Below are 60948 nucleotides of genomic sequence, written 5' to 3' on the forward strand. Positions count from 1 at the left end.
TTGATGGAGATCAGATAAGAGAGGGAGCTCAGATCCAGTTTGGTCGGGTGGTTTGTTACACTGTTGACTGCTGTTTGGCTGACAGTAACCATGGTGAGTTGAGTTTCTGTCTGCAGCACGTGAGCGCTGAGCTGAATGGAGGCCAGAGAGAGGACCGAGTTAAACAGAGCACCTTCTCCACAAGAGCAACAGAATAGCTCTGTGACAAAAACCAGGCTGGGTTCATCACGACTAACTCTACACCACTGACTCATGAACAAAACAATCTCTCACTCAATTAACCAAATTAGCAGGCTTTCACTTATCAGGTGTTGAAAACGATTCAGGCAGTACAGCAAATGCAAAAAGGACTGGATGTAGATTTTAAAAAAGGATTAATTTTAAAAGAACTTTACATAATGCAGCCTTAAGATTCTACTGTAGATTAATAACTGATAGAAATAACGTCAAAGTGATCAAAATATTTCTTTAGAGCACAATTGTTTAAAAGGCTCAATGTGCACGGTATATGTCAGACTGGACCCAAGCTATGGATCTAGCTAGCTTTCATTTAACGTCTGGATATTCCCAGTTCAACCTGGAACATGAGAGCTTCTACATTCTTCTTTGTTGTCTTCTTCTCAACCAGCTACAGTAGCTCGAGCTAGCGTTGACTGTAGCTCAGGCTAGCGATCGCAGTAGATTGGGCTCATAGTAGCAGTGGCTCGGGCTAGTATTAGCGGTAGCTCAGGCTAGCATTCGCAGTAGCTCGTGCTAGTAGTAGCAGTAGTGCAGGTTAGCATTACCAGTGGCTTAGTATTAGCAGTAGCTCAGGCTAGCGTTCACAGTAGCTCAGACTAGTAGTAGCAGTAGCTCTGGCTAGCATTGGCAGTAGCTCGGGCTAGCATTAGCAGTAGCTCTGGCTAGCGTTAGCAGTAGCTTGGGCTAGTATTAGCAGTAGCTCAGGCTAGCGTTCACAGTAGCTCAGACTAGTAGTAGCAGTAGTTCAGGCTAGCATTAGCAGTAGCTTGGGATTGTTTTAGCAGTAGCTCTGGCTAGCGTTAGCAGTAGCTCGGTCTAGTATTAGCAATAGCTCAGACTAGTGTTAATAACTCAGAGTAACATTAGAAGTTGCTCAGTTTTTCTGCAGTTAGCATGCTACCAACATTTATTTTTTGCTGACGTTGAAGAGCTATGCTAGTGCTAACTAATGCTAGTTCCAGAGCGCGGTCGGTCGTGTCTGCAGCTCACCACTCCCCACTGGGATGGGTCAAATGCAGAGATGTAATTTCATCAGTGTGTGTGTGATGGTGACTAATGGAACTTTAACTTTTAAAGGGAGTGTGTGTTTGTGCCTATTACATGTTATACATTACTAATTAGCATGGAAAAGCAGGTCAATGACAGCACAGGCATTATAGTACATTTGACACCCTAAGCTGCTGCACTAAGCTGAACAGCAACAAGGTCAATGTGGATTCTAGGAGTTTGTTTCTGACCCCAGCAGTGTGCTGCACTCTTCTGCAGCTTGGTTCTCCTTCTAAGGAAGCATGAGAAAGCACAAGGAACCTCCAAAATAACCAGCACTCAAAGTGTCTCTTTTTAAAAGCTCTGCTCTCAATGCAGGGCAGCAACTGCACATTGGAGTGCTCTACTTTAATCTATATTCACCCATCGGAGGTATTTATACACTTGATCTTTGGTCCGTTTCCTGCAGACAGCTCTCTGCAAATTCCTTCAGTGCAATTAATACAGAAGTTTAAGGAGGAGTTTAGCAGGTATGTCCCCTTATAGATCCCTCTTGGGTGACATCATTTACCTTCTAGGTCTCTAACGGGTCAATCACATGTTGTCGCTGGGGTTTGATAGTCAGCAGCAGGTCACTGAGGTAACCTGGGAAGTTTGTTTACTCCTAAGAATAGAGCTCCGGACGTCACGTGACTCTCAGAGAGTAGACGCCATGTTGGCAGGCAACAAAGGTAAACAAAATGAACGGGATCGGCTTGGATTTTACTCCGTCGGCGTTTACTTCACACTTAAAAACCAAAGAAATTGTTTTATATAGTCAGAAATTAAATAGACTAAACATCTCCGACCTTTACCGTGCCCCTGGGATACGTTTTAAAAACGCCAGAAGCTGTCGGAGTGGACCTGACCAAGAAACGCCTTGGGATTTCCCCGGAGGAGCTGGCCTAAGTGGCTGGGGAGAGGGAAGTCTGGGCCTCTCGCCTTAGGCTACTGCCCCCGCAACCCGACTCCGGATAAGCAGATGAAAATGGATGGATGGATGGACAAATAACAGATTTACATGTAAGAAGTTTAAATAGAGTGCTGTGATGTTTGAATGTATAAACTGAACGCCAAGAGAAATCAGTATTCTGAATTTTTTCCGTGAATAAAATAAACATGTCAGGCAGGAGCGTCTCAGGATCTGTCTGAGATCTGTCTTGGTGAGCCAGATAATAGCAATCCAAAGTGCTTTTTTTTAAACATGATGTTTATTTGTTGCTTTGAGTAATGAGACAGAAAACGCCACGCCAAAATAAGTTTAGGAAGCCCACTAAGAATCGTAATAAAAGCATTTAAAATAAATAGCATACACAGTTGGAGAAACGTTGGTTTAAGTACCTGATATGAAGTGGTCGCTGCATAAGCGAAAACCTTTACTCTCGGGATCCCACAGCTTCATTTTAGCCCGGTCACTATCGTGTTTTATTACAATGATCCAACGTTTGCGGCGTTCCGGATCTTGGGGAATCCTGTAGATGGCTCATCCCTTATGTCGTCCGCATCTGTTCTGCATCCTGGGGCACAACAGGAATCTACCATATTTCCCGTTTGATTGAATTATCCGACAATAACAAATAGCCCAGCTGCGGGCTTCTGCCTGCCAAGATGGCGCCGTTTCAATTTGAACTGTTGCATGCTGGGAGAAGTGACGTCAACTCCCGGAGTTCTATAGTTCAGAGTGTTTTCATTAGGTTTCTTTTTCTGTACCATCATGTCATTTAATTTATTTGGGTAACTGATGAAGAGCACTTGGAGCTGACCCAAACAATATTCCTGCACGAAGAATCCCAGAAGATGTGAAAGGATTTAATCGGGTAAACTACTTTAACGTCCAGCTCCATGGAGCATTGATATTTTATTTTAAACGACCATAGATGACATAAATCTTGTTCCAATATTTATTTTCAAATTAGTTTTTTGAGATAAAATTTCCAATAATTTAGTTTCACTTTACATGTTTAGACTTGACTCTAAATATTCAGATGTAAAGTTATATATTTAGACACAATTTCTAATACTCAGATTGATATATTTGGAATGCCTTTTAAAAACGTACTTTCAATTTTATATCTTTAAACTTAATTAAAATGTACAGATTTACCATTCTATAAATTTGATTAATATATTTAACTTCACATCCTTATATTTATATTTTTAATCTAAATCTTTAGATTAACTTTCATATGGAGATTTGATTTAAATTTTAAATTCAACTCGTATATTGTCAGTTCTAAAAATATTACTGGATCAAATCCATAACATCTATAATACTAAACATGTAAATATAAAAGGATAAATGTTTAAACACTTTAGTAAGACATTGCAGACTCCTTAATAAGTGACTAATAATTGACTTTTGCCAAACTTAATCCCTTGTGCTTATCATTACAGAATAGATGTTAAAAAGGTAGATTTTTTTTTCTTGATTTACTTTAAATCTGACACCCCATATGCATCTAATACGAGTGTTTACAGTTTTAGATGGTTGGATGAATGAAACAGTCAGGTTCGGGTCAGAGGAACATTTCTGTCCGAGCGGCTTTCTGTCTGCAGGATTCTCCCTTTTAAGGTGAGACCTGAATCTGTTTCCTCTTATCCCCATGCTGGATCCCCCAGCCTCCCCGAGACCCTGGTGGGTGCCACAGAGTCTCTTTCTTTATATAAGCTGTCACCAGTCAGTCATTCCATCACATCTGCAGGAGATTTCTGAGCAGGTTCCTTTCCTCCCAAAAAAGAAACAACAGCTGCTGGCCATTTATCCTACGTTTTGTTTGGGGTCGACTTCACACGTCACGTTTGCACAGTTGAATTACGGCCAGGCCTGTAAAGTGGAACAACACACTTAATGTAGAGACAGACCTCAAACAGAAAGAAAGGAAAACAGGAAGCGTTGTGGATGAACGTGTACTATTATCGCATTGTGCCGTGACCCCTGGCTGAGGCTCAGTAGGTGCTTTGTAGCTCCTCCAAATTTGTTTGTGAAATTCAACTGATTTCCACTCCACTGAAGGGAGAACCAAGCCCCAATAATTCAGGTCTGGATCATCGACATATATGAATATGATATGAAGCAAAACAGGAAGTGACAAAATTTGCAGTTCCACCCTCATCCGCTGGGGGCTGGTGTCAGACGCGAGCAAATCCTCATAGACTTGCATGTTAAAAATACCAATTTCACAGCAGAAATATACATGTTTACAGCCTGGTTCCAAAACATGTTTTAGGTTTAATAGATCTAGTTTACACTCATGATAATTCTGAGGGGTTGAATTTTTTTCTCACTCTTCTGTTTAAGTGTATTAAAAGCCTAAAATTCTGAATGATTAATGAGCATCAGACCCACGTGACCACAGAGCTAGCTCCGGGGAAAGGCCTCAGCCTGAGCCTGAAAACTGTTCCTCCATTTTCAGTCTCTCAACTTAGACCATTAGCTGTAGCGTTTGTGCGTTCTTTTTGGATATTATTTGAGCAATTGTTGGACAAAATGACTTGTTGTGGCATTAATTGCACTAATAGAGCAACCAAGGAGTCTCCACTTCATTTTTTTCGGTAAGTTAAAATATATTAATGTATTTTAGGTCACTGCGGAGCTGAGCTTAGATTTTAACATGTACTGTTTAACCATGAAATTTAAATGTAATAGGGTAAAACCCAGTGCATTTAACATAATGCGGCTCTTTAGAAAATGGGTTGAAATATAACATGTTGGTGGAGCTGGGTTCCGACTATCGGTATGGTCTTTTCCCCTCAGCGGCAGCTCAGCACATCTCTGATTGCCGCGGCGCCTGTATGCTGCACGGGCTGCCAGCTTGTGGAGCTCTCGGGAGACCTCTGTGTTCCGGCGGTCAGCCCGGCGTATCTCTGACTCAGAAGCTCCGGTGTTGTGCACAGTTAACTCCAGTTGTAGCTAAGTAGCTACCTCCGTTAGCTTAGCTCCCACCTCCGCGTTAACTTTGGGTTAGCTTGTAGCTACATCGCTTCAGTTCGACGGGTGTCGTCATTTGATCCCAGCCTTACAACCCCACCCTCAGCTCCACCTCATTTCCCTTTTATGGAATTGTCTGGGCTTGACGGAACCTGTGACACGGTCAAAATGGTGGCGGTGGCCACCTCCCATTTTGGCACAAAAACTTATAATTGGAGTCTATGGACACAAATTGTCCAGGATATATGTCAATGGGAGTAACGCAGTTTAACAGTTTGGCTTCTTTTACTGGATTGTCAATCATGCTTTCAGCCAACGTTCACAGAAGCCTTGGACCAAGTCCCATGAAACGTTTGTGATTATGGATCCACCAGAGCTTGGCTTGACTTTCTGACCTGAATATTTCCTTTAAACATTTGCACATGAAAGTATGTACATTTAAATCTCTCCCTTAGGTCTAAAACTTCAATGTGTTCTTTTTTAGACGTTTGTGGAAGAGCCCTAATGAGCAAGAGGAGCCTTAGTTAAATTGTTTTCCACTCAGGACTTTCTAGACTAAAGGTGGCTCTTCTCAATAAATGATGAAAATAATCACATCATAAAGGGCTGACCTTTCCCAAAGGTCAAAGGTCAAAGTTGCCCATTTTCTGAGGGGAGATCAAAGTGTAGTGAAGTCTCTGGGAGGTTGAAATCTGTGTCCTGGGGCTTGAAAATCAGATTTTTTCAGAGCTGAGCCAAAGTTCAGCCCTTGAATGCGTTTGTGTAAATAGTCGTAAAATTTACTTTGGCGAAACCCCAAAAGGGGTTTGGCTCCATTCATGATTTCTACGTTAATTTGTTTTTTTAACTGAAATTAGATTATGTAATTTTTATTTTAATGAAGTCTAGTGACTAGAAACTCTAAAACTTTTAGTGAAATTTGGATCCTTTAATCCCGTTCAGTCTGACATCATCTCCAAACCTGGATTGAGACGGTTGTATTCCTAGTAATTAATAAACAAGGTAAAGGATATTTATGAGTCAAACTGGTAGAAATATCTCAGGTTTGTTGCTAAGTTAACATTTAACGTGTTTGTTTGGGTGTTTAGTGGGTCAGCTGAACTCTGAGGGTTTAATCTGGGGCTCTTTTACAAATGATGTGCCTTGTTAATGAGATTATCTCCAATTCCCAAAGGGCAGAGAGAGGAATGATGAAAAAGACTCAGCCGTTTAGCAACCTGCTAAATCACAGCTGGAAGCAAGAGGGCTGCGTGTATCGCGTCAGACCCGTGCCACAACCCGTGCACGCGCATTGGGTCCACAGCGCGCGTGTGAACGGGACTCGCGAGCGAAAATATACATGGCAGCGCGCGCGTGAACGGGACTCGCGAGCAAAAATATACATGGCGAGAGGTCATTTGTGCACTGAGAGGGAGCAAACTGTGTCTGTGAGCGCACAAGGATGTGCACAAGTGACAAACCTGCGTGCGCGCGTTGCCAACGAGCACACGGCAGAGGAAAACGTGCGCGCGCAGCAGCCTCTCTGCGCGCTCGGCAGCCTCTGCGCGCTCGGTTTCTAATTCCGCTCGCTCGGCTGTGAGGGCTTTTGGCACTCTGGAGGCGTGGCCTGTGGCAGATCTTCCCTGTCCTCTGATTGGTTAGTTTACCCCGCACTTTTTTCTCCACCTATCTATATAAAAAAATCTGCAATTCAGCAGTTACTGTCATAGCTCAGCTGCGAGAGCGGGTGACTCTCACTCTGGAGGATCCAGGTTCGAGTCTGGCCAAGGAACATAGAGTTGATGTAATTATTCTTTCCTAATTCCTGTGATATTATTTTACAGTTGTGACCGTTCAACTGTCATTAAATGTCCGAATGTTTGCTGGGCAGTGTTTTAAAAAGTGCACATAAGCTAGATGGTTTTAACCAGGTAAAAATAGACTTGTGGGTGTAGGTATGCTCAAGTTTATAAACTTCTTGCCTCATTAATGTATTGTTTATTTTTTTCAGCATTTAATTGACAAATTATCCTTTCAAATAATTAATTGATGAGTTACATAATTGTCCATTTAGAATTGTTGAATGGACTGAGTCAAGTTTGGTGCACTTTATATATTTCAAAACATGTTTTTTTTATTATGCATATAAATAATTTTAATGTTAATTTATTGAAATATTTCAATTTTTTCATTACCTCACCCTTGTTTAGACAAAAACAAGACCTTGCTGGATAATATCACAGAGAAACTACAGTGGGGCAAAAAAGTATTTAGTCAGCCATCGACTGTGCAAGTTCTCCCACTTAAAATGATGACAGAGGTCAGTAATTGTCATCATAGGTACACTTCAACTGTGAGAGACAGAATGTGAAAAAAAAATTCATTAATTCACATGGCAGGATTTTTAAAGTATTTATTTGTAAATCAGGGTGGAAAATAAGTATTTGGTCAATAACAAAAATTCAACTCAATACTTTGTAACATAACCTTTGTTGGCAACAACAGAGGTCAAACGATTACTATAGGTCTTTACCAGGTTTGCACACACAGTAGCTGGTATTTTGGCCCATTCCTCCATGCAGATCTTCTCAAGAGCAGTGATGTTTTGGGGCTGTCGCCGAGCAACACGGACTTGCAACTCCCTCCACAGATTTTCTATGGGGTTGAGGTCTGGAGACTGGCTAGGCCACTCCAGGACTTTCAAATGCTTCTTACGGAGCCACTCCTTTGTTGCCCGGGCGGTGTGTTTGGGATCATTGTCGTGTTGGAAGACCCAGCCACGTTTCATCTTCAAAGCTCTCACTGATGGAAGGAGGTTTTGGCTCAGAATCTCACGATACATGGCCCCATTCATTCTGTCCTTAACATGGATCAGTCGTCCTGTCCCCTTAGCAGAAAAACAGCCCCAAAGCATGATGTTCCTACCCCCATGCTTCACAGTAGGTATGGTGTTCTTGGGATGCAACTCAGTATTCTTCTTCCTCCAAACACGACGAGTTGAGTTTATACCAAAAAGTTCTACTTTTGTTTCATCTGACCACATGACATTCTCCCAATCCTCTGCTGTATCATCCATGTGCTCTCTGGCAAACTTCAGACGGGCCTGGACATGCACTGGCTTCAGCAGCGGAACACGTCTGGCACTGCAGGATTTGATTCCCTGCCGTTGTAGTGTGTTACTGTGGTCCCAGCTCTCTGCAGGTCATTCACCAGGTCCCCCCGTGTGGTTCTGGGATTCTTGCTCACCGTTCTCATGATCATTTTGACCCCGCGGGATGAGATCTTGCGTGGAGCCCCAGATCGAGGGAGATTATCAGTGGTCTTGTATGTCTTCCATTTTCTGATAATTGCTCCCACAGTTGATTTTTTCACACCAAGCTGCTTGCCTATTGTAGATTCACTCTTCCCAGTCTGGTGCAGGTCTACAATTCTTTTCCTGGTGTCCTTCGAAAGCTCTTTGGTCTTGGCCATAGTGGAGTTTGGAGTCTGACTGTTTGAGGCTGTGGACAGGTGTCTTTTATACAGATAATGAGTTCAAACAGGTGCCATTAATACAGGTAACAAGTGGAGCACAGAAAAGCTTCTTAAAGAAGACATTACAGGTCTGTGAGAGCCAGAGATTTTCCTTGTTTGAAGTGACCAAATACTTATTTTCCACCCTGATTTACAAATAAATTCTTTAAAAATCCTGCCATGTGAATTCATGGATTTTTTTTCACATTCTGTCTCTCACAGTTGAAGTGTACCTATGATGTAAATTACTGACCTCTGTCATCATTTTAAGTGGGAGAACTTGCACAATCGGTGGCTGACTAAATACTTTTTTGCCCCACTGTATTTGTTCACAGTACATGGCTCAGTGAGGATCTGTATACCAAAGGAGGAGATACTCAGAAATCTGTCTGCAGATTGTTACAACCCAGACTGGAAGTGGTGGGCTGTAATAAGAAAGGAGACCAAACAGAGGAGTGGGGGGTTCAACAACTGATTTATTTAACCAAAGTAAGTGAGGTCCCTGCTGAGGGACATCCGAGTAAAACCTTGAGATGGCCATTTTCTGTTCACTAACTTGCTTTAGTAAATCCTTACTTTTGTTAAATAAATCAGTTGTTGAACCCCCACTCCTCTGTTTGGTCTCCTTTCTTATTACAGCCCACCACTTCCAGTCTGGGTTGTAACAATCTGCAGACAGATTTCTGAGTATCTCCTCCTTTGGTACACAGATCCTCACTGAGCCATGTACTGTGAACAAATAGTTTCTCCATGATATTATCCAGCAAGGTCCCGTTTTTGTCAAAACAAGGGTGAGGTAATGAAAAAATAGAAATATTTCATTAAATTAACATTTAAATTATTTATATGCATCATTAAAATAAAAAAAAACATGTTTTGAAATATATAAAGTGCACCAAACTTGACTCAGTCCATTCAACAATTCTAAATGGACAATTATGTAACTCATCAATTAATTATTTGAAAGGATAATTTGTCAATTAAATACTGAAAAAAATAAACAATTCATTAATGAGGCAAGAACTTTTCTTTCTTTCTCTCTCTCTCTCTCTCTCTCTCTCTCTCTCTCTCTCTCTCTCTCTCTCTCTCTCTCTCTCTCTCTCTCTCTCTCTCTCTCTCTCTCTCTCTCTCTCTGGAAGCCCCACTCTAAGGGAGTTTGCAGTGTATTAGTGAGTCATATATTGTACAACCACAGTCATAAAGTTTTCAATCAGTAGTTTTATTTCAGTATGTATTTTTCCAGTATCACAAAAATTGTAATTTTATATGGTTAAAACCATCTAGCTTATGTGCACTTTTTAAAACACTGCCCAGCAAACATTCGGACGTTTAATGACAGTTGAATGGTCACAACTGTAAAATAATATCACAGGAATTAGGAAAGAATAATTAAATCAACTGTATTTTCCTTGCCCGGACTCAAACCTGGATCCTCCGGGGCGAGAGTCACCCGCTCTCCCAGCTGAGCTATGCCAGCAACTACTGAATATTAGACTTTTTTATATAGATAGAGGGTAAAGTGCGGGGTAAACTAACCAATCAGAGGACAGAGAAGATCTGCCACAGGCCACGCCTCCAGAGTGCCAAAAGCCCTTACAGTCGAGCGAGCAGGAGTCAGAAACCGAGCGCGCAGAGAGGCTGCCGAGCGCGCACAGAGGCTGCCGCACGCGCACGTTTTCCTCTGCCGTGTGCTCGTTGACAACGCGCGCACGCAGGTTTGCCACTTGTGCACATCCTTGTGCGCTCACAGACACAGTTTGCTCCCTCTCAGTGCACAAATGACCTCTCGCCATGTATATTTCCGCTCGCGAGTCCCGTTCACACGCGCGCTGCCATGTATATTTTCGCTCGCGTGTCCCGTTCGCACGCGCGCTGTGGACCCAATGCGCGTGCACGGGTTGTGGCACGCTTTAAACGCCATATGCGTGTCGCCTGCTCATTTGTGTCCAGACAAAGTTAGTCACCGGACCTGACCCCTCGACCCCCAACCAGAGGGCGTGGTCAGGAAATAAAGAAGAGTTGTAAACTAGCTTTGAGCTGATGTTTATAGATTTCTCTCTGGTGTAATTGTCCTGTTACATTAAGCCACGAAGCTTCGAGTTCTGCGCTGTTCTCTTCCTGCGGATGATCCAGAGTTTTCTCCACGGGGGGGTGGGGGGGTGGATGTTAGGGGGCGCTATAGCTACCCCTGGATTAGTCATTGCAACCCCACAGCACCCTCAAGTAAATATTAGATTTTTTTTTACAATTTAATTTGAATGTAACGTGTGGATGTGATAATATTAACATACAAAACAAAAATAATCAGTAAATTATCATATAGATAGTAAAAACTTCAACCAAAACAGGAAATTGATGTTAACCTTTGACCTCATTTTCCACCTGTGAACGAGTGAAAGGTAGAGCTAGTGGTAAAATGAATCGTTTTTGTTGCCCAAATTTCCACGGGTTCAGTCAGAAACGAATGAGTCTTTGGAAGTGATCTCAGACCCACAACCACCTACGGATCTGGATGAAGAGAGTCAACCCTCAACCGCCGCAGCAGTCGAGGGTTTTGCTGCTGGAAATGCTAACACTAACGTTAGCTAACCTTGCAACACTTAGATGGTTTTCTGTCCGGCTGTATGTGTTTATGATTTCATGGAAAAGTCAGTGGTTGTTCATATGTTTATGATGTATATTAATGTGTTGTTGAGGTGTTGTGCACGCATGTGTATCTGCTAGTGTTGAAGGTGTTTTAGAGAACAATAGGTACGCATGACCACTTCCTTCATAGCACCCTCAATAAAAAGACTAGCTCCTTCATAGCACCTGCAGAAAAACATTTCTGGAGCCGCCACTGGCCTGCTGGTGTGTTTTTATTGCCCTGCATCGACTGGCAGATGGAAGAAGTCTGAAGAGATGGTTAGCCGGGTGGATTGGTCCTTTAGGATGCTTGTGGGTTTTCGAAGGCAGTGAGTGGTGAAGGTGTCATCCAGGGCAGGCAGGTGTGTGTTTGTTTTTTTCCTCTCCAGGGCCTTCCTGTCAGCTGCAGAGCTGCTGCCGTACCACACCAGGGCGCTGTTGGCCAGCAGCCCTCAGGAAGGTTAGCCGTTGTTGTGCCTTCGTTATCAGACAGGTGGTGTTGTGTGTCCATGTGAGCTTTTCTGATATGTTTCTGCCCAGAAACTTAAACTGCAACACCCTCTCCACCTGCTCCTCATTTATTGTGAGTGACTGGTGCTCCACCTTTTTCCTTTTTGGGTCAATGATGATTTATTTTGTTTTGTTGGTGTTCAGGGTCAGGTTGTTAGCTGTGCACCAGTCCACCAGCTGCTGCACCTCTTCCTGTACGCTGACTTGTTTCCCTGGCTGATTAGGCCCACTGCAGTTGTATCATCAGCAAATGTAATGATAGCGTTGGTAGGCTTACAGTCATGTGTGTACAGGGAGTACAGCCCTCGAGTTATTGGTTGATCTACGCTCCTACCCTATGGTCACAAGTTTTGGGTAGTGACCAAAAGAACGAGACAGATGGATATTCAGCAAATGTACCAAACCAGTTTTGAAAGAGATTCTGTACCTTCTTGATTTTAAAACTTTCCACAATTCATTCATTCATTCATTCATTCATTCATTCATTCCATTTATAGAGCACCTTTCACTACCTCAACAGAAGTCTAAGGTGCTGAACCAAAATTTTAGATGACAGCGGGCCGGTTGGCACCGGTGGAGATTATTAGGAGGGAGCTAAAGCCTTGCATGCTAACGGATCTGTTAAAACTTTAAAACAATCTAGTCCAAGTCAGATTTTCTAAATAACCTCATTAAAAGAGTTAAACAACCCAGTCACAACACAGCTGCCATATGACTGAAATCTCATTAGCAAATGAAGCAAACTGATGTTTTGGTCGTGCGACACTGAAAGCCGTTTGTCACGTACTTAATGGGTGGGTTTGACCATTTTGGAGAGTTCTGAACAAAAGTTGTATTACACACACACACACACACACACACACACACACACACACACACACACACACACACACACACACACACACACACACAACATTACCATATATTATAGCTACATGAACAGCCTCTGTTTGGAGAAATAGAGGCTGTTCCAGGCCAAAAGGGTTTGTTAAATACAACTCCTGTCTCGTGTTGTACATTATCAAATGTCCACAGTTTAACAAACTCAAACAATTTTACCCTCTAAGGGCCTCTGATTTGTTAGACAGGGGATCCCTTTACACTGCTTTTATCATAATGGGCTACTTTTATTTTACAGCTATTTAAAGGGATACTAAGCAGTTCTGCTTGCTTTTACCACCCCCTAGTGTCCGATATCAATCATCTGTGGTCAAAGCAAAACAGAAGCTTATTTCCTTGCTGTGTGTTTGTCTTTTTAACACCTTAAAGTCTCCCCAGCATATAATAGTTTCTAGAGGAGCCATTCATCACTAAATCAAACAAATCAGCTGTGTTCATGATCCAAAATATGAAGCAAATGTGCTGGAACCAGACTGCAGTGCCAGGTAGGTAAGCTCAGTTTTTTTCTTAGTCAAAAAGCTGGCGACTGGCACTCTGAATTTGCAAATGCGGTATTCTGGCCACAGGGGGCAGTTGGGTCATTTTAGCAAATACTGGCTCAAAAAATTATTTAAAATATGAGAAAGTTGCACAGTAAGTCTTTCAATTTGCCTGATAGTTTAAAACTACCATATTTTATGAATAAAAATATTTAATTTGAATGAAATAGAGGCATAGGGCCAGAATATGCTTGCTTTTTAACCACGTGTTGGGGCAGACACCAGGGGTTTCACTAGGGACCGCAGATCACAGCAGAAAAACAGCAGCGGTATCGTAGATGGTGTGAAAGAGCTCTAAACCAGACATGGTGAGTGTCTCACTCATTTTGTCAACTCCACCTAATGGTTACTCATATATTGCAGCATTTGGACATGTCGCGTTAATTTCGGGGGGCGCGCACGAACAACGCATCAAATCAACGCAAGTGACGTGTGGCAGCCATTTTGAAAACGTGTTTGCGTCATTAAAGAGCAAGTCACCCCCAAATCAACTTTTTTTTCTGATAAACTATATAAATGTGTGTCTAATCGTGCTGCAGTCACATGTAGTCAATAGTTTTGCACTTTAGTTACAATTTGAATTTTCTGCCTAAACCTCTCAGTGTTGTGCCGCTGTCAGGTAAAACCTCTGCACTGCATTTGAATTTAAATCTGCCATCGTTATTGGCTAAGAGGTACCCTAGAACGTTAGCTGGTACCATATGATGTCACAATATCCTTGTGAGCCTGTGTGTGTGTGTGTGTGTGTATTTGTTAGTGATTTTTCAAACAGGAAGTGGGAGCTGAGTAATACTCTGGTACGGGGTGACTTGCTCTTTAAAGAGCAAGTCACTCCAAAATCAACATTTCTCTTTTGCTGATAAAACTATAGAAATGCGTGTCTAATCGTGCTGCAGACACGTGTAGTCAATAGTTTAGCACTTTAGTGCATCTTAGTTAAAATTTAAAAATTCTGCCTAAAACTGTCAGTGTTGTGCCGTCGTCAGGCAAAAACACAGCACTGCATTTGAATTTAAATCTGCCATCGCTATAGGCTAAGAGGTACACTATGATGTTAGATGGTACATTATGATGTCACAATGTCGTGAGTGTGTGTATTTTTTAGCGGCACCGCCCTTTCGGTCTGCTAGGCAACATCATTTTTCAAACATGAAGTGGGTGTGGAGTACGCTTCTTGTAAGGGGTGACTTGCTCTTTAAACAGCAAGTATATTCTGTCTTATAGACTTAATTTTTCTATTTACATTAACTTGTTTAGATTTGATCCAAAACCATTGAAATGTTGAATCTGCAGGACTCTATTGTAAAGGAGGTTTAAAATCTCAGTGGGTTTTTTCCTGGGTGAATAAAGGTCATATAGAAAAATAAACATTTATTTTTAGATTTAAATATGTAGACATATCGTGGTCCTTTAAAAAATGAATAGGTTGAATAACTGAAAACAGTTAGCGTTAGGGTTTTCTCCATAATGAGATAAATAAGGAAAGATGTAGCTGCTAAAAAGCTAAATGTGTTTAAATTTATGTGTTTTTTTAGTGCCTAACCATGACTTCTGGTGAGTTTTGTGTTCACCACCAGAATTGTGTGTACATGCACTATAAAACAGAGGTGTGATGGCCTTTGAAAAAAGTTTAAACAAACACTTTCCGATTTGGGATATTTGAGAAGTTCCAGAACACGTCAGCCAGACTAGCCATTAGCTAGCCGAAGGACATAATTGTCTATTACTTGAAATTTAGGCTGCTTAGGAAGCCATCTCTGAATTTAAAATGACAGAAAAATCCTTTTAACCCAAACGCTCGACTTAACACGCTTTTTCAAAAGGTTTGCAATTGGTTTTAACTTGTTACCTGTGAGATTCGACCCAATTTGAACGAGTCAAATTACATAATTATTGACTCTTCCACAACTATGATGATGTAGTTGTTTATCCCAGAAAAAGAGTTTAATGAACACAAGGAAAGCTCAAATCTCTCAGCTCAGTGCAGCGTTTAGTTGATGCTGTAAGTAGGTGATTATTTATGTCTTGTGCCATCTAGTGGTGTTCTGCTGCAAAAACACCGTGCACAAGTCAGAACAACAACCTCAAAAGTTAAATAGCAAAGGTTTTCAGGAGCAGAATATATTATCTGCACTGCAGAAGATGATAAATGAGAAAAATGCACAGACACCTGTGAGACTACCAACCACCACCATCATCATCAACCAGAGGCGTACACGCATAAAAGAGGAAGTAAAACAACAATGAAACCTGCAAGAGCTAACAAGATATACATAAAAACAAATTAAATCAAGAGATAAGACAGCAGAATAAAAATAGCTCAGTTATCTAAAAACACAGCTAAAAAAATGTACGGAAAGAACGCCATCGAAAAAAGTGAGTCTTCACCAGACTCATAAAAACCGGCAGTGAAGGTGCTTGTCTGACCTTGAGCAGAAGCTCATTCCTCAGTTTGGGGGACTTGAGATATACGGTTTATTTAATGGTTCTAAAGTTATTCAACCTCAAAACTGATCATTTCCTAAATTAAAAAAAACCTGAAAACCCGAGTCCATCCTCTCTGCTTCCACGGGGCTTAGGAGAGAAAATGTCTTCCAGGACCTGCTGATGAGTGTGAGTGCCTATTAAAGCAGGAGCTTTAATGGTCTGGAGCAGACAGGCGTGTGTTAACACAACACCAAAGAGGAAATACATCAGCAATGACCTTAGGGAGTATTGCTGCTCATCAATCTGGGAAGGGTTAAAGGTCATTTCCAAACAATCTGAAATTCATCATCCTATAGAGAGAAATATTAAGCAGAAAACATTTAGGTTGACTAAAACCTTCACAGGAGAGAACTTTGCAAGGTCAGAGGTCAAATCTCAGCTAAAACAAATGAACCACCAGAAACAATGTCCTTTGATTAGATGTAACCTAAGTAGAGATGTTTATCCATGATGCATGGCTCAGACTGATTTCAAATCAATCTGAACTTTCCTGATATGAGATTAAATCCATTGGAAGTAGATTACAACATGGTGATTAACTTAGATTATGAGTCTGAAATCAATGAAAGTTCGGAACAGATTTCCAAGTGATGAGAAACAGAGTTTTCTGCTGAATCAGAGACTCGTCGGTATGAGACAAACCAACCAGAGTCTGTGGAGACGCTGTCCACAATCAGGAACGAATCACCTGCATGCAAATGTAAGCGAAACGATGAACTTTTGCAGCAGGTTAAGAATCTTAAGTCAGAACTCCAGAACAAGAACCATTGTATTGATCAGGAAAAGGAAAAAAGACCAACTAACAGGGAGTCACCAGCTTGATATGGTTGCGATGTTTGAGAAGAGAATAGGAGCAAAGAAAAAACTAATCCTGCACCGATATTAGCAGTGAGAAAGACGACAAGTCCAGATTTTCTGGTGTCCCAAGAAAAGATCTCATCCAGACCATGGAACATCTGGAAGTGAGAACTCTGGACCTGCAAGTGATGCTTGAAAATTCGAAAACAGAAAGAGAAAAGAAATTCCTCCACAAGCTGGAGAATTCAAAGCAACAGTTTGAGGAAAATAAGTTGTTCTGTGAAGATCTGAAAAAGCAAGTTTAAGAATATCAGCTGAGACTCAGACTTATGTCCATGAGGAGAAAATTGCTGAGTCACTGTTAATGAGCGCTACAGGGAGATGAAAGAACGCTTTACAAAACAGTCAGTCATTCACACGCTGGTGATGAGCTACAATGTAGCCACAGCTGCTCTGGGGTGCAGTGAGAGGCGATGCTGCAGAACACTGGCGCCACTGGTCCCTCCGGCTACCACCAGCAGGCAAGATGGGTAAAGTGTCGTGCCCAAGGACACAACATAAGTATTCTCTGGTGGGAGCCGGGATCGATCCTCTTACTGGACAACCTGCTCTACCTCCTGAGCTACTGCAGCTAACAAATACTTTCACTGCTTCCATTCTCTCTGCACCGTTGATGCTTTATCTCCACAAATACGTGGAGCTGCTAATGCTAAGGTTAGCTTCAGACACACTCTGGTCTCTCCTGGAAGCTAAATCAATGCAGCCTTGTGGTGAGGCAAGCTGTGTGAATCAATGAAAGCTAATTTTTAGTGTGCCGTAGATCTGACTGGCTTTTCCTGACCAAAGCATTTTCCTTCCACTTTATCAGCGGCTAATGCAGGAAATAGGGGTAGAAGACAGTTTTCACATTTAGCCTGCACGTGAAACGGAGTATTACAACAATGCGTGGTATCTCGGTGAACTTCACCTTTATTGCTACTTTGAAACTGAGCCATGATAAAAAAATCTCTGTAAAACGATGTTGGGAGAGGTGATCTGTAAACGTGCAGCGACCCACGCAGCGTCTTTGGCTTCCTACCAACCCTGTTGGGTCACCTGAAGGGGAAGTCAACCAGATGGTCTTCACATAACCCAATAACGAATTATTTTCCCACACTTGTGTAGCGTCATGAATGTCCTGTTTTTGACCTAAAGGTCATGATCTGCTGCGTCTGCTCGAGCAGAGACATAAGGTCTCTGACAGCCTAATCTACATGAGATAGTGGCCAAGGTCTTTAATGCACTCTGCTCAACTGAACTGCTTCACCTTTGTAACAGCTCAATACGAAGACGAAGAACTATTTTGATAAACACATAATCAACAACTTTTTTATTACCAATAATAATGTGAGCCCAATGTTCAATCAACCTGTGAAATGACAATGTTATTACTTGATATTATAATTATGTGATCAGTAGTATTTTACAAGTTATTATAATCTTGGACAGCTGCACTAGACACTGATGACACGTAATGCTAAAGTCACATGACACATTTCCTTTTGTCTGATCCAATCAGAACCTTCGTTTCTGGCACGAGGCATGGTTATCCAGCACCTCCTCCATGTCCCTAGCTCTCGCTGTAAATCCCGCGGGGAGCGCGCATTTTCAGTTTGTGCACCGAAGCTCTGGAACCACTTGCCCCTCCTGATCAGACTCTCTTCCTCGCTTTCCCTTTTTAAGTCTCGTTTAAAAACTCACTTTTATTCATTGGCTTTTAATTCAGTCTAACTTATTCCCTTTCTCCCTTTCTTTTTGAGTTGGATTACTCGATTTTAATGGTTTTAGTTTTTATTTTTGATTGTTTTTATTGTGTGTTTTTGTTCAGCACTTTGGTCGGCTCTCATGCCGTGTTTAATTGTGTTATATAAGTAAAATTGGTATGGTGTGGTGTTTGTATAAACCCTCTTTTGCATGCCAAATTCTGATTCGCCAGTCAACCAAAATATGACAATTATAAAAACTATTCCACGCCACCTTTTCTTTAGTTCAAAGCGTTCTAGAGAGGTCTCGGACAGGCCATCCGGACTTCCTCTTCAGCCAAAAAGAACCTCAACAAGCTGGACATAATCTGTTGAACGTTACACCTGACCGCAACGGTTCCTTCAGAATAAAAGCTGAACCTCAAGACCCCTTCAGGGTCTCGGAGATGCCAGTTATAACCTGTTGTGACCTGAAAGCATTCCAAGACCAGACTGCTTGGCACCGCTGCTTTTCTACAGCTTCAGTACCAAGGAGGGTCCATGAGGACCTCGGCATTCTGGATCTAACGGAGGCTTCCCCTGGGGTACGTAGACCGACAGATGGAGTTTCATGTGTGTGATAATTCTCCTACTAAAGTTTAGAGCGAAACATTCACTCCCACTCAGAACTGAATGCTTCTCCGGATCCGTTAGTTCTGATAACATTCCACTCATACACCATCATTCATCATGTCCAGAGGTGGAAAGTAACGAATTACATTTACTCACGTTACTGTAATTGAGTAGCTTTTTTGTATACTTATACTTTTTAAGTCGTTTTTAAAAGCTGTACTTTTACTTTTACTCGAGTGCGTTTTTTAAAAAGAATGGTAATTCGCTAGCCTAGTGAACTAGACCAAATTCTTGCTTTGCAAAGTCTGGCTTGTCAGGCTAGTAATTCGCTACATTTTAAATCATATCCGATACAGAGTAAAAACAAATTATAGGCTTAATAAATTAAAAATATTGCGTGTAGCAGCGTCGGAACAGAAAGAGACACCTGCATGAGCGCCGCGTCTAAACCGTGGGGGTGTGGGTGTACACTTCTGCTCTAAAACATCAGCTCAGTCCCTGTGATCCACTCGCTGTTTACCTCCTCTCTCCCTCCTCTCCTGTGGGTTGAAACCCGCACCTTTGCGCACCGGTGTGACGTCATCACAATTCCACTCGGTCCGGTAACCGGACTCGGTTCCGTGTTTGAAATGTGTTTCCGCACGGCAGCGGCAAAATAACATTTAGCGCTCATAACAAGCGGATTATCAGCGCTTTGCTCATATAACAGAAGACCTGCAGGCCTCTGTGAGTTAAACCATCCTGATACTGTTCAGGTGTAGACATTGTGCTCCATCCCTGTGTTTGAACTCAGAAGATGCTTCTTGATGCCACAGATATGTGATGATTTAGCTTGTTTCTTTATTTTACTCCAGAATAAGAGATTAAATTATTACTAAAGCAGTTCAATGTAGCTAAATTAATCATGACGTGTGTGTGTTACACATATAGGACTGCATGAGACAGCATGGTTTCATCAAATCCATGTATCCTATATCTTGGCTGAAGTAATGACTCAGGAAAATAACTTATATTTCATAAATAATGACGTCTCTGCAGTGTTTATGATAATGTTTTATCTTATCTTTGGTCTGGGAGGTGTAACATATCATGATACAAGCCTTTTAAAACATGTTAAAGTGTTACAAGAGGAGATAAATGCATAAATTTAAAGTTCATGTTTGGAGACCAACCTTCACAGTTTGGAGGCTCACGCTGGTGAGGAGACACCGTTAGTTCTAGTAACACCTGGGCTCCCAAGGCCTGTTCTGACAGGATGGACGTTACGGGACCCTTAAGGATTCCAGATGGATGATTGGAGGATTATTTAGGAGGATTGGAATGAACAAACTGATTTCAGTGGTGAAGGGTTAAATGAGTGAGTGAACCCACCACCAAGGATGAACTCTGCTAACTTTAAAAATCAGCTGCTCTAAATAAGCATGGAGGTCAGAGAGGAGCTCTAGGATGGACATGGATAAAGGAACTGTAATGTAGAGGTAAAGTAGGGCAGGGCCAACGTTAGCAGCTGTCATTCGGTCCATCTGAAATGTTTGACTGCATTAGGCTTGTTATGTGACAGGTTAGAGCGCAGTCTCATGCTAGAGTTTTGTCATGAGAACAATAAGATACCTCACATACTGATGGCATCTAAAAATGAACTTTTCTTTTGTCAAAATAAAGAATTTTAATCACAACTGAAACATACAAGCCTAGAAAAACCTCGTCCAATCAATGTGCACGTCCTGTTCTCACTGACAGAAATCCCTCCATCAAACTGTGTGTGTGTGTGTGCGTGTGTGTGTGTGTACACACGATCGTGTTGTGAACTGGTGTTGTGATTTTGCACTGATGTAACCATCTTTACGCCGACAAAAATGTAACTAAGTAACTTTTACTTTGAGTACCTTTTATTTACAATACTTTTACTTGAGTAAAAATTTAGGCAAGTACTTTTACTTGTTCTTGAATAAAAAATTATCAAAGTATTGGTACTCGTACTTAAGAAGGAAATTTTAGTAACCTGTCCACCTCTGATCAGGTCTCACTCCACCTTAGTCCATCAGTACACAGAGTGTTAAAGTTAGTCTTGTTTAAATTGTGTAGAAACAAATTTCTTAATTATAAACCTGACTCTCTCTTTTCTCGGAGTTAACACGAAGTGTCGCTTAATCCCTGCAATAAAAAGTTCTGATCTTCTGGTTAAAATATTCAAAGATCCATCAGATTGATATTTAATATTTCTCTGGAATCTCACATTTTATGGTTCATAAGATGTAAACTACCCATCCTTTACACTTCTACAAACGCACCTCAGGATTGCAAAATGCTCATTCCAGCAATTCCCTGTTTCACTACAGCCTGAAAAGATCCAAGGAAGAACATTTATGACGCCCATCTTGGTCCACTACCGAGGACACTTACGTGTTCCATGACCTCCATGGTGAACGATGGTCTTACTGGAATCTTCTGATGACTCACAAAGCTGTCTTTTTCATACCGTACATCTTCTCCAACTTACTTCTTTTGTCTCTTCAAATGGGCGTGGATTATTGCAAAATTAATACTGGAGCTTCATTTATTTTGTATAAATTTATTGATTTTTTTATTTTTACAATAATTTACAACATATTTAAAGTCATCACTGCCAAGTACTGGCATTAAAACCACATCCAGAACATCACCCCCTTGAATGACTGATCCAAGCCATAAAAGAGCGATTTTAGTGTTGCTTGATTTTTTAAAATACTTGTTAGCATTAAAACATGCACCTAAAGAGAAGCCAGATACTCTCCATTTGGAGCTGGACAAAAAAATAAAACAAGATGACTCTTTGATCATCTTAGAGACACGTATGGAGTAATCAGCCATATTTGACATCAGGCAGCAGAGCTAACAGTAACGGTATTGACGTGAACGATCTCCAGCTGGGTGTGTGTTCGCTGAAGTCGCTGCTTCTGGACACTGTGATGAATCCCGTAGCTGAAGTAGATGATCAGACCTGCGGATGGAGGTGTTACACCACGTTACTACATCAGGTCTCAAGTCACACATCGGCTGATTTAACTCACCAACAGCCATCCAAACACAGTAGCTAATCCACGTCTCTGCACCCAGCTGGACCATCAGGTAAGTGTTGATAAAGATACTCAATACCGGAACCGCAGGAACACCAGGAACCTGGAAAAAACACATTTGTTACCAGATTTAATTTTGTTAGGTTGTGCTCATTTATATTTCCCCCCGAATTTCTGCAGTTTAACCAGGAATAACCAAGTTTAAAGTAAATCAAACATCAAACAGCTACGAGCTGAAGAGCAATGTGTCTAATTACCAGGTTTGAGGTATTTGAACAGGGAAAAAGCTGATTCTGAGGAGTATTATTACAAAGACATGAATGCAGATTTACATTTTCACATCATTTCAGGTCTTCATCTCCGTCTCTCCGTCATCAGGCCCAGATTCTTCCTTTACCAAACATATCCATGCAGCAACATCCGTCACGTGTTTGGTCAAACATCTAATCTTTTCCTTTCATCTGTTTATTTTCATACCCATCGACCCATCCTTGAACAGATCCATTCATTGGCGAACCCTCCCTACCATTGCCATCTTCCAGATGTTATCTGGCACCCACTGAACTCCATTTCAATTTACTCAACCTGCCAGTTCTACTAGACAAAATACATCTAATACAGAGGTTTCCCACCCCCGTCAAGGATTACAATCCAGCATGTTTTAATTGTTTCCCTGCTTAAACACACCTGATGTTAAAGAGTAGGTGAATTTTTTACCTTTATTCTCTGGAAATATCCATTGAAAGGTTGTTGAAAAAGAATAAAATGATGTCCATTTGTAAAAAAAAATATTGGTGGTACACTTTGTAACATAACCATAAAAATCAGGAAAGTACATAGGGCGCGGGTCTAGCGTCTTTGGGGGACGCCACATTAGACGCCATGTTTCCTTCTGGCCGGCTGCGGGTCCTACGCCTGTCGATGACATCACACTAGATGACTGGCTGGACGCACGACTTACGGAAGTTACGTTACTACACTCAAAAACATTACGGTAGTAAGAAACATGAATTAAATAACTGCTAAACTCTTTCCTAAACCTACGTAAAGAACAGAATCCAAAAAGATGTGCAACGTATTTTGACTGAGCGGTATCGCTGTAGCATGAGGACCTCATCGGCAGGGACCCGAGCAGAAAACCACCATCAGCGTTGCATTCTCTCGATGGAACTAACTGAAGGACCATCGAAGTCTGAGGATTCACGCTGAGGTCGCATGCTTTCTGCTCCACAGGTAACTTTTACCATAATGTTTTTAAACCAGCGACAGTCACGGCTATGTGGTGTAAAACTACCTTGAGATGTATGTGCTGCCCCCTAGTGCCAGAAAACTACACACACTGCTACTTTATTCAGCAGATGGTTACCAGGATGAAGAGACGATTCAACCGCTGCAGATGTTAAAGTGCATTTAGAGCAGAACCCTTTACCAACGACTGATTTACCATGAAAGAAGCTTGGGTGCTGCTCTGTGGCTGCCTCCAAATTATGATGACGGTGGAGACCAGCATCAACAAGAGGACAGAGATAACCAAAACACTCCAGACCTCCTTTCTGCAGAGGGAATCCACGGCTTCACTCAACAGCACACTTAAAACCAGCACCAGCACCACTGGAGGAAGATCGGAACTGTTAGAAAACAAGTCAAGATCTGGATTCATTTGGACACTTTTTCTTTTCCAATAGTCTTGACTCGATCTGCTGGTAGAAGCTACTCACACATGACGACAGTGAGTATGTTGACATTTTTAGAAGTTCGGGTAGTTGGTCTGTCTGGAGGCCTGAGAAGACCCTTTATTGAAAATGGTTCTCGTCTGTGGACAAAGTGGGTTTCTTCTTTGTACCTGAAACAAAAGCCCCAAAATCACCAGAGGCCTCTCACGGAGCCGATTTCCTACTAAAACCACATCGTGGACGTAAACACACACAGGAATTTACTCCTTTTTAAAAAAAGCAAATAGTTTGTCCTTCAGGCGCGATTCTCCTCACAGGACAACCCACCAACCAGATCTCCAGGTCGGTCCTGACAGAGGCCTCATCCTTTGCTTTTGTCTGCAGACTCGTGTTTGGTTGGAAGATGAACTTACCTCAGAACGAGAATACAAACTGCAACAAGGGAATACGCAAAGATGGTCCCAATAGAACTCATGTCGACCAGTGCCTTCAGATCTAATAACAGAACCATAAAAGCTGCAGAGACAAAAGAAAATCTAACTGTGTGACATGACCTTTGACCTTAAATTCAATCTGCACACAAACATTCTCAGAAATGTTCCAAGTGGTGATTTAGCCCTGGTTTTGGAAAAAACATGATGTACTATCAAGAAAGCAGCTGACCCTTTCAGCACTGATGGATCAAAACAGGATGCTGGAGACCATCTCTCTCTAAAGACAGCTTAAGAGTTCACAATGGCGTCATAGTTGTCGCTACATTGTTATGGGTCATTCTTTGGACCACTGTCCAGCACTGAGGTACTGAATTAGGAACAAAGCCTTACCAGCTACAGCTCCAGCAGTTAGCGTGGCCAAAACAGGGCTTTGTCTGGAGCTCATGTAGCAGAGAGGCTTGAAGAGCAGGCCATCTCTGGCCATAGCAAACATCACCCGTGGCATTGGAAACATCACCCCCAGGAGGCTGGACAAGAACCAAATTAGGAGTCATTAGTGGCAGATTGGGACAGTATTTGATCTCATCTCGTCTGCGTTGTAGACAGCATCTTCTACAGAGGCCTCATCCTTACATCTACAGGAGCATACCTGGTAGACAGGGCACAGAGAGATCCAACAGCCACAACATACTTTGCTGGCTCCCAGCCAACATACTCAAAAGCCACTGGTAGGGGACTCTCTGTGTCAAGCTGATAGTAGGGCATCATTAGTGTCAGCGCAGCCGAGACTCCAAAATAGGCCAAGAAGCAGATGAGCAGGGATGTCACGATTCCCAGAGGAATCGATTTCTGAGGATTCCGAACCTCCTCACCTGGAAGAGGAGAGCAGATGTTAACTCCACAATTAAAGACCACGAGATTCAGATAAGAACCATGACCACATGCTAGCCCACTCTGAGAGGTGTGGGTGTTTCTGCAGAATTACAATCAAGGAGAAACAATCACAAATACAGGCATGAGTGAGGTGGCTGCACATGAACATGAAGGCTGCAGGACCAGAACCTGAAACTGGACCTCTAGCTCTGGTGTTGCGAGGTGGCTCTCATCCCTTCTGTACTGGCACACCAGGGAGTGCTGGTATGGAAACGGCCTCAGATTCTCTGGTATTAGTACAGGGGACCAGTTGGGAGGGTGGGGGGTTGGGAAATGGTCCAGGATGGTGGGCTCCAGGATTGCTGCATATGACTCTTGGGAACTTTGTGGTGCAGTTGTGGACTGCAAAAATGGGGCAAGGTTCTAGTGGTGGGCCACTTGCTTGGTCTTCCTGGAGGCTGCCTGAATAGGTTGGAGACACTGTGACCTTCCCCTCAATGGTCTTTTTAGGTCCTAAGAACGGATTATTTGTATTCGGGCATCATTCCTTCTTTGTGAAGAGCTGCAGGACAGCATTTCCTGTGAGTTTCCAGATGGAGAGTAGAAATAAATGTGTTTCCTAGACTGATGAGCAACTAACAAATCTAATCTTTTATACTGAGGTAGTGGCCCTGGGTGGTTGGCAACATTTCCCTGACTGTTGTCTGCTGCAGGTTAGGGTTAGGGTAAGGGCAGCTTATAAATACGCCACTTCAGAAATATTTTCCTCTGAATTTTGTTCACGTCTCACAAGAGTCAAGTTCAGGGACTGGCTCTTAAGTCTGACCAGTTATGGGTCAAACCCTCTGTCAGGAATCTTGGCGTGACCTTTGACCCAGCTCTCATCCAGGATTCTCATGTCATTTCTCTTGATCGCTCTTCCTTCTTCCATCTCAGGAACGTTGCTGAGTCCCATTCTGAACTTCAGACTGTTATCCACACCTTCACCTCCTCACACACACTACTGCAGCTTACTTTTCACTTGCCTGAGCAAAGCCTCCCTGGACCGTTTACAGGTGGCTCAGAACGCATTAAAGAACTGAAGGCACTGTTGGCCATCTCGGTGGTAAACAATGTTGAGCTCCTTCTACATCTTCATGTTCCAATGCAGAACAACAAGGTTTTGGCTCATTACAATATAAAGCCTAATACCACCATGTGGAATCTGAATCGTACCTGTAGTGGCGATGCAGTCAAATCCAACAAAAGCATAGAAACAGGTGGCTGCACCGGCCAGCATTCCCTCAAAGCCAAAGGGAAAGAACCCTCCATAACCAAACTCAATGGTTTCATTTAAGACTGTGGTGAGGTTCCTGTGGAAAGGAGAACAACCATATGAGTCCTGCTGATCTGGATCAGCGTTTGTCCAAGCTAACCCTCTGAACCAAAGCTCCCTGCCTCCAACCTCACAAAAACATGCCTCTTCAAACCAGACCAGCTTTGATCATCTAATCCAGAGTTAACAGGACTTCATCTACTTCTGTCCTTATGGGTCAAACTGATCTGCATTTCAGGCCTTCTTGAAGGTGCAATTTATATGAGTAAAATCAGAACGCCACCCTGTGGTCAAATGTTGTTACTGCAGGCCGTTTTTTAAGTGACTTTCTCACTCCTGTTCCGTGAGTTTCATGGCCCTTTCCAGTAACGGATCACCGTCAGAAGAATCTAGATGACAAGCAAAGACGAGTTGTACACACCAATTTGATAAGTAGATAAATACTTAGTCAAATCTGGTGCTAATGCTCTTGGGTTTTTTGCAGTAGAGAGCCCTTACTACACTTATTACGGTAAAATTTCTCCGACATTAGAAATGTTTTTGTCTGTCTTGCTGCTATATAGTTCTGAATGACTCATTAAAGTCACAGTGTGTATTTTCCCTGGCGATAGGGTGCAGTACATACCTAAATCCTTGCAAGCAAGCGGTGTTTTTGTGAGTAAGACCTTACCAACAAAAAGCCATAAGGGTCAAAAATCCCTGGGAGCATGACCTCCAGCAAAGTATCGCATCAGACTCCCTTTCACCACAGGCAGCGAGCAAAGAGGTAAACGTGTAAAACAACGCTTATAAATGGCGAAAGTTTTGTAACCAGTTGTTTCAAATGCAATTTGTCCTAATGGGTGCCTGTAGAAGGAAACATGGCGTCGCCCAGAGACTTAGACTCGCTCCAGTGCGATTTAGATGCGATTTTTAAGGTTATACGTTACAAAGCCACCAATATTTTTCTAAACCTGGGCATTATGTCATTCTTTTTCAACATTTCAATGGAAATTTCCAAAGATCAACAGTAACTTTGTGTGAAACAAGCTAGATGCTAACAACAAAGATGCCTTGGCTCTTAGGTACAAGAAATAACTTCTGGGTCGCTCCTGTTTACTGGCTTTGGTTCTTCAAACGACTCTGGAGCTTTTTGCCTGCTGGTGGGGGCCAGTCAACCTACACAAAGTTTCATGCGGCATTCCTCAGGGGTCAGTTCTTGGCCCTATCTTTTTCAACCACTACCTTGCCCCATTAGGTTCAGTCACAAGATGTCATGGGTTCTCATTCCATTGCTATGCCGATGACACGCAACTCTATGTCAGTGCCACGTCAGCTACATTCACTGCCTCTTCACAAATCCCTCCATCAAAAATTACCATCTATCTGGAGGAAATTATGGTGTGGATGGAGCAAAATTTTCTCCAGCTAAGCAGCTCAGAAACTGAAGCCATCTTGATTGGTACCCTGCATCAGACCAAATTTTCATCTATAACTACTATCTCCTTCTCCAATTTATCATGCTCTCCAGTTGTTACTAATCTAGGTGTAAAAATTGACCCTCAACTTACATTAAAATCACACATTAATCACCTCTGTAAAGTTTCATTTCTACATCTCTGGAACATTTCAAAACTTCGCAGCATCCTTTCTCTGCCCAAAGCTGAAAAGCTAGTCCATGCGCTGGCCTCCTCGCGATTGGATTACTGCAATGCGCTTCTTATTTGAGATCTCTGACAAAAACATTCAGAAGTTCAAATACATCCAGAATGCCACTGCCAGAATCCTACTGTGGACGCACAAACATGAGCACATCATCCCAATTCTCAAATCGCTCTTGGCTAGGATTGAATATAAAGTCTGTCCCATAACACACCTCTGCATCCATGCACCCTCCTACCTTACGGAACTCATTCATCCATATCACCCTACCTGCACCCTTCGCTCTGTCCACTCAAATCTTCTGCACATTCCAAGATCCAACCTCAAGACCATGGGGGATCGTGTTTTCAGTGTTGCTGCCCCTCGACTATGGAATTCCCTACCTGACACCTTGAGGGCTCCCCAATCCACTGCATGTTTTAAGAGACATCCTGACATTTGTTGTAGTAAAGCTTTTAATACCTAACCAGTACGCAGTGATTGTCTTAACTTCTTTGTTTCTAAATGAGTACAATTTTCTTATTATCATTTTTCCTTCACTGTTGCCCTTTAAGATATTTTGATATAAAGGGCATTATAAATTAAATTAATTATATTTTTTGGTGTTTAATTACAAATGTCGGCGCTGCAGCTTTAGCTCAGTGCAGATTCGGCAACCTCATGGGCTCACAGCCTATAAACAGTAACATGCCCCTCTCTCGTTTATTAATAGGTACAAGAAGTGCGATCATATCACTCCGGTATCTGTTTCCCTTCAATGGCTTCCCATACATTACAGTATCCAGTTTAAAGTGTTGCTCTTTGTTTTTAAATCTCTCCATGGCCTGGCTCCCTAACACGTGGACAACCTGACCATCTACACTCCTGTGAGGAATTTGAGGTCCAGTTCCCAGTCCCTGCTAGTGAACCCAAAGGCTCGTCTCAAGACCCGTGGAGATAGCTTTTCAGTGGCTGTCCTCGGCTCCGGAACAGCCTTCAATTCCATCTGATAGTTTGGAGCATTTTAAGTCATTACTTCAAACGCATTACTTTGACCAGGCTTTTAATATTGATCTGCTTGGCTATTGTCTTACCTTTAATCTAGTTTTATTGTGGTTTATTTCTTGACTTTGTAGTCACTGTTTTACACTCAACCTGTTCATGGTTTTGTAGCGTCACCGAATGGCCTGATTCTTGGCCCTCAGGTCAGACACACAGCCTGGGTCACTCTGATCCTGGCTGCTACGACAATCTAAAGTGTTTCTTTCACAGGAGACTGAATGTCGGTCTACCACCCCTTTAATCTGACTGCCTTTATCTGACTGTTGTTCCATCCGCAAGACGAAGGACACTTCAAGATTTAAAAGAATCATTTTTAATAAACTCTTCACTGTCTATTACAATGTTCATAAATAATAATCATGGTTCATTTTAATGGTGTTTAATTACTGAAATGAATTATTGTTATTCTTTGCTTAAAAATAATTATTATTTATGATAATCATCTTGGGAGGACATGCTTCCGAGGTATGTTAAAATCTCTACATGTCAAAACCTGATTTGTAGACCAGGAAATGCCCATCTTATAAAACAGAAGTCTCAGCATTTAGCGAGTGAGTTCTAGAGAAGTGGGACGCCCACCCAACGCTCTTTAACCAACAAGCGATTTCTGTCACGCTGGCAGGATTGCTGCGACACAACAAACGACACCTGCAGAACAAAGCTGACGCAAACTCTTTCAGAGTTTTTTTTTTTTAGACGCAACCAGTTTCATCAGTCGTTGTGACCCGGAGACATCTCAGGACCGACTTGGTCGCACTAAGGTTCTTCTACCCACCTCGTGCTTGGGGTCATCATCTCCACCTGAATTCTCGGATCCAAAAGGGGGTCTCCTAACTGGGTGAGGTAGACACTTCCGACAAATTGCGTCTGAATGCTCTTTAATAAGAACAACTTTAGTTATCTGCAAACCAAATTCTTTCCACCCAGAACGCGTCATCTCTCAAGATACACGTTCTGAGAACATTGCATTCACCCGCAAACAAACACACTTCCAGCTTAGATTCATCCATTCACAGGGTTGCTATTTAATATCAAAGTATTTAATACCAAAGCTTTTATAAATTGAATTTTATTAATTGTCGTTTAAATTGTCACGTTTTAAATTGTTTAGTAATAAATTTCTTAACTTTTTAAACTCGACTCTTCATTGAAATAAACAAGTGGGTGTATTGATCACTGAAAAAACAAAGATCTTTAGATCTTCTGAATTAACAAATAACTTTGCTATTAAATGAAATCTTTAAAGTTAAATATTAATCTTTTGATTAAACACAGACCAAGCAAGTTGGTGTATGAATTTACATCTATTAGGTACATATATCCGTATATGTATACGTGCATGTAAATTTCATTCATTAATATGTTTGATCCCTTAGGAATTAAAATATAAGCTGAATAGCAACAGCCTTTAATTCCTAAATATGTAGTTTATCAACGCAACAGTTTTATTATTTCTTTGTCTACTTTTTCACTTCTTAATTTTGTATTGTGTGTGTTCATGTGGCTGCATTGTCATGTACAGCACTTTGGGCTGCGTGAGTAAATAAAGTTGACCTTGACCGTGACCCCTCCCGTTTCTTTGAAAGGTGAAAAAACGAAACCCCCCCCCCCCCCCCCCCAGCCAGCTAACAAGGAAATCTTTCAATGTAATCTTCCTTCCAACATCATTGAGACAGTTTGTTTTGGGATTATTTCACAACATATTGCTCCTTTAAAGCCAAATAGCATGCATGAATGAACATGAACATGGCGCACACATCTGAGGCACAGAAACTTACTGTATCGGTTGAGAAACATTGACAAGCTTCCGACTTATGTTCCAGTTGTTGATGTCTCCTTTAATAAATCCAGAGATGATGATGAACAGCAGCACAGCCACATTCACAACAGTAAAAATTGTGTTGAGGATGGAAGACTCTCTCACACCAAATGCAAGGATTCCTGAAAACATGCAGGAGGAGGGGGGTAGAACGTCACTTACCTGACTTACTGAATCACATTAGTTTGTAATTAAACACAAAGTCTCACCAGCAAGCAGCATAATAAGCACAGCAGCAAAGAAGTCTGGGTAGGACGCCAGACCTGGAGAGTCCATCGAGGTGTGTTCTTCCAGAGTTTTAGCAATAACGTTATCAATCAGGTCATCTAAAGCTCCAGTCCAGGCTTTCGCTACGCTGGATGTTCCTAAAAGCAAAACAGAATGTATGTCATTGGACCAGAGAGTCTTCCCAGTTCTGAACCGTTTTTACCAAACCCAGTTCACCAGTTCAGTTTGTTGAGCTTAAATTTACTGGTGAGATTAACTGTTACCAAACAGGAAGGAAGGAAATCATGACTGGGAGCTGAGAAATGGTTCTCTGCATCGCTGGGAAGTTACAAATAGACTAGAAGAGTTTAAATCATTAAACACCACAAAATACAAATATTTGTACAATAAGACATTGAAGGGACGATGTTCATTTTTCCTGGCGATAGGGGGCAGCACACACCTAAATCCTTGCAAGCGAGCAATATTTTTGTGTTCTAGTAAGACCTCACCAACAGATAGCCGTTAGGGTCAAACCCCCTGGGAGCCGACCTCCAGCAACATGACAAGCACATCAGACTCTTTCATCACTGGCAGCGAGCAAAGAGGTAAATGTGTAAAAGGTATTTTTTTTATTTTAGTTTTTATTCTGTTACATGTAAAAAAGTAAAAATAAAATTATCCCCCCCCCCCCCCCCCCCCCAGTTCACAATCAATATAAGATCAAATTAAATCATAACTTTCTGTATATGGAACAGGCTGATGACGAGGCTTATTAATTACCTGCCCTTTATACAGCTCACCTTACAAATCCATTATAACACAAGATCAACGACAAAATAACACAAATTATAACTGGTTATTCATTAGTCGCTTCATGGTGAATCATTTCCATGTTTATTTAGTTACTTTATAGTTCTTAAATATTTTCTCTTTCAGTCATTTTTAAAATTTCAACAAAGATCCACACAATTTCAGCTCATCTCTGAGACTGTTCCATAGTTTCACTCCCAAAAATGACACGTTAGTTCCAACTTTACCTGTTTGAAAAACATTCATCCCTCTTAAATTATATTCTTCTCTTAACAAATCCTGAATGCACGGGGCGAGACTGTTAGTCTTCGCTCAAAATAATGTTTCCAAAGTTTTACTATAAACAATATATTTACATTTATTATACGAGACTATGTGGATAAAACAACGGGGAGCTTCATGTATTATTTTTTCTGAATCCTCACAACTGGGTCAATCTACACATATTTCCCCATACCTCAACATATTACATTATATACGACATTATTAGGGTAAAATACAATAAACACTTGTTTTGTAAAGATTTCCCATAGTTTATTTTTTATGTATTCAACATGTAGCTTTCAACTGAGCCTGTGATTTAAGATAACTTCTAAAAAATGTATTTCATACACGCTTTTCATTTCTACACCATTTAATTTTCTTATTATTTCACTGTTAGTGACACACCAAAAATCCTAAATTTAGTGTTGCTTTCATCAAGTGATCATTTATTAATGTCACACCAGTCTTGTAATCTAATAAAGTCTTCTTCTACTAGTGACAATAATTCTCTTGTGTCCACAAGAAAACAAAGTTGTGTCATCTGTAAATGTAATTTGTATTCCTACTTCTTGAGTGGTCGCCCATTATCGTTGACATATAATATAATATAAATAACTTGGGGCCCAATACCAAACCTTGCAGAACTACACAGGTAACTCTTTTGATGTTTAGCCTAGTATTATCAAACTACATGCTGAATTCTGTTGCCTAAATAACTCCTTATCCAGTTTTGGATGTAGTTCTGCATCACTTAATCCATTTTTAACAACATTTCAATGGAGATTTCCAGAGATTAACGGTAAAAACTACACACCGTCTCTTTAAAGAAAGCATTTAAGAGTTGGTGAAACCAAGTTTTGTATCACACACTGGACCTTTTTACCATCTACATAACCTTGAATCAAACTGAATGAATCAAATGAGATCGTAACTCAGGACTGACCTATTATGTAGGACAAAAGCAGGCTCCAGCCTGTGATGAAGGCCCACACCTCCCCCACAGTTACGTAGGTGTACAGGTAGGCTGAGCCCGTCCTGGGCACACGGGCCCCAAACTCAGCGTAACAAAGTCCTGCAAACACCGAAGCCACGGCTGCTATCAGGAAGGACAAGATGATGCTTGGTCCAGCCACCTCCCTTGCCACCTCCCCAGACAGAACATAGACTCCGGCTCCAAGCGTGCTGCCAACACCCAGACCCACCAGGTCCATGGTGGTCAGGCATCGGCAGAAGTTGGACTCCTCTCCTTCTGGCTCCAGGGGCTTCTTTCGGGTCATGGATTTAAGAAACGTGAAGACTTTGGTGCAGGATGTCCTGAAAGCAGAAGTGAGATGGTTCTGATTGGTTGTCCCTGAGTGGAGTTAGATGTTGGATGGAATCAGTCCAGTACCTGCTGGTTATTTCTAAGCTTCTATTTTCAGTGGGACTTGACATGATGAAGGGAAAATCTGATTGTTCTTGGTGTTTGTTGGAAAGGAGAGTGAGATGAATCGTCCCTTCTCTGTGAATGACAAGCCCTGAATCAGCATGCAGTTGCTGCACACCTGAAACCTGTTCAGGTGATTAGTCACCTGACCAGAGGCTTCCTGGACCACTTCTGCAGGCTGTGAGGTCTGAATAACTCAAAACTACTTAAAATTAAGGTATTTAGTAGAATTTAGTTTTTTATTATTTTTCTATATATATATATATTTTTTTTTTTCTCTCCTCGCTCTGACTCACACTCCTGCACAGTAGGTGGCGGTAATGCACCTTAAGTTGGTTGCCACCCGCCATTTAACCGGAAAGGAAGAAGAAGAAGAAAACTACTTCTCCCGTCACTTCAGGGCTGCTGAGTTGAAACTTTTGGATTCATTACAGAATATTTAGGATTTGTCTTTTATTTTCATGATTGAGTTTATTGTCTTGGATTTTCTGCTTCTTAACCACTCAGTGGCATTTAGTTACCATTAACTCTTATTAGAACTTAGCAGAACCAACTGGAACATGTTGTCCTTCAGGGTTCTCCAGCCCGGTACACCAGACAACCCTGAAACCCTTTTTGAGAACATGTCAGCCACATCTCCATGGCTTCCGACCTGTACCTTAGAACTAAAATAGAACTCTATTTGGGAATGACGAGGATGGATGGGGTCAGTAATGAGGACATCAGAGGGACGGCTCGTGTTAGAATCAGGTTACTTCTGTGAGATGTAACGACAGCTCAGATGCTTCACAAACGCTGTTTTAACTCAGATGTAAACATCTACAATGAGATGCTACAACACATCATTTTCTCCTGTTAATCAAATTTAGCTTAGAAACACCAGCTCCTCTCTCCCCATGCTCCCATCCACTTCTCACCTCTAGTCTCACCCCACCTCGCCTCGTCCTCGCTGACAGGGTGAGAATAAAATCACCTTCAGGGGTGAAAACAGCTTCTCACTTCTGCAAAACAAAGGGAATGTTGCAGTTTGTCATGTTCTGTCAAATACGGGAAGTAGAGGCCAAGACCCAGTGAAATTCAGTTAGAATTAAGATTCAGGATTTCCCGTCTGGTTTTGTCAGATCCATTCTAATCTGCTGGCTAATGCTGAGAGCTGGATTCAGCTCAGAGCACTCACTCATCTGCAGTCGTCACACAGTCTGGACAGAACCACGGTGGAGCACGTTACCAGCCTCCCATCAGCCCTCCGATGCCATCGACTGAGTAAGTGAGTGAGTGAGTAAGTGAGTGAGTGAGTGAGTGAGTGAGTGAGAGTGAGCGAGATGTTTTTACTGCTGAAGGTGACACACCCTAACAGAACAGTAATTTATCTTGTGAGAGAATCTAACTAGACAAAAGCAGCTTTATTATAGTGTGTGTGTGTGTGTGTGTGTGTGTGGGGGGGGGGTATGTTCAGATTTGTTGACAGTACAGCTGATTAATAACTGAGGACATTTCCTTTGGCAGTCAGCCAGCTTAAACTGTTTACAGCAGACAAAAAACACACATACATACACACGCACATGTACACACACACACACACACACATGCACATGGGATATGCCATGCAATGCTGTAATTGTGCATGAAAAAAGCTGCTTACTGAAGCCACACACACACATGCACACACACACATGCACACAGACACATGCACACACACATGCACATGTACGCACACACACACACATGCACACACCCACATGCACACAGACACATGCGCACACACATGCACATGTACGCACACACACACACACATGCACACAGACACATGCACACACACATGCACATGTACGCACACACACACACATGCACATAGGATATGCCATGCAATGCTGTACTTGTGCATGAAAAAAGCTGCTTACTGAAGCCACACACACACACACACACACACACACATGCACACACACACACACACACACGTGCACGCACACACACACACACACACACACAGGAAGAGATACAGATAGAAAGAACAAAAATGAGTCATTCTTCACTTAAAGAGACTTTATTAGTTTATCTTGGGCTAGGGTTACATAAATCTGTGGATATAATTATTACTTTTATAATACCAAGAAGCAGTCATTAGGTATACGATCAGGCTGCTGGACTACCTTTAGAAACATATAGGTATTTCATGACATTGTAGAGTTTCTACTTGTTTCATCAAATCTGAGCAAAAACTCACATGATGAGAGGGATTTCTCACGTCCACAGAGGAGAAACATCTGCTTGTATATATTAATAACGTTGTGTTTGTTTCATCTCAAGCATTAAATCTTTTCACATCCAAACATCCCGTTAACAGATGCTCCCGATCACGTTATCCAGAGGGGAATTCACACACCGGATCATCCGTTTTTCCTGAACTTCCAGTTTGACCTTCAACAATAAACCCGTGTGTCTCTGTAGGAGCAGAGATTTAAAGATTTTTGTTTGATGCTTCAGCTCTTCCATGGCTCTCAGTCTGTGGTGTCCACTCTCAGACAAACTTCCCTTAAAATTCGGGCACTTTAAGCTTTATCAAAGTCAAATGCACTTTTCAGACACATTCAAGAAGTGACGTAAGTAAACAGTTCATTTATGCTCAAAAGAAACTTCAATTCCTCCTTTGAATCACAAATTTGTTACTTTCGTAAAACTGGTTTGAGGGAAACTTTCAAGCATTTAAAGACCAAGTTCAACACACCTGGAGTGGTCTCTGGTAGAAATGAATGTCGTGTGAGTCAATCTCTGAGGGAAAACAGCTCTGGCACTCCTGTTTCAGGAAGTAGAAGTTAGTCAAAGCAGAGGACGACAGGATTTGGAGACCAATTTCCTGATGTGTGGGCATCTCTCCTCTGATTGGCTAACAGCAACACAGCTCTATCACCGCTCTGAAACGTTGATGTTTTATCTCCACAAATAGCACAAGCCTGGAGGAGTTCTGCTGTGTGGTGGAGTTGCTAATGCTAACTGTTAGCTTCTACTAGCCCAGACGTTCTCTGCTGTTTCCTGGACGCTAAACCAACAACAGCCTTCCCCGTCGTGAGCCAAGATGGGTGAATCCATGAATGTTAGTGACAGTGTGACGTAGATCTGTCAGGATTTTCTAATGCTTGAGTTTCACCGTCTGTTTTCTATCAGAAGCTAATGCAGGAGGTAGGTGTAGGAGACTATTCCAGGGTTTCAAAATTAACAAGTAAAAAACGATTTGTCAGTGAACTTGGTCTTTAAATCCCATCATATTTTTGTGGTTTTATCATTTAAAACAGCATAAATAACTTTAGATCTGATATAAATGCTGTAATTAAACACCACAGTCGCCAAAATCTGAAGTTATTAAACTGCAGTAAATGTTGGGAACGACCCTGAATTGCTGGTATCATCATCTGTTCCAGGTGTTCCTGGTTGTGAGCTTCCTTTCATTTGCAGCACTTCCATCTGTCAGAGGTAGGATTACATTACTGGCAACTCTGAGTGGTCAGAGACCTTCAGTCAGGCCCTTCGTTTGGGCCAGACCCGGGGTTGCTGACTTTCAGGGTTCCTGGTTGAGATGCATAGCAGCAGTAGCAACAGCAGCTAATAGGGCAGGATGTGGGTTTCACCTGTCTGCTCATTCTGATGCCGGGTGGTGGAGATGGAAGTGGCAGTTTGTGATGGCTGATGGTGATGGAGGCTGTCGTGGTAGTGGGTGGGGCTGAAAGGGTGTCACATCAGCATCAAGAGGTGTTTCCTGGTCAGGAAGCATCAAAGCTGAAAGAAAAGGAGGACAGAGTGTGTCTATGTGTGGGTATAGAAAGGTGAGACTGATTCATGAGCACGAGTGACTTTAAAACAAACTGGCACATCGACACCGAAACCAAGTTCTGAATAATAAAACGTCACAAACCAGAACCAAAGAGAAGACGCAGCAAGGATAAATAAACACAGAATAATCCTGTTGTTGTTTAATCCCATTCTTTTATCCACCGAATGAGTGAATATCTGCCAATTTTACTGAAACAAAATAAAAATAGAGGATATGCAGTGGGGCAAAAAAGTATTTAGTCAGCCACCGATTGTGCAAGTTCTCCCACTTAAAATGATGACAGAGGTCAGTAATTGTCATCATAGGTACACTTCAACTGTGAGAGACAGAATGTGAAAAAAAAATCCATGAATTCACATGGCAGGATTTTTAAAGAATTTATTTGTAAATCAGGGTGGAAAATAAGTATTTGGTCAATAACAAAAATTCAACTCAATACTTTGTAACATAACCTTTGTTGGCAACAACAGAGGTCAAACGATTACTATAGGTCTTTACCAGGTTTGCACACACAGTAGCTGGTATTTTGGCCCATTCCTCCATGCAGATCTTCTCAAGAGCAGTGATGTTTTGGGGCTGTCGCCGAGCAACACGGACTTTCAACTCCCTCCACAGATTTTCTATGGGGTTGAGGTCTGGAGACTGGCTAGGCCACTCCAGGACTTTGAAATGCTTCTTACGGAGCCACTCCTTTGTTGCCTGGGCGGTGTGTTTGGGATCATTGTCGTGTTGGAAGACCCAGCCACGTTTCATCTTCAAAGCTCTCACTGATGGAAGGAGGTTTTGGCTCAGAATCTCACGATACATGGCCCCATTCATTTTGTCCTTAACACGGATCAGTCGTCCTGTCCCCTTAGCAGAAAAACAGCCCCAAAGCATGATGTTCCCACCCCCATGCTTCACAGTAGGTATGGTGTTCTTGGGATGCAACTCAGTATTCTTCTTCCTCCAAACACGACGAGTTGAGTTTATACTAAAAAGTTCTACTTTGGTTTCATCTGACCACATGACATTCTCCCAATCCTCTGCTGGATCATCCATGTGCTCTCTGGCAAACTTCAGACGGGCCTGGACATGCACTGGCTTCAGCAGCGGAACACGTCTGGCACTGCAGGATTTGATTCCCTGCCGTTGTAGTGTGTTACTAATGGTGACCTTTGTTACTGTTTGTCCCAGCTCTCTGCAGGTCATTCACCAGGTCCCCCCGTGTGGTTCTGGGATTCTTGCTCACCGTTCTCATGATCATTTTGACCCCACGGGATGAGATCTTGCATGGAGCCCCAGATCGAGGGAGATTATCAGTGGTCTTGTATGTCTTCCATTTTCTGATAATTGCTCCCACAGTTGATTTTTTCACACCAAGCTGCTTGCCTATTGTAGATTCACTCTTCCCAGTCTGGTGCAGGTCTACAATTCTTTTCCTGGTGTCCTTCGAAAGCTCTTTGGTCTTGGCCATAATGGAGTTTGGAGTCTGACTGTTTGAGGCTGTGGACAGGTGTCTTTTATACAGATAATGAGTTCAAACAGGTGCCATTAATACAGGTAACAAGTGGAGCACAGAAAAGCTTCTTAAAGAAGACGTTACCGGTCTGTGAGAGCCAGAGATTTTCCTTGTTTGAAGTGACCAAATACTTATTTTCCACCCTGATTTACGAATAAATTCTTTAAAAATCCTGCCATGTGAATTCATGGATTTTTTTTTCACATTCTGTCTCTCACAGTTGAAGTGTACCTATGATGTAAATTACTGACCTCTGTCATCATTTTAAGTGGGAGAACTTGCACAATCGGTGGCTGACTAAATACTTTTTGCCCCACTGTAAATATGGGCGGGGGGGTCAATAGAGGCTGAAATTTTATTGGACGAAACAAAGTCAATAAAAATGTTACAAATGAAGACATTCAGGCTGAAATCTTAAAGACCAAGTTCACTAGTCTTTTCAACACATCTGCAGTGGTCTCTGGTATAAATGAATGCATTGTGAGTTGATCTCTGTGGACAACAAAGCATTTAGATGGAGGCATGTTGGAGTCAGGGCAAGGGAGAGCCGTCTTTACCGACTGTACACTCCACCTCCCTCTACTCCCCCACTTGTCCAGATTTAGGCTAACATCAGATTTTAACCACAACATTTAGCTTCTACTATCAGAGACATGCTCTGCTCTCTCCTGGATGCTAAACCAACAACAGCGTTTCCCGTCACGAGCCAAGATGAGCGAGTCCATGAATGCTAACTTGACATTAAGGCGTGTTGATGTCACTGGCTTTTCTAATCCAAGTGTTTCCCCATCTATTTTCTATTGGCGGCTAATGCAGGAAATGTGGGTAGAGGATTATTTTCATGTTTAACTTGCATGTTAAACTCTGACTGATCGTATTTCAAAAATAAGTTTAAAAATAAACTATTTATCTGTGAAATTGAGGCTGGCACTGGTGCTGATGGCTGAGGAGGTGCAGGGCTCAACCTGAGTCTGACAGAGCCCCTGCTGTCACAACCTTCACGTTTCCAATCTTAGATGACCGTACTAACCCTGACCCTAAACTGACCCCCGCGTATGTAGCCTGTGCAGCATGCTAACTCACCTGTCCCAAAGCTTCACACTCCGACAGGAACCAGTGCAGCAGCCAGCAGAAACCAGAGCTGCAAAAGCAAACAGGAAGAATCAGAAGGTGCTCATAGGTGTGTGAGACTTTCGAGGTCCTTTACTCGTGTTTTTAACACATTTGCAGCGGCCTCTATCAGGAATGAACGCCTTGTAAGTCGTGCTTCGGGGAAACAAAGCTCCAGTGTGCTTGTTTCAGCACAGAGCATTCAGCCAGAAGACAAAGCAGCTTCAGACGGCAGAATTTAGAGAACAATTTCCTGATATGTGGACGTCTCTCCTCTGATTGGCTAACAGCAACACTAATCTACCACTGACTGTTTGCTCTGCAACGTTGATGTTTTATCTCCACAAATAACACAAGCCTGGCCATAACTAGTCTATGCCCAGCCTTAACCTTAACTAAAACATAGCTCACACCATAGGCCCTCCCTCTAAAGCTAACAAGTAGAGCTCTGCAACGTTGTTCGAAAGTGAGAACCAGCAAAATGTCCTCAGTTCGCAGGTAAAAAGCTCGTCATTGGTCCTCACTTTGATGCATAGACAAGTAAGTATACACACACACACACACACACACACACACACACACACACACACACAAAACCAGATAAGCGTTGGAACCACCTGGATCCTTGTGTTTTCACTGCATGTGTTAAAAAGAAATTATTTAAATAGGTGTGAGATAACCTTCAATAGGGGTGTGTTACCTCAGCTCAGGTGCAAATGGAACCAAAGATAAAAAAGACTTCAAAGCTGAGTGGAGATCAAAGCAGCTGCTGGCCTACACACACACACACACACACACACACACACACACACACACACACACACGGTCTTTCCGTCTCTCTGCCATCAGCTGACAGTTTTTTTTACTAAATAGATAAAAACAATGACATAACAACATACATTGTTAAAGTGAATTCCAGGTGTGGAAAAAGATGTCTAGGTCTTAAATGGCAAGCGGCTTTTAGCTAATCAGATACTCCCAAAATTGGGAAAGGGAAGACTCCGAGGGTAGACAGATTATTCAGATTTACTCAAAACAAACTCGCTCTATACAGGGATGTGGTTCTTACACAAACGTAGATCGGCATGATGCAAATTACATAGTTTCTCACACGCAGACACTCAACGTGTGATTTATTACGTGTTGTGATGGAAAACACCTTGTTACCTGCACTCGCTCTGACACAGGACCAACTCTGGAACCATGTGAACCTCCAACTCCGGGCAGGTTACCATATTTTTTTCCCTAACCTCATGAGGAATGACACCAAGACTGCCAGAACTGACCTTTATGTCATATTTTAGGCTACAAAGGGCTCTTCATGTTCATTAAGAGCTGCGCGGTTTGTGGTGTACGTTTAGAGCCTGAGAGCTGGGGATGTGAGTGTCTCAGGGACAAGAAACAAGACAAAGAAGCTTCTGCTGAAACGTCCAATCCACAGTTCCAGAAGAAAAAATACAGTAAAACACTTTAATTATAGGTCACACACAGAGACCAGGACATTATGGCTGCAGAGCTGTCTGAAGCTGGTGGTCATCAGGAAGACGTTTCACCATGTAGCGTTACACTTTATAGCGTAACGACTGCATATTTAATTATGTCCAATAAGATGTGATGATTCCATATAAATATGAACTATCAACCTGACTGGTCTTTGAATCTTTAACCAGAAGAGTTTAGGATTCTTTGCTTGTTCAGGGATCATAAACACACTTCGTATTAATTCAGGCAGAGTCGAGTATATAGTTGAAAATATACATTTTATTTTTCTAAACTAATGATAATCCCTGACAAGCTATGAATAATGAGATGTGATGAGTGGATATGCGGTGATGAAATGTGATGTGTAGGTGGTGTGATGTAAGTTAGATGTGTATCAGAACCTTTGTATCTGAAAGAGATTGTGAATTCTGGGTGTAAAGAATTTGTTGTCTGCTATAAACTAGAGAGTTGATTATTAATAAAACAACATCAGACGCGATCTGTTGTGTCTACAAACCCTGATCGGAGACCCCCGGTCAGATCCAGGAAGTCGGGTGGACCTCAAGGCACCGAAGTTCGTAGAATAACCGCAGTGCGACTAGTCCGGTCTCGAGATGTCTCCAGGTCACAACAGGCAGGAAGGTTCGTTGCGTCTAAAACGGATGTTCTCTTAAGGAGTCGTGCGGCTGTGTCAGCTGGCAGTGTGCCAACAGGTGTGACTGGGCGTCACAGAGAGAGGAGTCTCGAGGAGGCTGGTTCCGACTTGGCCACTTTCGAGTTCCACTCGAAACTGAGTAACTCGGGAAGTCCCTCTAGTTTTAATAATCCACTTGTTATGATTTCTACGAATCAGAATTTGACATGTTGTAGGCGTTACCAAACATCCCTCAGAAACCACACCTTCCAGATACAAGCTGTTCTAGTTCTGTGGATAAAGAATCTTTAAACTTTATGTGAGATGACCTTAACCTTAACTTGCATCTAATGAACAATGTGTATGAGTGTAGATAATGATTCACTTGTTAAATCAAACAGTACTGATCACAAGACATAAATGGATCATTGAAATAACTATTCATTTCAACTTCACTGAATTAGGCACAGATTATTCAAACATTTCATATTACATCTGGTTCATTCAACCATAAGATTATTTAACTCTTAAGTTGTAAAAGTTCACTTTTCATTCAGAGTGTGGAATCCAGCAGTCTGAGATCAGATTGACAATCTTGTCTTCATGGACCGTCAACAAGTACTGCAGAGTCTTCTGGGTGTTAGAATAGAAAATCCGCCTAGATGGTGGAATTCTTTCTGTAGATGACCGGTCACTATGTGGGTCAATATATAGATCAAAACTGACCCTTTCTGGATGTTAAAACCAGATCACCAAGATCTACGAGATTTTCCCAAAAATGGACACGCTGTTTTCCAAGAGGAAACATTAGTCAGAGGGTGGTGCTTCCTGATCTGACCTGTTGATCTTCAGAAGGGGTCAGATGGATGGAGTACATGGTGATGTAAAGAGTCAGCAGGTTTCATGATGCTGTTGATTCTGAGTTTAGAACGGAATAATAATCTCGATGCCTGCTGACAGACTAAAAACTGCTGCTGTTACAGAGAGGAGCCAAACTAGGAGTCAAAAACAAACAGAAAAGACACAAAACCCCCGAAATTACGATGACTAGAGGTTCAGACGCGTGTCGACACATCTGAGGACACGAGGGACAAAGATAGTACGCTCTGATGTGTGGTGGTGGACAGTTAGGGTTGTGTGTGTGTGTGTGTGTGTGTGTGTGTGTGTGTGTGTGTGTGTGTGTGTGTGTGTGTGTGTGTGTGTGTGTGTGTGTGTGTGTGTGTAGGTAAGTCTAGCTGTCTCTGTGCGTCCCTGTTTGTCCCTGGTGACGTGTCCAGATAGCCCCGCTCCTGGAGACAGACACTAGCTGCAGGTGGCCCTGATGGGAATCAGCAGGTGTGGAGGCTGAAACGTACGGTCAGGTAAAGGAGATGGACAACTTCCATGTAACTTTTAGCTTTTACTTTAGCACGTCTGATGTTAGAGACATGACCTGCCCGGAGGACCCAAGGACTCGATGACTTGGTTGGAGAAGTGATGAAAATAACAAGTGGTGTCTTCAGTTTGAAAACGGCATGTTAAATGACCCAAAGCCTCAATGTGAGGTAAAACCACACACCCGGCAGAACAGCTGGATCCTAACCCTTCACCAGGATACTGGGTTTAATATCTGGAGCCAATCAGAGCAGCAGGGCAACTCTAATGACAATGGAAGGTCAAACTACATCCTGCTGCAGTCAGCTGAAAGTCTGTACCAGTCGGTTCCAGCAAGATCATCATGGAAAACGAACCCATCACCCGCTCCACACAGCTGTACTGAATTAGCCACTAAGTAGTTTATTTGTATAGCACCTTTCATCACAGGCAAAAACAAAGACAACGTAGGCAGAAAGATACAGAGCTGACAGAAACGGCGGCAAGAAGAGGAGCTAGTGAGGAAGAAGAGGATGAAGAGGAGGTCACACCAAAGTCAGCTGCTCTTTAAAGGAGACCACTGAGTCCACTGATCAAAGGCTCAGGGGGAGAGAGGTCCAGAGTTTGGGGGCCACAGCAGCAGATGATCTATCACCTTTGACCTTTAGCCTGGTGCTGCACAACCAGTAGGCTTTGATCACTGGACCTCAGGGACCTGCTGGGGGTGTAGGGACTAAGAAGATCACCAATGTAAGATGGTGCTTGTCCATGTAAGGCCCTATAGACCAGAACCAGGATCTTGAAATGAACCCTGAAGTTGACTGTTAGCCAGTGAAGCTGGAGGAGAAGCGGGGTGATGTGGGTGCACAGCAAACACAGCATGCTCAAAATAACTCGGTCAGAGTTGATTTAAACACTTTTAAAGTATCTATATGGGTCATTCAATCAATCAATGCTTTATTTATAAAGCGCCTTCCGCAACCCTGTCAGGAAGCCCAAGGCGCTGAACATGGTACAGTAGAAGGTAAATATATTGAATAAATCAAAAATAAAAGCAATTCAAATTACAAAAAAGGTGGAACATTCTAGCACAGGACAAATGTGTAAAACAATGGATAGAGTGAACCAATGAAAACTGTGAAATGAATTCAACATAAAAGAGGGCCAAAATCAAACATGTTCAGGAAACGCCAAGCGGAGGAGGTGTGTTTTTAGGCGACTCTTAAAGACTGGCAGAGATGGGGACAGCCTAACTGATGGTGGCAGCTCACCTGGGTCCGCCCCAGTAAGTGTTGATTTAACACTTTTTGAAGAGTTGGTACTTTAACTCTGATATAGTGTTAAAAACCAACTCCTCTAGAGTTAAATATCTAACACTTAATCAGAGTTAAAGTACCAACTCTTCAAAAAGTGTTAAATCAACACTTAGGCCCTGTCCACACGTAGCTGGGGATCTGCCAAAACGTAGATATTTTTCTAAGTTTTGGCCTGTCATCCACACGAAAACGGAGTTTTTTCACACGAAAACGGATCTTTTTAAAAACTCCGGCCAAAGTGAAGATCTGCGTTTTCTCCGTTTTGGGTGTCTGCGTGTGGACAGACAAAACCGGAGTTTTAAGGTCCGCAACGTCACTTTCCGCGACGAAAAAATGCTGACATCACGTGTGCGACCTGTGTTTACACTAGCCGACATCATGGAAGCCCTCAGAGCTGCGCTCTGTCACTACCCGATCCATCAATTGTCCAAGCGCTTTTTGCTTGTTTGTTTTTGCAAGTGGAATTACTGCTCCTTGCGGAAGACCACAGACGAAGGAGGAGGTTAAGAACGGGGGAAGTAGTGCCGCCTACAGGACTGGCATGTCCTTAACAACGTATTTATCCGGGTACGTGTGGACAGAGTTTGTTTTTAAAACGCGGTGGTGTGGGTGCAAGTTTTTGGAGGGGCGGATATTGGTTTTCAAAAAACCCCGGCTACGTGTGGACTAGGCCTTACTGGGGTGGACCCATAGAGACAATTTAAAAGTGTCGAAATCAACTCTGACAGTTATTTTTAGCATGTTGAATTTGTTGTGTACACTACAACCAGTGTTAGTTTTCAGAGTCAATTTACACTCAAGTTATTAATCTCTACCATGATGTCATGATTTTAAATACTTTTCAGTGTGCTATGCCAGGAAGCTACACTGGCGAACTCATGCCTTGTACACCTCATGACTGCTACCAGTCAGTGGGAGAGGTTACCAAGTAAAGTCCTGCACATGTAGTATTAACCATGCACCACATTATTATTGCTATAGTGGAACGCACAGCGGTCCCATTCTTTTGACCGGCCTCCTCACTTACGGTACAAACACAACAAGCAAAACCACATTTGCAACAGTGAACAAAGTACTAACTAAGAACAACACAACTCCGCAAAAGAAACATGCATAAACACCTCAAAATAGAACAAACTAACTAAAAACACGACTACCCACAATGCACCTCGCCCACTGCAGCTCCTGCAACTCTATGCAGCCAATCGGCCGCTACCAGTCCAACTTTTAGAATAAAAGGGTGGAGTCTACAGATGAACTCAGCAGGCATTTCAGCTGCTGTGGGAGTTCAGAGTTAGATTTTCAGGAGTTATTTTGTCCAAAATAACACCCACAGAGTTGATTAGGAAACACTCCTTTTTAACACTGGGTTTTAATTATCATGTCAGTGTTACATCTCAACTATATAACTTGTTTTAGTGTTAAATTAACTATTCTTGGTGTTAAATTGGACCAACACCAGAAAATTTACACTTTTGAATATGCTGTGTGTGTTTGGAGGACTTGGTCAGAAGCCGAGCACAGGCGTTCTGAACCACCTGCAGACGGTTCAGGGAGGTTCTGCTCAGACACGTGAAAAGCAAGTCTGAGGTGGTTCTGACCCAAACCAAACAGCAGTGTGTTGCTTTAACTGGGTTTTCCACACAGGAGTTTGATTTCCCTTTACTGTTTTTAAGAAATCAAGCCTTACATTATTCTTTGTTTTTGTTTTTCTTGAACTTTATCGATCAGAAAAAAAAACATCAAAACAAGGTGTAAAAAGTCCCATTTTATGTGGAAGTTGTGTGCTCCAAGTTAGTGTTTGATCGATGGACCGTTGGTAGAACACACACCAGCTGTATGCACTACAGAAGGTTTTCTACGCCCCTCCATCAGAAAACATTACCGGGTTTACCTCGGAGACAAGGTGAAGCACAAGGATCAGATTTAGAGAATCTATTAATGATAGGAAGTGCCACCAGGTCCAGAGGTGTTTGGGACCAGGAATGGCTGGCTCTGGACCATAGACAGGTCTGGATGTAGACCTGAGGATGTCTCAACATCATGGCTAAGACTGGGCCACCAGAATGCCGGTTTGCTCTGGGCCCAGACCCGGTGCAGGGCTGCGAGTGTTCAGCATGAAGGTGAACCGACTCAGAGACAGTCAGCAGGAGCGAGCATCCGGTTCAGTGTTGAGGAGCTGCGTGGTCAGTTAAGCTGAAGCTGGGTTCACTAAAAAAACAAATGGCCGCTCAACGAATCCTCCATGGCTGATGACGACGGACAACAACAGAACCGAAAATGTGAGGAGATTAAACTCAGTTTGAGTAGCTGAGGGATTATATAACGAAGCACCAACGTTTAGTGTTGTTTTTGCTGAACATGTCACCAAAAACAACAGATGGAAACCAGTTAATAACTAAATCAGATTACAGATTAATGGTTTGATTCCATGTTAGACCAAATATGAACATTCCGAATGTCCCGGAGCGTTCCCCGCCTAATGGCCATTGGGGTTATCACCACAGGAAGCTCTCTGTACACTGAGCAACACCTGATCTGAGGAGAGTTCAGTCATGATGTCTGATGCTTGCTCGTCTGCATGTCTGGGATTAACTGTGCTTTATTCTTATGTAATCCCGAGTAATGTTCATTTAGTGAGAAAGCAGCTGCAGTCCCATTCCTGGCTCTGCTTCTCAGAACCTTCACCCTGTTGGCTCCAGATGAAGGTGAGAAACCTTCTGTTCTCCTCCTCCACGAGAACAAGCTCAGAGCTCCGTATGAGGGCCTGCGTTGGGTTCAGGTTCAGAGTCTGATGAGGTTCACACGTTAATTCCTTCCCACTGATTTAGCACATCCACCCGGGCTCAGAGCCGCGCCATCTGGGCTGAACAGAGCTGTTCTGCCTCAGAGAAAAGAAACTAATTATAGAAACAAACGGACAATTTTTAGGCAGCGATCTTCAAATGAAACCAAACCGTCTGTGCATGAGAGGAGCTGAGGAGCAGGAGTGGAGGTCGCTGGAGATCAACCATGTGTTTATAAGATGAGGCCTAGTGTGTGTGTGTGTGTGTGTGTGTGTGTGTGTGTTGATGTTCTTGCATAAATTACTTTAACAGGACATAAATAGTATTTTCCTTACTTAGTGACAAGAGGATGTTTGAGCTGAGGTTGAAAGGCGAGAATGTTTTTGAGTTGCACGGCTGACCTGCCAGACGACCTTGTGACTCTGGCGTATGCGTACATGGAGATGACGATGCTCGAATGTGGTCTTGTTCACGAGTGAGGGAAAGCTGGAGCGCAAGATCGACAGGCGGATTGGTGCTGCGTCTGCAGTGATACGGGCGTTTTACAGATCTGTCGTGGTGAAGAGAGGGCTGAGCCAGAAGACGAAGCTCTCGATTTACCGGTCGATCTATATTCCTACCCTCACCTACGGTCACAAGCTTTGGGTAGTGACCAAAGGAACGAGATCATGGATACAAGCGGCCGAAATGAGTTTTCTCTGCAGGATGGCTGGTGGGTGGCTTAGAGATAGGGTGAGATGCTTAGTCATCTGGGAGGGGCTCGGAGTAGACCTGCTGCTCCTTCAAATCAAGAGGAGCCAGTTGAGGTGGCTCGGGCATCTGGTCGGGATGCCTCCTGGACGCCTCCCTGGTGAGGTTTTCCAGGCATGTCCAACCAGAAAGGAGGCCTAAAGGGAGACCCAGGACATGCCAGAGGGACTATTGTCTCACAGCTGGCCAGGGAACGCCTTGGGATTCTCCCAGAGGAGCTGGCCCAAGTGGCTGGGGGGAGGGAAGTCTGGGCGTCTCAACTTAGGCTGCTGCCCCCGTGCCTGACTCCGGATAAGCGGAAGAGGATGGATGGATGGATGGATGGATGGATGGATGGATGGATGGATGGATGGATGGATGCTCAAAGTTAGGTCATGCAGCTCTACTTAGTTCTGCCTCAATTCTCAGAAGTTTGAGCCCACAAACAATCAAATCCAGTCAGTCTCCTTAAAGTGAGGGTAAAGGCCTGGGTGGGTCAGAGAGACTGAGAGCATGGCAATGGGGCAGTGATAGAACCCCCACCCCCCACCCCCCACCAGCGTGTGCTGTCGAAGTTTCGCAATGTAAAAGTGAGTTGTTAACAATTTGATTTAGCACCTTCTAGAGTCCTCGAACCCCCCAAGGTGCTTTACAACACAATCAGTCATTCACCCATTCACACACATTCACAAGCTAGTGGTGATGAGCTACAGTGTAGCTACAGCTGCCCTGGGGTGCACTGACAGAGGTGCCACCGGTCCCTCCGACCACCTCCAGCAGGCAAGGCGAGTTAAGTGTCTTGCCCAAGGACACAATGACAGTGGGACTCAAACCTGCAACCTTCTGGATTTTGGCACAAGCACTTTACTCCTGTGCCACCATCACCCCATGTATTTAAAGTAACAACTGAGGAAGTTTGCAGCCGCAAACGAAACGTAGCGGGAAAACAGGTAAACAGAACTGCTCTGTGTTTTAAAAAAGAACCACAGCATGGAACAACTTGTAGTTTTACTGTTAATCTCTAGAAATCTCCATCGAAACGTTGTTGAAAAACATGGCGGCTTTGTAACATAAAACCATAAACATCAGGTCTAAAATACACAGGAGCGGGTCTAAGTCTCTGGGCTACGCCATATTAGACATCATGTTTACTTCTACGGGAGCCCGTGAGGACAAAGGGCATTTACTAATTTGTAACAAGCGGTTACAAAACTTTCACCATTCATAAACCTGGCTTTACACATTTACCTCTTCACTTGCTGCTAGTGATGAAAGGGTGTCTGATGTGATTTTTCCTATTGTTGGAGGCTTATGATGCAAAATTGCACATTAATGGATTTTTGACCCTAATGGCCATCCGTTGATACGGCCTTGCACACAAAAATAATGCTTGTTTGCAATGATTTAGGTAAGTACTTTCCCCTATCGCCATGGAAAGCACACATCATCACTTTAATATATGGACACAACCACTGGGACATGGACACCAAGACAGGGACAAGGACACCACCACAGGGACATGGACACCAATACAGGGACATAGACACCACCATGGGGACATAGACACCACCACGGCGACATGGACACAAACATGGGGACATGGACACCACCATGGGGACATAGGTAAACAAACACGGGGACAAGGACACCAACACAGGGACATGGACACCACCATGGGGAAATGGCTGTAGGTGGCAGTGTATGCGGTAAGGTGTTTCCTGTTTTCAGTGTTGCACTATGTGTAGCTGTTCGGTGTTTGTGGCATGCTAAAACTGATTAAATTTCTTTGTACTAGGATATCTCTGAGTTATTGTAGCACATAAGCACCCTAAAACACACATTTTCTGTTGTTCCACCTAGCTTTTAGGGAACCATTCAAGTTCGCACGCAGTTTATTTGGTGTTGAATGAGTTGCTCGTCCAGTTAGCTTAGCCTCAGCACGGCTATGGCTACTTCTCCGTCTCCTATCTCTCTGTGTCAGATGTTTAGTTACTACTCTGCCTCCTTTAGTGATAATGGTACCTGTAATAAATGTAGCGTTTTTGTAGCTTTGGAGGCAAGGGTGTCGGAATTGGAGGCCCGGCACCGCACTGTTGAAAAGCCCGTAGATAGCCGTAGCTTCTTAGCTAGTGCGGGGCTAACTAGCTCAGAACCACCCCGTAGCGGTCCTCCAGTAGAACCTGAGCAGCCGGGACCTCAGGCCGGCTGGGTGACAGTACGCAGGAAGCATAGAACCCAGCCCGTGGGACACCACCAACCCGTCCACGTTTCTAAAAGATTTTCCTCGCTCAGTGACACACCCACTGACAAGCCAACTCTGATCATTGGCAGCTCCATAGTCAGAAACGTGGCATTAGAGGCTCCAGCAACCATAGTTAAATGTTTACCTGGGGCCAGAGCGGGCGACATTAAATCTTACCTGAAACTGCTGGATAAGGATAAGCGTAAATACAGTAAGATTGTTATTCACGCTGGCGGTAACGACACCTGGTTATGCCAATCGGAGGTCACTAAAATTAATGTTGCTTCTGTGTGTAAGTTTGCCAAAACAATGTCAGACTCCGTAATTTTCTCTGGCCCCCTGTCTGATTGGACCAGTGACGACATGTTTAGCCGCATGCTGTCCTTTAACCGCTGGCTGTCTAGGTGGTGTCCTGAAAACAACGTGGGCTACATTGATAATTGGAAAACTTTTTGGGGAAAACCTGGTCTGATGCGAAGAGACGGCATCCACCCCTCTTTGGATGGAGCAGCTCTTCTTTCTAGGAACATGGCCAGTTTTATTAGTCCTCTATGACAACCCAGGGTCCAGACCAGGAAGAAGAGTCGTAGTTTAACCCACCCCTCTGCAGCTTCTGTACTGTTACCCACCCACTACCCCATAGAGACAGTGTTCTGCCCACGGCCAAAATCACACAGATTAAATATCAGGCTTAATAAAGCAAATCATGGAAATCTCCAAGATATTAGAACAAATTCAACTGAGCAGAAAACTAGAAAAATTAAATGTGGGTTATTGAACATTAGATCTATTTTTCTAAGACTTTGTTAGTTAATGACTTGATTTGTGATAATCAGATTTCTTTGTTCTCTCTCACAGAATCCTGGCTGCAGCAAGAGGACTATGTTAGGTTAAATGAGTCGACTCCTTCTAATTATTTAAATCATCATATTGCTTGAAGTACAGGGCGAGGAGGAGGAGTAGCAACCATTTTTAATTCAGACCCATTAATCAATCTCTTACCAATAAATAGTTACAATTCGTTTGAACATCTTATTCTTAGATTTCCTAATCCAGGTTGCAAAACTGTAAAACCACTCTTGTTTGTAGTTTTGTATCATTCACCAGGCCCTTACTCTGAGTTTTTGGATCAGATCTCTGATTATTTATCTGATTTGGTGCTAAATACTGATAAGGTCATTGTAGTGGGGGATTTTAACATGCATGTGGACATTGAAAATGATAGCCTCAATGTAGCCTTTAGTAATATCTTAGACTGAATTGATTTTACCCAAAGAATACATAGCTCCACCCACTCTTGCCATCATAAATTAAACCTTGTGCTGACTTAAGGCATAAAGTGTGAGGAAATATTTCCACATAATCCAGTCCTCTCTGACCACTTTTTGATAACCTTTGAGTTTTTTTATAACTGAGTTCTCGAGACATGAAAGTAAATTTCAGTATAGTCTGTCTCTCTGACAACGCTGTTGCATCTTTTAAATCAACTGTTCCATCTTTACTATCTTCAGCATCTCAGAAGAACGTATCAGAGGGCAATATTTTTATTTCTAGCCCTTCACAAATTGATGCTTTAGTTCATAATGTTACTTCTTTACGTGTAGCATTAGATGATGTTGCCCCCTTAAAAAAGAAGGTAATTAGGGACAGGAAGTTGGCTCCCTGGTTTAATACTGATTTACGAACTTTAAAACAAAACTCTAGAAAATTGGAGAGAACATGGCGCTCTACACACCAGGAGGAATCCTACTTATCCTGGAAAAATAGTCTTGTGCTTTATAAAAATAAGCTTCAACAAACTAGAACTGCTTATTTTTCATCTCTAAAGAGAATAAGAATAAACCTAAATTTCTTTTCAGTAAAGTTGCCAAACTTACACAAAATCATAGCTCTGAGCCATCTATTCCTTTAGCCCTCAGCAGCAACGACTGTATGGGATTTTTCACAAGTAAAATTAATTCTATTAGAAACAAAATCATTAGCATCCTCCCTAATGTGATTTCTTCTTCCTCAGTAAGTGAGGCAGCATCTGAGGTAACTGTAGAACCTCATCTGTGTTTGAACCGTTTTGATCCAGTTGATTTTTCAGATTTATCAAAAATATTAGCTTCATCTAAACCTTCAACTTGCATTTTAGATCCAATCCCAACCAAATAATTCAAAGATGCATTTCCTTTGGTTACTGCCCCCATTCTAGATATAATCAATCTATCCTTAGTAAATGGATATGTACCACAGGATTTTAAGGTTGCTGTAATCAAACCTTTACTTAAGAAGCCTTCTCTGGATCCAGATGATCCAATGAATTATAGACCAATATCTAACCTTCCATTTTTATCCAAAGTCCTGGAGAAAATAGTGGCCATCCAAGTATGTGAGCATTTAAACACTAATGATCTGTTTGAGGAATTTCAGTCTGGTTTTAGAGTATCACAGCACTGAAACTGCGTTAGTGAGAGTTACAAAAGATATTCTCATGGCCTCAGATAAGAATCTTGTGTCTGTTCTAGTCTTGTTAGATCTCAGTGCTCTCAATGTTCCTTAAAAAAGGCTTGAACATGTTGTAGGGATCAAAGGAACAGCACTAGGCTGGTTTAAATCCTACCTGTCTGATAGATTTAATTTTGTAAATGTACATGACAAATCTTCAAACTCCAGGGTTACTTGTGGAGTACCATAGGGTTCAGTGCTTTGACCAATTCTTTTTACTATATATATGCTCCCAACTGGTAAAATCATTAGACAGCATGGGATAAACTTCCACTGTTATGCTGACGATACTCAGTTATATCTATCCATTAACCCTGATAAACCTAACCTCGGTTAGTTAGATTACAGGCTTGTCTTGAAGACATAAAAAATTGGATGGCTCTAAACTTTTTGCTTTTAAATCAAGACAAGACGGAAGTTCCCATCTTTGGACCAGAAATCCAGAAAAGGAAATTGCTTAGTCAATCACCTGACCTGAATGGCATTACATTAATCTCCGAGAACAAAGTAAGGAACCTTGGTGTTATCTTTGACCAGGACATGTCATTCAAATCACACATTAAACAGGTTTGTAGGATTTCGTTTTTCCACCTTAGGAATATTGCTAAGATTAGAAGCATCCTTTCCAAGAGTGATGCTGAAAAACTAGTTCATGCATTCATTGCATCAAGACTGGATTACTGTAATTCATTACTCTCAGGAAGTCGACAGAATGTAGTTAAAAGTCTTCAGCTTGTCCAAAATGCTGCAGCTAGAGTTCTGATGAGAATTAAAAAGAGAGATCATATCTCTCCTGACTTAGCTTCCCTACACTGGCTACCTGTTAAATTCAGAATAGATTTTAAGATCCTTCTTCTCACATATAAAGCTCTTAATAATCAAGCTCCATCATACATCAGTGATCTGATTGTTCCATATGTTCCTAACCGAGCACTTCGCTCTCAGACTGCAGGTTTACTGGTGGTTCTCAGAATATCTAAAAATAGGATGGGAGGCAGATCTTTTAGTTATCAGGCTCCTCTCCTGTGGAACCAACTCCCAGCTTTATTCCGTGAGGCAGACACCTTGTCTACTTTTAAGACTAGGCTTAAAACATTTTTATTTGATAGGGCCTATGGTTAAAATCTGATGTTAGCCTAAATCTGGACAAGTGGGGGAGAAGAGGGAGGTGGAGAGTACAGTGGGTAAAGACGGCTCTCCCTTGCCCTGACTCCAACATGCCTCCATCTAAAAGGCTAGGTTATCCAGAGTTATCTCTGTATTTATGCTGCTATAGGCTTAGACTGCTGGAGGACACACTGACCCCTTTCCACACTCTACTGCTTTCTTCTACAGTCTGCTCTTTAACTTCATTTCAGCTGCTAACTTTATTTTTTCTCTAAGCGTTTTTCTCTCCAGAAGAAGCTAGGAAATTCTGCCTAGCTGTGATAGCTTCACGGAGGGGGCCATCGTCTTGAACACTGTTGCTAACCATTTAATCATTCTCCCTCTGATAACACTTTGCTTTCCTTGACATTGAATGTCATAGTTTACCCTTTAATTATAGATCCACTAGGATAAATACAATAAAGTTTATCTCTCACCAAATAGAATATTTACTAAGAAATCACAATGTAACAATAGAAACACTACTTGGTATATATGGTGTGTGTGTGTGTGTGTGCGTGCGTGTGTGTGTGTGTGTGTGTGTGTGTGTGTGTGTGTGTGTGTGTGTGTGTGTGTGTGTGTGTGTGTGTCACTGAATGCTTGCTTAGTATGAGGATTGCTGTAAAGACTCTGACACTAGTCAGTGACTCAATGCAACCTGCTGGGTTCCTTATATAGGAAACCTGTTACTGACTGGCTTAATGACCTGACCTGTATTGGAATGTTTACTGTGTGAAGTTTCTTGAGACGACGCTTGTCGTGATTTGGCGCTATATAAATAAACTTGAATTGAATTGAATGGACACCACCGGAACAAGGACACCACCACTGGGACAAAGATAAACATACACAGGGACATGGGCACCGCTGGGACAATGACACCAACACACAGACATGGGCACAAATATGGGGACATTGACACCACCACGGGTACATGGGACTGACTCAGGACCCAGGCTGATTGATGTTTGGGTTGAGGATCAGAACACTAAAGGTACCACGGGCCTACCGGTGTACAGACTCTGGTGGTGGGGGGTCATGTCCTCTCCCACGGCCCTCCTCTGTCCTCCGTCCTTCTTGGTCCTCCCCTTGTGGTCCGTTCTCGGGCTGTGCTGATGGTAATGGTGGTGCATACATTCAGGACTTCCAAGCACGGCCTGACCCTTCCTCAGCAGGTCCGGGGTCCTTGGTACCGGCTGCTTGGACTCTGGACTCTCACAGCAAGCCCCCACCATGCTACCGTGCTTCTGCCTCGGACTCAGTTCTGGACTGGACTTAGCAGAGCCCTTCTCGTGTGGTCCTGACACCAGCCGCTGTTTCTGAGCGAGCAGGTTAGAGCTGCAGGTTTTGGGAGGAGGGTCACGGGTCGACCTGTTCAAAGGTTTATCAGGGCTGTGGGGGTCCAGGTGTGTAAGGGAACCCCCTCGGAGGCAGCAGGACTGTGGGAAGGTGTGGTATTCCAGAGTGGAGCTGTGCTTCTTCCCGATGGGGTCACATGCATCTCTGTTCTGATCGGAAGCATACCTGGACCCGGCTCCAGATGCTGGGCTGGTGCAAGAGCCGAGAGGAGGGGGTTTCTGGGTATCAGGGCTGTTCGTGCTCCCAGCGCTGGAGGTACTGCTCCCATCACCCACATCCCTCAGCAGGCCCGGAGTGGGCCCACCTCCCCCAAGCTGGTTCAAGCTGTCTATGGAGCTCCTGCAGCCGAGGTCTCCCCCACCTCCCCCCCTGGCATGCTCCTCCTCCAGCATCAGACACACCTCCCTCAGCTCCAGGTTTTCTTGGATGACCTCCAGCTGCCGCTGCTCCAGCTCCTTGAGCTTTTGCAGGTAAACAGACACCTCCTTCCTCATCAGACTGGCGCTGACCCGACCCAAACGCTGCCACTCCCTGGAAACCCGCTTCCCCTTCTGACGGTCATCATCTAGAAAGCAGCACAGGTCCCGCAGCTCCTGGTTGTCCTCCTGCAGTTTCTGGTTCACGTCCTGGTTTACAGACACACACAGAGAGTGAATCAGGGTGAGAGAACATGCTGGTTCTGGCTCTAAAACATCATCCAGATCCTGGTGGAGTTCTACTGGTCAATGGCGGTTTTAACACAGGGGCCCACAGGGGCCTGGGCCCCTGTAGAACCGGCCCTGGCCCCTGTTATGGCCCCTGTGCTGAAGAGATCGGATTTTTTTTCCCCACGCTGCCTCGGAGACGGGAACTAATGCGCTGCAGCGTTTCACACGGAGCCTTTAGAGCGCAGCACACTCTGTGGACAGAACTGTTTACGCAGTGGATTTTTGAATAAAAGATTAAAAATAGTTTAAATGGGACCCGAAGAAGTTATTGAGGACGACTAACGGAAAAGACGCTAAGAGACGAAGGTAAATACAGCTTATTTTCCTGACATCAGTGTTTTGATCGTAGTCGCGTGTTTCTGTCATTTACTTTTAAGTTCCTAACTGAGCTCATACAGTGTGTAAAATGCATTTGAGGCATGCTGACTCTGGACCAAAATTTCTGTTGTTTATATTTAATAAATAGATAAAATAAGACTCAGAATTAACTAATTATGACTTTTATCCTCATGCTAACTTTATTTTCTTTCAGATGTCAGCAAGTGTAAGGATGACCAACCTACTCAGCCTCATTTGAGGACATTTCCAGTGACATTAATAGAAGACAGAAGACGCAGCTTTCAGCCAAGCTGGTATGAAAGTCATCCTTGGGTTGAATATTCTGTTACTATGGACTCTACTTATTGTCATGCATGCAGACATTTTAGCCCGCCAAGTAGCGCAGGAAGTGTGTTTGACTCACCATGTGGATTTAGGAACTGGAAAAAAGCAACTGAGAGAGGAGGGTTTTTTTTGGTACATGCAAAGTCTGAAAGGCAAAAATTGAAATTATTTGAAATTGTATTGTGCTCATAATTTATTTGAATGTTTATTTTTCATATGTACAGTACATGTAATCTTCAAATAAAGTCACAAACTATAATAATCAACTAGAATTATTTTTTACTCAAGTCTCGTGTTGCGGTGAAGCATTCAGAATTGTTATCTGAGTACCATAAAAACATGCCAGTTTTACTTTCACAAGTAAACCATTACTGCATTCGCTGTAATAATTTACTTGTTCACTGTCTTTACTTATGAATTTATTTGAATCTTATTTTAGTAAAATACAGCTTTTTGATAAATGTGATCCCCAAAATATAGTAAAGATAGATATGAAAAAGGAGAACAAAAAAGTGAGTAGTTTCACAGTACTAGGAATTTCCTTTGGTAAAATTGTGCACAAGCACAAAATTAGTCATATGGCGGAGACAAAAAAGAATTTTGATATTGCCCTAATTTTTCCCTTTTTTTTTTTCTTGTGCCCCCATGAAAAAATACTGGCCTCACTGTGGCCCCCCTGGAAAATTTGGTCTAGAACCGCCCCTGCTACTGGTACATGAGCAAAAGGTCTAAGAAAGTTCTGGTTCTGGATCGTCTGTTTCATTTATGCTTCAAAACATGAAATCTAGTCTGAATAATGATGAAGGTTCTGGTTCTGGAGAAGCTTAATCTGTGGAGAAATAAATGAATAAAAATACAGACCAACGCAACAGGTCTGGTTCTGGTTCTAACAGGATGTGACCCACTCATCTAGCCCGGGCCAGCTGATCAGAACCACACCCCGGTCCGGTAAGAGCTCTCAGGGGGAGCGGAACCTCTCACCTTCAGGCTCCGGATCTCGTCCAGGTGCAGCTGCAGTCTCCGGTTCACCTCCCGCATTAAGTTTCCGTGCTCCAGGATCACGCTCCTCCGCTCTGCCTCCGCCCTCCGGAGCCGCCGAACCAGATCCTCTTTACTCCGCCTCAGCAGCTCCTCATCCGGGATCTTTGAGACGTCCTCCGCCGGACACTCGGCGCTTTTGGACTTCTCCATGGCTCCGAGCTCCCGGTGGGGAAGGAAAGTGCAGCGTTAATGGATTAGAGAGAACAAGACACACCGATCCCCGATCAGCCCAGGAAATCTGCTCGATCCCCCCAACAGTCCGGACAATGGCCGTGAAATGACATGGTTCTGGTTCTGCCTCGCGCCCACGCCCATCCCGCACCGCCCGTTATCCCACCGACCAGAGCATCAGTCCGGAGACAGCCGAGTCTCCGTCCGGGTGCAGGGCCCGGGTTCGTGCATGTGCAGGTGCATGTCCGCCGATATGCGCACTGCTGAGCGCATCCTCCAGCTGCACCGGAGGACGGGGGTGGAGGGTGGGAGGCTGCAGGTGAACATCCGGAAGTAAGGTTGAGATGCATTGGCTCCCTCTGCTGGAGATAAAACGTCTCCGCAAGGACCAGTCCAGGTGACCATCCAATCACAGCACTCCACTGTGATGACGTAGACCTCACCTGCTGGTCTGGATGTGTGGGCTCTTCTGATGATGTTAAAGGTTTAATCCCGATTATTTTAGTAAGTTTCTCCCCATGATAGATGACTGACTTTGTCTGACCTAATTGTCAGATGTGCACACACACACACACACACACACACACACACACACACACACACACACACACACACACACAGCTGTTGCTGTATCCCTGTGTGGACCCTCCACTGACCTCCATTCATTTTAGTGACTTCACTAAACCTAACCCATACCCTAACCTAATCCTAATCTAAATCAAAACCTCTAGGACCCTGTTTGAGTGTATTTTGTCTTTGTGCGGACCAGCCAGATGTCCCCACAGTGTGGAAATGTCCACACACTACAGGTTAAAAGTTAAAGTTGGTCCTCTTAAGCAGATATAGACAAGTACACATGTGCACGTTGCATTAAACCAATGTAAAGGTTCAAGCACATCAGACAGATTGGTCCTGAAATCCAGAAACAGCTGAGGAGGAGGAGGATTTCTCTGGCTGACGCACCGGTCTGCCTGCAGAGGACAGAACAGTGGGTGTGGCCATTTGACTTGGTATGCAGGTAAAGTCAGAAAGGCTGCTGAGGTCAGGTCTCAGTAGGAGCAGAGAGCGCTGTGTCTGTCATGATGAAGCTGTTGTTGTCACTGCTGGTTCTGGTACCGTTCTGCTACGGCGACTACGCAGAGTTCTGCCACCACCAGCCATGCCCAGAGTACACGGTGGTGGAAACCAACCAGGTAGGTGTCCGAGCAGGCAGCACACACTCACCCTTTTAGTGTGTCTACGGTTGATGCAATCTTTTTTTTCTTCTTTTTTCAGGACTTTGAGAAGCGTGAAATTGTTGCTACAAAGTGGATCACCACCACCATGCCAGGAAACACAAGCGCAGATTTTTTGGCTGCAAATGAGCGGCTGAAGGGTTTCTGGATGTCCCAGAAGCAAGCAGGTGAGCCAGATCTTCTCACCTAGTGATGCTCTACAGTAATAACACTGGTAAAGGTCTCCACCCCGCTTTAATGGACTTTAACTGTTTTGCAGTTGATCTGTTTTTCCAGCGTTTATCTCAACATCTGTTAGACTGATTCTGACACATTTTAGTGTTAATGGTCACTAGACTGGTTTTAATTTTCCACGTTTGCATCTGGGTGTTTACTTATGAAACCACTCTGTTGGTCTCTCTCAGGTAATGAGATCCCTGACACCTGGCCTGTCCTGATCACCATCTCTGAAGGTTCGACCGGTTTGGTTCAGTCCTTGTCCTGGTTTCTCCCGCCTGGTCCGGAGCCTCAAATCGCTGATCCTTCTGTTTTTCTGCTACGCAAAAGTGCTGCCACCATCTACACCAAGTGAGTTCATCCAACCCCAACCATTAAAACCCTGACAGGAATCCTCAGTGTTGATGGGATTTTGGGTCAGATTGTGGAGAAAACTTAAAGGATCTGAAGAGAAGCCTGAGGGTTCAGGATCTAATCAAGGTGCTTGGTTCTTCTCTGTGCAGGAGCTTTGGTGGTGTCCCTTCTGTCAGGGCTGCTGAGGAGAATCAAAATACTCTTAAGAATTATTTGACTACAAACGGAATCGCCTTCAATCCCCAAATCACCTGTGTGATGTTCTACGACAGTTATTTTGCTTTTAGTCACCACAACGAGGTCTGGTTTCATGCACCCTGAGAGAACAAACGTCTAATTTCTCCTTCTAAGGTGATGTTATCTGTCTTCCTTGTGCCAGTGTTGGTAAACTAAAGCCGCATCACCAGACCGTCTGGATTCTTGTAAATGTAACCTGTTTGGCCACATGGACGAGTTTCGTTTTAGGTTTTGCTTTTGCTTTTTGCTGAGTTACTTAAAGTTTCTGTTCAGTTTTAGCTGCTGTGACTCAACTTATTTAACCCAATTATTCACCCTAATCTGAAAATATAAGCTACACACGTGGAGGAATGTATTTCACTGTTTTTTTTTTCTTTTGTTCCAATGAAAATAAACTTGACATTTCTTCCGGATGAATTCCCAGAAGGGCTTTAATCAGATTTAAACAAAGTTCTGGTCTGACTGGATTCTGCTTGGATTGCTTCCTTTGTTTCAGTTCGTTCCAGTTGACTGTGACTTTCCTCAGGTGCTTCTTGAAGCACCTTTAGGGCAATTTTCATTCTTTTTGTTCTCCGTAAAGTCCCATTAGTCATCATCACGCTGGTGAAATGACATCTCCGTGTTTGACCCACCCCGTGCAGAGCGGTGAGCTGCAGCTGCGGCTCCGCTCAGGAACTATGTGGTGGTTTAATACACGTTGAGACTAGAGCCCTGCTGAAAAATCCAGCGTACACCAGCTGTTTCCAAACATGTGTTGTGTTTTGGTGCTGGTTTAGCTGCTAGACCAGCACCAAAACAACACACTGATACTCTATGCTGGCTTTCCAGCAGGGGGAACAAAATAAAACAGGTCCCAGTTTCTGGTCAGAAGTCAGATTAGCAGGATTAC

At 43.0% G+C, this 60948-nt stretch overlaps 2 protein-coding genes across 7 annotated transcripts; one reads left to right on the forward strand and one right to left on the reverse strand.

Moving 5' to 3' along the window:
- Positions 1-21470: 21470 nt before the first annotated feature.
- On the reverse strand, positions 21471-58303 carry LOC107375510 (cationic amino acid transporter 2). 6 transcript variants are annotated; one of them, XM_054749936.2, is made up of 13 exons: positions 57787-58303; positions 55086-56061; positions 30961-31116; positions 30859-30873; positions 30711-30768; positions 26151-26287; positions 24712-24934; positions 24453-24589; positions 24042-24144; positions 23674-23798; positions 23400-23566; positions 21950-22058; positions 21471-21879 (listed from the first exon to the last, which is right to left on the reverse strand). In XM_054749936.2, the coding sequence occupies exons 1-13, from the start codon at positions 57994-57996 to the stop codon at positions 21758-21760; spliced, it is 2538 nt and encodes an 845-aa protein (XP_054605911.1). In that variant the 5' UTR covers positions 57997-58303; the 3' UTR covers positions 21471-21757. The 6 variants fall into 6 exon arrangements, with proteins under 6 accessions (XP_054605911.1, XP_015799556.1, XP_070398307.1 ...); XM_015944070.3 differs by having other exon boundaries at positions 30711-30873; XM_070542206.1 differs by lacking the exons at positions 21471-21879; positions 21950-22058 and having other exon boundaries at positions 23444-23583; positions 30711-30873.
- A 227-nt stretch (positions 58304-58530) lies between these two features.
- Positions 58531-60526, forward strand: LOC107375511 (heme-binding protein 2). The gene is made up of 4 exons (XM_015944072.3): positions 58531-59210; positions 59293-59419; positions 59657-59819; positions 59972-60526. The coding sequence occupies exons 1-4, from the start codon at positions 59097-59099 to the stop codon at positions 60141-60143; spliced, it is 576 nt and encodes a 191-aa protein (XP_015799558.1). The 5' UTR covers positions 58531-59096; the 3' UTR covers positions 60144-60526.
- Positions 60527-60948: the final 422 nt, after the last annotated feature.

This window comes from Nothobranchius furzeri, chromosome 12 (assembly GCF_043380555.1).
Source record: "Nothobranchius furzeri strain GRZ-AD chromosome 12, NfurGRZ-RIMD1, whole genome shotgun sequence".
NCBI classification, from domain to species: Eukaryota; Metazoa; Chordata; class Actinopteri; order Cyprinodontiformes; family Nothobranchiidae; genus Nothobranchius; species Nothobranchius furzeri.

What these genes read in the sequence shown, in the direction of transcription:
- LOC107375510 (XM_015944070.3), bottom strand. Translation starts at nt 57,996, where the DNA reads ATGGAGAAGTCCAAAAGCGCCGAGTGTCCGGCGGAGGACGTCTCAAAG. An exon ending in ACGAGATCCGGAGCCTGAAG is followed by an intron (nt 56,062 to 57,786) that starts GTGAGAGGTTCC and finishes TCTGTAAACCAG; the next exon opens with GACGTGAACCAGAAACTGCA. An exon ending in AATGTTTCTCAACCGATACA is followed by an intron (nt 26,288 to 30,710) that starts GTAAGTTTCTGT and finishes TCCTTTCCACAG; the next exon opens with GAACCTCACCACAGTCTTAA.
- LOC107375511 (XM_015944072.3), top strand. Translation starts at nt 59,097, where the DNA reads ATGATGAAGCTGTTGTTGTCACTGCTGGTTCTGGTACCGTTCTGCTAC. An exon ending in CGGTGGTGGAAACCAACCAG is followed by an intron (nt 59,211 to 59,292) that starts GTAGGTGTCCGA and finishes TTCTTTTTTCAG; the next exon opens with GACTTTGAGAAGCGTGAAAT. An exon ending in GATGTCCCAGAAGCAAGCAG is followed by an intron (nt 59,420 to 59,656) that starts GTGAGCCAGATC and finishes GGTCTCTCTCAG; the next exon opens with GTAATGAGATCCCTGACACC.